At 45.4% G+C, this 71,554-nt stretch overlaps 1 protein-coding gene and 1 long non-coding RNA gene across 4 annotated transcripts; one reads left to right on the forward strand and one right to left on the reverse strand.

Annotated features, from left to right (window-relative positions):
* Positions 1–11,467: 11,467 nt before the first annotated feature.
* On the forward strand, positions 11,468–41,477 carry Pmp22 (peripheral myelin protein 22). 3 transcript variants are annotated; one of them, NM_017037.2, is made up of 5 exons: positions 11,468–11,635; positions 15,559–15,675; positions 16,942–17,041; positions 34,624–34,764; positions 40,186–41,476. In NM_017037.2, the coding sequence occupies exons 2-5, from the start codon at positions 15,598–15,600 to the stop codon at positions 40,347–40,349; spliced, it is 483 nt and encodes a 160-aa protein (NP_058733.2). In that variant the 5' UTR covers positions 11,468–11,635; positions 15,559–15,597; the 3' UTR covers positions 40,350–41,476. The 3 variants fall into 3 exon arrangements, with proteins under 3 accessions (NP_058733.2, XP_006246646.1, XP_038941136.1); XM_006246584.5 differs by lacking the exon at positions 11,468–11,635 and adding an exon at positions 13,954–14,094 and having other exon boundaries at positions 40,186–41,477; XM_039085208.2 differs by lacking the exon at positions 11,468–11,635 and adding an exon at positions 15,268–15,401 and having other exon boundaries at positions 40,186–41,477.
* Positions 27,828–40,301, reverse strand: LOC134480805 (uncharacterized). The gene is made up of 2 exons (XR_010055656.1): positions 40,166–40,301; positions 27,828–28,000 (listed from the first exon to the last, which is right to left on the reverse strand). It is a non-coding gene; the product is annotated as an uncharacterized LOC134480805 (long non-coding RNA).
* Positions 41,478–71,554: the final 30,077 nt, after the last annotated feature.

Below are 71,554 nucleotides of genomic sequence, written 5' to 3' on the forward strand. Positions count from 1 at the left end.
TGCTCCAGCTTCTAGCCTGTGGAGAGCTAAGTGTTGAGACTTCTTGTTCTTATTGCAAAGCGCCTTTTCTAAGTAAGTTTTCTGTTCTTTATCAACCCTTTGTTGTTGGGTTTTCATAGGTCTTTTTCTGAAGATTGAAAAAAAAAGTCATTTGTTTCTGTGTCCAAAGAATAGTGTTACAGTTTAGTGTGTGAGATATGTGTAGTGTTGTGACTCTCGGCCCAAGATTACACACGTGTAGAGCCAGGTTTAGCTCATTTTCCAGCAAAACTACTCAAGGTGATGCTCACAAGATCTGTGCAAATTCATAGACTGTTTAAGGCCCTCCAGAGATAAGCAGAGATATGGAAGAAATATTAGGGGTTCCTCCTCTCCCTCCTCCTCCTTCTCCTTCTGCTCCTCCTCCTCCTTCTCCTTCTGCTCCTACTCTTCCTCTTTCCCCCTCTTCTTTTACCTCCTCTTCCTATTCTCTCCGGCTCTTTAGCACGCTGATGTCCCTTAACATTCAGTGGCCATGTCTGTCTCCCATGCCTTACAGGCTCAAGTAACTAATTAAGATGAACTAGAATAATGAGCAAGTACCCAGTAATGACAATAGTTCACGAGGAAGTCTTGCTCTCCACTGAGCCTCAGAGCAGACCACAAATACACAGGACTCTCTAGATTGACAAGTGGCTCCCCAGAATAACTAGACTCTCAGAAATGTCTGAGAGTCTCCATAAGCCCAGCAATTACCACAGGCATCTAGGTAGCTTCTAGATCTTTCTGCCATTTTCATTCTTTGGAGATGCAGCGGAGTCAACTCTTAAAGTAAATTTCTAAGCTTCAGAGGCTCAGGAGCAAGAAGAAATTAATTTGCTCCTTCAGGAGACACTGCCTCTCTCCCCATGTAAACTCCTGCTTCTAAATGTCACAGGGTTGGCACTTATATCCTATCCCCTAAACCAAGTGTTATTAATGTACCAGTTACTTTGGGCTGTGTAACAAGCCACGTCCAAACTTATTGGCCCAAAACAGCACGTGATTGGCTCTCACAATTCTCACGCCACATTCACTGGCATTCCCCTCCAGGCCAGACTCTGGTGTGCTTGGAGGATCTTAGCAGAGGGGTGGTGGTTGAGAATCTCGTATCCTGTTGCCTCTTCATTTCCTGAGGCGTGTTTGGGGTTCCTTCTCTGTGTTGCATGGTTACTATCACACTAGCATGGACAGATGTCAACTTAAAGAATGGAAAATTGAATCCATCTCTTGAGGGAGGTGTGCATTAGGGCTGAGAAGCATCTGTGGGCTGAACAATGTCGTTTGTTCCTAGCTACAGTAGCTGCTCAATAAATATCCATTGAACGAATATGATTTTAAGAGCTCTTCAGTCTTGCTTCTCCTCACGTAGTTGAACTGAAGGTGTTCAAAGCACACTTGTCCCAAAGTCCAGGCTCTGTAGAGCGCCAGGGATGCCAAATACACTTAGTCACCACCTGGAAAAAGTCAGGTCTCCCTCACCAGGGAAGAAATCAGTAAAATCCAGCGACCTCAGTAAAGCTTTTGTTTCCACGATGGAAGATGGTGCTAGTGTGGGCAGGAAGCTGATACTACAGTGGGAAGTTTCTAGTAAATGGTCAGCCTGCTTCAGCTCCACCAAGGAATCCACACACTGTGTGTTCTCTCGTTGATGGTCATCTTCTTTGTTTTGCTTTTTTGAAACAGAATCTCTAAGCCAGGCTGTCTTTCAACCCCATATGAGGTCAAGAATAACAGTGAATTTCGGATTATCCTGATTCTACCCCCCTTGTTGGGATGACAGGCATATACCACCATGTGTGAAGGGATAAGGATTGAAGCCAAAGCTGCAGAGTAAAAATGGCTCCTCAGTTCTTGGGGCAAACACATGCCTGCAGTGTCGTCTGCATATACAGACTTCCGCCAGCTTACATGCAAGTGTCTGCTCCTGGTTGCTCTTTATCTGGCCTCAAACTGAACAGCCCATGAGTTCATCCTCACTCTCAGCTTGCTGCAGTGAAGCTCTTTCTCTATAGCAAGCCATTAAGCTGCTCTATGGTCTCTGCTTCAGGTCCAGTCTCCAGACTCCTGTCTTGGCTCCCCTCAGTGATGGAGGGTGACCTGACACTTGTAAGGTGAACTAAACCCCTCCCTCCCACATCTGTTTTTGCTTCTATTATTATCACAGCAATAGAAAGCAAACTAGGATAGTTTTCATTATTTTTTCTAATGTGTCACTGAATTCAAAATTTAATCTGTTGGATTATTAGAAGAAGTTATGGTGTGATAGCAGCCTGACAGACACTCAGTTCCTCTGGACAATTCCCTCAATTGCCTCGGGACATTGCTGAGCTTTGTGATCTTGGGGTCCTTTGTGTATCGCTACCCCTATCCATGTGTGAGGCATCACTCAAAGGACTTTGGGGATGGGCTTTTGAAAAATCCATAACAATAAGAGACCATAGAACGTGACCAACTTTGATGGCAGTGTAGAGACAGAACTTTATAAAAAGGCGTCATAGTCTGTGGTTTACTGAGGGACATAGCACAAAGAGGTGAGCATAGGGAGCTCTTGTGAAAGGGGACATCAGAGAGGGGCCAAACATGTCTAGTAATGTCAATATCACTCAACAGTCCTCTGAGTCACAGAACTCTTAAGGGCCATTGCAACTTGGGATCGTGTAATCATAAGGCTCTGTCTTGCCCATAGGTAGATGATTGGGCTGAGGTATGCCAAGAAGGTAGACACTATATGGTTAAAAATATGATTGTCAGAACTACTTTTAAAATAGTGCAATGTATGAAACATTGGATTTGAGCTGATGAGTCTCAGCTTACAGTGAACTAAAGAACCCAGTACTCAAAGGCCATACTTGGCTCATTTGTGCTTCATTTTAGCTGTGAAAGACCACAGCAAGCCGCTCACTGAGATGAAACACTGTAAAATGGGGAGGAAATGACTGAGGGCAGATCCCGAAGACCTGGGAACAATGTGATTCTATCTTGATTGAGGGGCCTCCTGCAGGTGTCCGGGAAAGGAAGTGAACCACAAAGCTATGAGAATGAAAACTCAGTTCGGAATGACTTCATTCACCTGGCTCTGCCTTGGGGAGTCTGACGCCTGGTGGTTCATCGCCGGCATATTTAAAAGACAGTACAATGTAGAAAAAAGTGTCCTGATATAATAAATCTCCAGTTCACAAGAAAGCATATTACATCAAAACTCAAGGGATGCATGTCATTTCTCCTAGGATGTGTTCTAGAGATAGGCTACCTGTTGAGGGTCTAGGGGAAGAGTCTTGGTCATACTGTTTGTTTGTTTTGTTTTTTTTTGTTTTTTTTCTTTTTTTTCAGAGCTGGGGACCGAACCCAGGGCCTTGCGCTTGCTAGGCAAGCGCTCTACCACTGAGCTAAATCCCCATACTGATGGCTTAGAAGTTATTTGGTATGCACTCACTGATAAGTGGATATTAGCCCGAAAGCTCAGATTACCCAAGATACAATCCACAGACCACACGAAGCTCAAGGACAACCAAAAGTGTGGATGCTTCAGTCCTTCTCAGAGGGGGAACAATAGTATTCATAGGAGGAGATATGGAGACAAAGTTTGGAGCAGAGACTGAAAGAATGGCCATTCAGAGCCTGCCTCACTTGGGGATCCAGCCCATATACATATAGCCAAACCCAGACATCATTGACATGCCAAGAAATGCATGCTGACAGGAGCCTGACATTGCTGTCTCCTGAGAGGATTTGCCAGAGCATGACAAATACAGAGGTGGATGCTCACAGCCAAGCATTGAACCAAGAACAGGGTCCCCGTTGGAGGAGTTAGAGAAAGGACTGAAAGAGCTGAAGGGACTTGCAACCCCAGAAGAACAACAATACCCACTAACCAGAGCTCCTAGGGACTAAACCACTACCTAAAGACTACACATGGACTGACCCATGGCTCCAGATGCATATGTAGTAGAGAAATAGCCTTGTTGGGCACCAGTGGGAGGAGAAGCCCTTGGTCCTGCCAAGGCTGCACCCCCAAGTGTAGGGGAATGTCAGGGTAAGGAGGTGGGAAGGGGGGTGATTGGGGTGGGGGAACACCCTCATAGAAGAAGCGTGGGGGATGGGAGAGGGGGCTTATGGACCAGAAACTGGGAAAGGGAATGACATTTGAAATGTAAATAAGTCTACGGCCATACCACCCTGAACGCGCCCGATCTCGTCTGAAATGTAAATAAATTTTAAAAATAAAAAAATAAAATAAAAAAGAAGTTATTTTGGCTTTTAGCCATCACTGGTTCTTGTTGTGGGAGCTTGAGGAACCTCTGGCTATACAGAGGTATGTAGGGGTCACTAGACTATTACTATCTCTGGTCCTGGTATTGGGAGCTTGGCTGTGAGGGTCCTTGAGATTACTAGCCACCTCCAGTCTTGGTGTAAGAGCTTGATGTGATCTGGTCTGACAGATAATGCAGATCACCAGGCCGCCAGTCACCTCCAATTCCCAGCATTCTGGATGGAAGAACAGGTATTCCCTTCTTTGAGGAGACACCCTGCATGACTGATGCTCTCGGCTTCCCTGGATGTCTGTGGGTACAAGTATCTTTGTGCTCCCAACATTTAATCACCACATGATCCCAGGCACATCTCCCCATTTCCTTATCCTGTGTTCAAGTGACAAAACTGTGTAGGACTTCTCAGTGTTGGGTACTAACTTCCTGTTTTCTGTCTTTAGAAAGTTATCTGGTTGAGACTTCTTAGCCAAGACTTCCTTCCTCGAAATCTACCTTTTGGTTTTCCAAGATGACTATAGTCCCTTTTCCCCACGGATAAAGCTCATGGCATTAGTGCCAGCGAAGGTCATGTAGGCCAATGTTTTCAACAGTGACGTTCAGTGATCCTGAATCCTGGAAATAACCTGGGAGCAGTTCTGTAGCCTATTAGCATTTAACATTTTAGAAAACGCATTGGAATCCAGTCTTCTCTTAGGAACTTGTGACACAGCTGCATATTAAGTAATCCAGGACTACATAAGACTAAGGTGGGGGGAGGATATCATGTGCCCCCCCCCCGGGAAGCCTCATGAAAACACTCTGCTGAGACACAAAACCCACAAAGGTCCCAGGTCTCCTAATAACTGAGGAGCTCGCATAGTAGAGGAATTCAGATGCGAATATCACCCATATTTTAGTATGGACACATACTCTGGGGCTGGGCATTTAGCAAGGAAGAGTAAGAAACACAATGTGGTAGTAGGTGGTGAACCATGTCAACCACACAGGGCTACCCCATTGAGCCAAACCAACCACCATTTTCAGTATTGTTTTAGTCATCTGAACCACAGGTCTTGCCATAGGCTGTGGCTTTTTTTTTTCTTCTTTTTTCTTTTCACATTCAAAGCCATGTACCTACACCAGTGAATTCTGGGCTCCATGAAGATCCCTCAAGATAAAAACAGATCTAGGCCTGCTTTCTTCAGAATCGTCTGATATTTATCTTATATATGTGAGCACACTGTTGCTGTCTTCAGACACACCAGAAGAGGGCATCGGATCCCATTGCAGATGGTTGTGAGCCACCATGGGGTTGCTGGGAATTGAACTCAGGACCTCCGGAAGAGCAGTCGGTGCTCTTAACCGCTGAGCCATCTCTCCAGCTCCCAGGATCGTCTGGTACATTGTTAAAAGTAAAACATAGGATTAGCAAACTCCTAGTGCGCCTAAATCTTAGCATTTTACCATCAGTCTTGTGAAACACACCAGTTGGCCCAACACTAACTGCCTGCTTCTCTGTCCAGCTGTGACTGGCAAGCCCTGGCTCCTGGTCCTCTCACTCCTTCCCGGGAGTGGACTATTTGTGTTCTTTCTACCTGAGCCAGGAAACCACAGATTCTCTGTGCTGGAGACCTGGGGCTGAAATGTCTGATTAGTCACTCCAATTAGCCCGTGATGTGCTCAGCTCCCTCCAGTTTGCTTACTCATTTTAAGTCCCAGCAGGGAAACTGTGTGTTTATTGCCCGTCCATTGTTGAATCAAAATATCGATACATTCAACTTACAGGGAGGATTCAGCCAGGTGGGGGTCGGCTGGCTCTAGGCAGCAGGGCTCACACTTAGACTAAGTTCCATGTGCATGGAGTGCAGAATGGGGAAAGATGCTCACCTCGTGGCAGCCAGGAAGCAGAGAGTGGGAGGGTGTGGACTGGGGTCCTGATAATTCTTGCTTCTGAGACCCTGCGGACTTAGCTTCCTTCTATTAGGTCCTACCATCTATAGGTTCCTGCGCTGACAAAGTCTTAGCATGTGTGTGGCGGGAGGAATGGTTATCCCAACCACAACACACATCACTCACAGAGGTCAGCTGCACCGGAGGCGCTGCTAAATCGCGGGTTTTACCCTCATTGCTGTTACCATGGAGCTGTGAGACCACAGACATGTTGAGCCCGGTGGCACAGCCCCATAATCCCCAGTTACTTCTTGGGGATTTCGAGTCTAAGTCTTGCTGGCTTACAGAGTGAGTTAAAGGCTAGCCTGGGCAAACTTAGTGAGACCCTGCCTCAAAATGAAAACAAACAAACAAACAAACAAACAAACAAACAAACAAAGGCCGTGAAAAGGAGCGAAGGGCTAGGAAGGTAACACAGTGGTAATAGAACACTTGCTTAGCAAAAGGACCAGGGTTCAGTCCTCAGTACCTTAAATAAGAAATAAAAACAAAACCAAACAAGCCCACCCATTTGATGGAGTTAAGAATATGGTCTGATGGCCACAGTTTATCTTCCGGCACCACTGCGTGTCTTCGGGGTCCCGGCCCCTCTGTCCTTAGAGGAATGCGTTCAATGAGATATTTAGCACTGACCCACAGAAAGTGTTCAACACACCACGAGTGTGATATTATTGCACATGTGTAAGGCATGCCTCTGCATTTCATTCTTCGCCACCCCTATCTTACTTTAAAGCTTTCTAGAATAGTTAAGCTTACAGCTGTACCAAAGTTTACTGAAGATTCATGACTTCTTTCATAATAGGAATCGTCATAATTGATACATTTGAGCAGCAACTTTTTCCCACATCCAGGACTATTTTCAAAGAATAAAGTTCATTTCTGCGCTCAGATTTTTAAATGATCTCCACAGGAGGCCCCAGCAAACCACTGAAGTTCCCTGGATTAGGTATTTCCTAGACCATAACAATGAAGAGGAAATGTGCTTGAAAGTTTGCCCACTTTTCCTTTGAACTTGGCAAAAGGTTTGACCTCTGCCTGGGACCATCCTGGTGTAGCTAAAGGTTTCACACTTGAAAAGTACATGGAAGTTCTCAGAGGGAGAATACACCTGCCCTCAGGGGCATTCTCAGACCTCAGGCTCAGAGGCACACACAGAGTGAGACATCTTGGGGTTACAACCGGGATGTTTCCCCCGGCCCCCATTGTTTTTCTCAATAGAGGTGAAAGCCCATTTCTCGGCATGTCAGACTCAAATGTCCCCGTGTGGTAAGTAGTCTTTTCTGTCCCCTCTCTCTGTATCTCATATCAAGTCCAGGCTGCCTTCGTGAGAAGGACCACAGCTGGCCTGCAGGAGCCCCGACAAAGCCTCATGGCCCCCATTTTCCTCCTTTATACGTTCCGCAGCGAGACTGCTCACTTCCCACCTCTGCTGGAGCAGAAGCTGCCTCTTAGGACTGGGAGCACTAGAAAAGTTTCAGCGTTGCAAATACACGTCTGTTTCTGACCTTCTCTCACTCAAATTGCTCTCTGTCAGCTCATGAGATGGCAGAGAAAGGCAGCTTTCTCCCTCCGCCTGGATCTCTGGAATCTGGCTTCCCTAAGCAACAACACACTCAGGGACAAAGAGTCGTTTGTGCTCTGTAGTTTTCTTTGTGTCTGCAACATAATTATTCTGAGCTTTCTCTCTCCCACAGGGGAAGGAGCCGAAGATGCACTTCATCCTGGGATAAAACTGTGTGCATGTGGTATGTATGTATGTCAATGTGTGTGTGTGTGTGTGTGTGTGTGTAGTATGTGTGTAGTGTGGGAGGTATGTATGTGGTATGTATGTGGTGTGGTGTGTGTGTGCATGTGCATGTGCATGTGAGTACACGTGTGTATGTGCCTATGGGTCACATAGTGTGTGGCATATATGTATGCAGCATGTAGTGTGATATGTGTGGTGGGTGTGTGATATGTGTGTGTGTGGTGTGTGTGGGTACATATGTGGAGTATTTATGTAGTGTGTATGTGCATGTATGTGTGAGCATATATGTGTGCATGTGTGTGGCATAGTGTATGGCATGCATGTATGTGGCATGTGGTGCGATGTATATCGTATGGTGCGTGTGTGCTCCTGTGTGTCTGTGTGTGGTGGTGGTGGTGGTGGTACAGTGTGTGTGTGTGTGTGTGTGTGTGTGTGTGTGTGTGTGTCTGATTTCTGCTTCCCTGTTTATATAGAGCATCTTCCCATCCTCCAGGACTTGGGCATGACTTGGTTTCACACGTCTGTATTCACAGAGGGGAATGGAAGCCGATGGAAGTCAAACGTAGTCCCATTCCTTCCTTTTTCTCTCTTCTGCCTCCATCATCTCTTTTTCTCTGCTTCCTCTCCCCCGTTGTCTGATCTTCTAATAAACTGCTCTTGCACAAGGTCAGAACAGTATAGATGCATCTAGAGCCAGTGAGTTGACTTTTGAAGATCCTTCCAGACCAGCTGCATCCAGGTTGGGCCAAGAGCTCTCCCACCCAGGCTGCTGCGAGGCTGCACAGGCCCCCTTTGCTGTGTGAACACTGTCCAGAGAATGATGGAGGGAATATACTTCCATGGCCTCTTCACCATCCGGACACATGCCTAGTTCAGGCTCATCTCTCCTTTGCTCTTAGGGAGTGTGCAGAATGAAAACCTCAGCGTGGGGAAGCGAGCCTTATGTCCCAGCCTGGCCTTTGGGAGCTGATGCCGAGAGAAACACATGCATTTTTCTCATCCCAGCTCCTTCACATGGAAATGATTATAGTGTTTCCCTCCGGATAGGATGCTCTAGTCAACAGCGTGTTATCAGCTGCCAAGTGCGCAAAGGGCTTCTTCCTGCAGAGTCTGCTTGAGTCCTACTCCACAAAGACAACTGTGACAGTCTCATGGAGTTAACTGTTACTTCTGGGCATTGCCCCAGGGCAGGTGCTGGGCAGATGTGTGTGATATGAGCCTCCTAAAGCTGGGTACTGGAAAATCAGTCCCAAGGGATGGGTACAATTTCCCCATTTAATAGAAAGAGAAATGTGGCCTGACTAACTGTATATAAAGTGTATCTTTCATGAAAAAGAGAGAGAAAATTGAATTATAGAAAGTTGACCAAATCCGGATGTTAAAGGTATGCTAGGAATATTCTAGATGTGGTGAGGAGTAAGACAGAATGGGGCCTAAGTATCCCATGCTGTGCCCCTTCTTATAAAAGAAGATGCTACTGCCCCCCCTTTCATACGGCCATTGCAAAGATTAGCGATTTGATTCGTAAGAAGTGCTCAGGGCAGTCTTTGGTCTTAGTAGAATGGCTTGGTAAATGGCTAATGTTATTAGTTTAGTCCATGACTTCTGAGTGGAGTGATCACTCCTGAAAGACTCAAACTCGGTGCAGCAGAAACACTCAGCTGGTAGAGTTAGCCAATCTGGGGGTGACTTCACTGTTTCCTCGATGAAGTTACAGGAGTCCTATTAACTCTACGAGTAAAGGGGAGGCAAACGCCCACGGTGATAAATAGGATTGGGTGACTGTTCTGTGATGATCGTGGCGAGTGGCTCAATGGGACGCTCTTCATGACTGCAATGAAGTCCTATTGGGCTGAGGAAAGGGCTACTTACAGGATCATGAGAGAACCAGAAAGACATTTTCTTCAGGTGGCTCCAGGGGGAGGAGACAGATGACCTAATGGGTGAAGACTAGTGTAAGTGAGCTCTATAGTCAGCAGGTCTTCCAGGGCCGCCGAAATGGAGGGCCAAATGCGACAGAGACTGAGAGGGCAGGTCTAGGGAAGACTGGACTTGTGGAGGGACCTGATAGATCCAGATGCAATATCTATGCCTGCAACCCTTGCTTTCACTCTTATTCAAATTCTCGGCTTTGAGGTCATAAATAATATTTTCTGATGTGACCATTCTGTCCTGGACTGAGGGATAACAGCCTCTGGCTTCCAGTCTTCAATTTAATCATGGGAGGGGGATATCTGTAAAAATCAAAGGACCTGTGCTACCTGCTTTCCAGAACTCTGTGCAGACCATGTCAGAGGAGGACTGGGATGGACTCTATGCTTTTGTCCATAGCCCTTGCCCCCTTTCACCTGATGAGGCTAATCCACGTCTTGCATAATACAGTAGCCCACACCTAGCCTCAACCCGGTTTATACTGAACCACAGAGGGAATCTGGAAGGAAAACAAGGGTGCAATAACTCCAGAACAGCCCGCTGGACCATGTGACAGGCTGGGAGAGCAGTGGGACAAGTGGCCAGACTCTGACTACCACTCATGCCAGCATATCAGTGAGATCGTTGGTCATGTTTTCAGTGTCTTCTAAGCACAATAGTCAGGGCTAAGAATGGGTGCTGGGAAAATAGAAACAGCTCTCGAGAGGGAGAAAGAAGAGACTTGAAGAATGCTGGCATTGAGTGGAGCAATTGGACCGTTCAGACTAGGTCCTGACTAGGAAGCCCAGAAAGATGTGAGGGCTGTGTCGCAGTTGAGGACTTCCTCAAAGGCTTTGGGTTGATCCTAGTGGAAAATGCCGTGGCCATCATTCGCCAAGTTCTGGACCTCCCAATTGCTCTTCTAGCCTACCCTGCCTGAGAGGTCTGAACCCTTCTCTGAAGACGGGTTGTTAGCTTGAAATGAGTGACCTCACAAAAGTCAATATTCAATAGTGATTTGAGGAAAGATACATTAAAGACAGACCTGGAAGACAGCATGGTATGCTGGGGCAGAGGGAGTCAAGGCAGAAAGAGCAGAGAGCATGAACTCTTGCTAAGTAAGCACACAGAAAAATGGTCCTGACTTGGGAAACATGGAGATATCTGGTTCCCTGGTATGATGTGACGGGATAATTTGTGCCATGTTAGGATGCTGTACAATGGTGTTGGTTTTCTTGCACTGTGTAACACTCTATGTATATACCCATTCCACAGTAGGTTTTAGTCTTGCAGAATCCACTTGAAGTTGCAGATAGCCTACTAAGAATGGGCTGGACCTCTTTTGCCTGTACACAGGTCAGTGTTTCCAGGGAGAAATGAATGCCCTGAGCATTCAGGTTCAGCAACACCACAAATTCATTCCAAGTTCATTTCCTGCAGGGCCTCTTGGGAATCACTCTATCCTGGAAGATACACAAGCTGGACACTGTCTCTTTAAATAGTAGAGGCTGAGAACCTCTCAGGCCACCATGACATATCCCAGCATTGGACCAGCCCCTGAATAAACTGGAAAGACGCCTAGTGCAGCTTCAGTTACAGGGAGCTCCACCAGAGAACATCTCAGGGAGCCTGGCTGGAAGCAGCAGAGCTCCGAGTCTGGTCTGCTGTGAGCATCCGCTGTCCTGCGGGGAGGGCTCCCATCCCTGGCTCTCGATTGCAAAGAAATCCAAGCGGAGGAAGGGCGTACACCATTGGTCTGGTGAGTTTTATTGGGAAACGGTGTCTCTGGGTAGTGTGTACTTTATAGGGTGGCTCAGTCCTTGTCCACTGCAACCTGCAAATGGAAGCAATTGCAGTGAAGATAGCACATAGGTCCTGAAAGTAACAGAGACTCAGGGGTTCTCGAATTCTTGCTGTAAACCTGGGTGTATGTATATTTGGCTGGGGAGGCAAGAGAGTGGTCCAAGAGCATCTAGAATCCGAATGCGTCCCAATCGGAAGGAAAAGGGCTAGATGGGCGAAGCAGCAGTGTGCACCCAGCTGGCAAGCGGGGCTCCTATAGGCTACTTCCACCTGTGGACTTCCGGTAGGCTCTGGGTGTGGCCAAGTTTGCCCAGCATTTCCTCAGGAGCATGTCCTCTCTAGCACTGGGAGCTGGCCAGGAAGCAAGAGGCAGCAAGGGACACAAAGGGTCACCTTTCTGGCAGCTTGTGGTGTGACTATGACCTAAGGGACTGTTGACCGAAATACCGAGTTCAAAAAGGGGGAGGAGCCGACTGTGGATACAGCCACAGCCATGCTCCTTTCAAGATGTATATTAGACTTCCTTTCGAAGTTTACTTAAGAAACGGAACGGGAAGCGAACCCAGAGTTAAATGTGATACCGCCGAGAACGCTTGGCCTTTTATATGGCCTTGAGTCAGAGCACAGCGATGACTTCTAGGACACGTCTAACTTATAAAAATGACTCAGGAAACAGATCTATTTTCATTGCCTCAGTCATTCTCCAGCCGCATGCCTTCTCGGGTAGCTGTATAGTCCTGGGTATTCTCTAATCTATTATAATACCGGGATGGACAGACTTGCTTTGAAGCGTTTGGGGACTGGACCTGTGTTTTGTTCCAGACACACAGCTAATGGCTCTGAGCACTTCGTTAAGGATCACCACGCCCCTCAGTGTAGGCAGCAGCCCTCTTCCCAGATGAAAACATTGAAACTCAATGAATGCTCACAACAGGAGGAATGTCCCTCCTGCCCCTGAGTGCAGAGCTCAGGCTTCCACCACTGCGCAACACCCCCTCTTAGCCCGCTATGTGCCAAACCCAGGTACAACACCTGGCATCGGCAGGGCACTGATTAAAAATGTCACACATACTCCTTTTAATCCGATGAGAAAATTTAAAAGATCATTGTCTGAAGAATGCTTCAAGTTTATCTTTTACTTAATGAGCAAGCATATACAATCAGTTCAAACAGCAGCTACTTTCAAATAGCAAAATAATATGGAACTATCTGAGACTCCCGGGGCTTTATGACACACTGCTCTTAAGAGGTAGGAAGGGTGTGGATGTGCGTAGGGAGGGTGTGGATGTGCGGGGAGAGACTTTAACACACTGGCTCCCTGCTCAGTCAGCCAGTACAGGTGACCTGATGGCTAGTTGGGCACATCTCCAAGAAGAGCTGGCTAGCCTCTCCTTCCTTAATTCCAGGCGGCCACACTCAAGCGGCTATGAATCAGCTAGTTTCTCTGGCTGCTCTTCCCGCACCTCAGATGGCCACTTCTCTCATCCCCTACCCCCATGGCCAGGACTCCAGCCAAGGCTAGGAACCAGGCCAGATAGCCTCAGGCAAACTTTGCCTGGAGCATATATGCGGTTGTAAAATCTGGTTTTGCCAAGCCTAGGAGGAGCTGGTTCCTAGGGCCCCCTGTCTGTCAAGCCTGGATTTTCCTCTCCCCTTCCCCTCTCCTAGATTCGGGTCCCAGCATAGCCCTCTAGATATGTCCCCTGAATGCCAATAAGCCAGCATACTTTCTAGCTACAAACAGGGATATCGGGATGGGTGTTTTAAAGACTAGCCCAGTTAAGACCCCAGAGCAAATCACGTGTGCCAAGACCCCAGAAGTCCTGGCTGCCGGTAGCAGAGGGGATCCAGCCTCACAGTTCCCGCATGGGCACAGTTCACCTCAGTGCTCCCGAAAACCCAGCACTGTGCACTTGGGGCTGAGTGTGGCAGGGAGGTGGGTACTGAAATCTAGCAAGCTCTATCTACATGGGCTGAGGGGGCAGGGGCGAAGGTACAATGAACGTATTGATCAACAGGGCCCAAGGACCACAGAACTAGGGGAGGTGAGAGGTGAGAAACCCAGGGGCCTCCAGCTTCGAGTAAAAGTCGAGGTTTTACAGAGATCTGGTTTTTCCAGGGGTGTTTTTAAGTCCGCGTAACTGTCTCAGACAGCCCCGCCCGCCTGCCCCCTCTCCTCGGGGAGGCCCGCCCTCCTGCACACGCTGACCCCGGGACACACCCTTCTGCAGCGACGCAAACAGGGCGTAGTTCCCGTTAAAGGGGAACGCCGGGAGCCTCCTACTGCCCCCTTGCTTTGCGCGCGCGCTGCCCCGCATCACAGCTGTCTTTGGGGAAGCCAGCAACCTAGAGGACGCACCCGAGTTTGTGCCTGAGGCTACTCCGCTCTGAGCCGGCTGTCCCTTTGAACTGAAAGTAAGTTGGTAGGGAAAGTGAAGAAGATGGGGAAATAAAGCTGGAAATCAACTGGAAATGGTATGCCTAAAGCGAGAACTGGGCTCTGACCCTCCATTGGGCCGCCTTATGGCAGGAGCGCTGAGACCCCTGCCTGCTTCCTAGCTTACCGGAGGGACAGACCTAGGACTGCCTCTACATCATTCAGACCAGGGTGGTAGTGGTGTCTGGATAGACGGTGGCTGGGGCAGCCTTAGAATTCTTTCCAGAGGATGTGCTGTTAAAATACTCGATCCTCTGGTCCTTCAGGTTCTAGTCACAGGCCCTAAAGTGTTCTTGCTCTCTGCTACTTGAAGCCATCCTATGTAATTTGAATTTTTTGGAAATCTTGGGAAAATCCTGCTTATATCTTCCGTGCATTCTTGTTTTTTTGTCTTTGATGTGCTCCTTGGGAGGAAAATGGACGTGTCTGGAATAGAATACTTGTCAAACTAATTTAGAAGTCTCCTTAGCCCCAAGGTTCTATCCTTAACTGGTTCACTCGGCTGCAGCCAGTCTTTCACAGCTGTACACATTCACTGTCACCCAAGCTTTAGCTCCCTAAACTCTGTGGAGTTGGGGTTGGGAGATAATATCTCGGAACCTTGAAACACATCTTGCCAGCTCTGATCTGCGAGAATTCTTAACCCCTTTACGCACTGTCTCCTCCTTCCCTCCTGTCAGCGCACCCCCAACCCCATAGGGCTGCTGGCCATCCACTTGGAATGGTGCTTTGCACGGGGTCTGCGTGTGCGGCGGGCTCAGCCTAGCTGTCCGTGGGGCGATCCAGGGGGCTCAGGAGGATCTGGAGGGGCTGAAGGCTCTTAACCCCCGGGGCGCAGGGAAGGCGCGGAACCCTGCGCGCGGGAAGCTCGGAGCCGGGCAGTCCTCCAGCCCGCCTGCTCTCCTGCTCCCCAGCCGCCAGCATCTAGGCCGAGTCTGGTGGGGTGCGGGGGGAGGTAGCGGGGGGGGGGGGCGGCTGCTCTCTGTTGGCAAAAACGGGTGGAAACTTAGAGGCAAGTAACGGAACACGGGGCGCGCTGGGGTCTGGGAAACCAGCCTGGGGCGGCGGGCGACCCCAGGCCTCTGGCTGCGAGCCTGGCGCCGCCTGCTGAGCCTCCCGTCCCCGGGGGAATCCGCCCTGTGACTCCGGCAGGGACGTGGCCTCGGTAGCCTCCCAAGTCCCACGGGCCCTGAGAGGCGCACAGGCTGGGCGGAGGCTTGCTGTGGCCTCCGCTCATCCTTCAGGAAACTCCTCTCCTCCGAGCGCCTCCCGGGGCGATCGAGACGTGCGTACCACTTGCTTGTTTTGTTCCAAAGGCAAAAGATGTTGGATCGCGGTTGAGCTCTGGGCGGGGATATGGATGGCGGCGGCCGCCCCCTCCCGGCCAGCTGGGCCCCCGGGCCAGGGCCAGCGGCCTCACACCCTCCTTCCTCTCCCCGCAGGCACCGCTCCACCGAGCCCGAGCCCAACTCCCAGCCACCATGCTTCTACTCTTGTTGGGGATCCTGTTCCTTCACATCGCGGTGCTAGTGTTGCTCTTCGTCTCCACCATCGTCAGCGTGAGTGCGGGCCAAGCGGGCAGGGGAGGCTTTCTGAAGGGCGGCAGCTATCCCCCGCTCTAGGTTCCCAGTCAGTGCTTCCCTAGGAGCCAAACTGGAGTGATATTTGCAGACAGCTGGACATCCCAGAGGCCCCAGGGCTTCTGTCGTTGCACTTCTTTGCCACCCGCTTCTTTTCAGTTCTTTGAGAAAGTTAGCCCAGCGTCAGGGGTAGGAATAGCTGCTCAGGTCTCAAGCCAGTACTGCAGCCAGGCTGTAGTATCTTACAGGGCTGCCTTCCACTGATAGGAGCGAGGCAAGGAAGTAACTGCTGTGGAGCTGTCAGACACAGTGGATTAATTCATTTAAAATTTGCTTTCTTGAAAAGGAAGATGTATGCTTCTGGCTTCAATGTCTTAAACGTGAGGCAGGCTGGAAGTGTGGTTTGGAATTATTGTTATATGTGTTAATTGTGTTATAATTAACAAGATCTTAATTATGACTATGGCTGTTCTAATTTTGACAGGGCCATAAGAGTGAGAAACTTAGCTGGCACGGGGCTTAGTTAGCATGCATAAAACCTAGTATGTCATGAACTTGAGTGTGGTAGTACATACGTGTAACCTCAGCACTTCCCGAAGTAGAAAAAGGGTCAGAAGTTCAAGATCATCCTTGGCTACATGGAGAGTTTGAGGACAGCCTGGGCTACATAAGACCTTGACTTACACACACACACACACACACACACACACACACACACACACACACATATATATATATATATATATATATATATATATCTTAGAGAAGTCATGGCTAGGAATGACACCCAGAAGGTGTAAGTGTAGTGAGGGTGGAGATGTCCTTGGGAAGTCCCTGGTTGCTACTGTGCCTTACAATTCTTCACATAGGACCATTTGTATGAGTATGGGTACCTGGAACCTCTCTGTTTCCAAAGTGCCTTTCACACTCAAAACAGTGCTCCCTCCTTCATGTGATGTCTGTACCAAACTATCTCCTCTCATTTCCGGGTCACAACTGTCAACTTTACCAGGGACTGGCCTGTGGTGAGGGAGGAATGGGGAGGGCCAGGCATCCAGGGGATGAGGTTGGAGAATTACCTGGTGATCTCACTGGGCTGGAGGGTAGGGCAGGAGTGGGAGGGCAGGAGTGAGAGGGCAGGAGGAGGCGTCCAGGGGATGAGGCCTGTCTACCATCCTTTGCCCTGCTCCTTTCTCCCTTCGTTCCTCACTGCTTCACTGACTGGGCATGTCTGACTGTTTACAGCAATGGCTCGTGGGCAATGGACACAGGACTGATCTCTGGCAGAACTGTACCACATCCGCCTTGGGAGCCGTCCAGCACTGCTACTCCTCATCTGTGAGCGGTGAGAGACTAGTTTTGTGCCCTGAGCAGATTGGTACTGATGGGTCTTCTTTTGCACCTGAAATGATCAATTCTTGAGGCTCTGGTCTAGAAAGCACATGAGAGGGATGGGACAGATGTCTCTCGAGGGCGTCTTCATTCTCACCATGACGTGACATATCAGGACACCCTGAGAGCAGATCCCACAGCAACAGGTGATAACTGTGGACATTTTTGGTCTGGTGGCTGTCTCCATCAGAAATGTCCTGCATCTCCCTGCTCTAGGCAATTGGGCCTTCCTGCATGTGGCCTGGCCAAGTTTGGGCCCCCTGGTTACCAGACTGCCTTCCTAGGTCTTGGGCCACAGGGGTACCATTTAGCATCATAAACTGAGCCTTTGGGCCCTTCTCTAACAAATGGTGTCTCTCCTTCCCTCTCAGCATCTTTGGCTATGGGCTGTTGGGAACAAAGCTGAAGATGAAATTGAGGGAACAGTAGGAGAACTCAGCAGGGAGCCTGGGCTGTTCTGATGGTTGTGTGGAAACGAGATTGGTGACTTGGTCTTGTGTTCCCCGAGGTCTGGAATTCCAGCTTTGAAAGGCTAGTTAAGGACAGCTCCCAATCTTACTGTGAATTGCTCCCCCTCCCTCCTTCCCTTCTCCCCACTTACTTGGAGATGCCACACTCCATGAGAGGAGCCACCGGTTCATATCCAGCCCCATAGAGCAGGCAGCGAATTGAATCAGCTCTGTGCAATCTTTGGTTGGATTTTTCTTCCTATAGATTCTGCAGGAATATCATTGAAACGTTGCAAAGGGAAGACCTTAATCTCAGTCCCAGTAGAAACGGGAACTGGTAACATATTTGAATGGAGGACAGGCAAAATGCTGTTTTAAATCTTCACCATTCTGAGGCTGGGGACAAGGCAAAAAAAAAAAAAAAAAAAGACCCCAGTCCTTTTGAAATGGGTCTTCACCTGAGTGTGTGTGGCACACTAAATTGAAACCATCCTAGAGGTTGCATGGTGTGTTGGCAGCCAAGTAAATGCACTGTTCATGAGTGCCTGAGAATGTGATGAGGTTGCTCTTGGTCCCCCAAAGCCACAGCATCGGGTTTCAACTGCTTCAGCTCTTATGTCTGGCAGAGAAGTTTCTTGTACAGTCACGATATTCGTCTCCTGGCTCTCTGCTGCCATCTAGTGGTCAAAAGTGGCAAGGCGTCCTGCAAAAGTCCCGCTTTCTCTGGGGCTCTGGGCCTGGTGTCCACAGGCGCTGTCCCCAAGTGGCATCTGGCCACGTGGGGTTGGCACAGAATTCAAGACTCTTAGGCCCGGAAGGGAGCAGTTTTGGCAGGCATACTAAAGCTGCCCGAGTTTCAGCCGAAACGAGGAAGCAGAGGAACTAAGTTGTGCACAAACTGTCTGTCTGCAAGAAAGAGAATGGAAGATACAGCCTGCTAACTGGCCCAAACTCTGTCTCTTCCTGCTCAGTAAATAGCTGTCCCTTGATGCCAGAGCATATCTTAAAGAGGCACAAGTGCTGTTTTAAAGAGGAAACTTGCCTCTCAGCTTCTCCATACCTGGCATGTTCATCTTCCTGAGCTAGCTCACACTGACTGCTTAGTTCGTTAGCATAATTCCAAGTGTGCTTTTCTGGGAACCCCAGGTCACAGCTCTGACGATAATGGGCTTCCGAGGCACTCAGAAAAGGCCCCAGAAAAACTGGGCTTGCTTCCACTTAGACTTATTCTAAGTTAGGAGTTTCCGTTTAAACTTCCCGAGTAGTAATTAACCTCTGCTGACGTCTTCCTGGTGTGTCAGCATGTTATGCCTAAGCTCTGAGTGATCCATCCTCTGGGCCTGCTTTGCCTGTTCTGTGGTGTTCACCAATGAGTTGTGCAACAATACAGTTACAAAGTAAAGAACGTTCAAAGCATTGGGCCACCTTCATGAATGAACTGAGGTTTGGTTCTTAGAATGAAGCCAGCTGTGTTTCTTCTTAAAATGTGGGAAGCAAACGTTTTTTGAAATAATAGTTATCAGTAGTGATTTGTTAAGGATATGTACCAAGCGTGTACTTCCGGTTTACATGATGGGCTCCTTCCCCTACCTCTGATGGGATTTTGCTGCAGCTAAGGTTGGTCTGGAGTTCCTGGGTTCAAGGGAAACCCCCTGCCTCAGCTTCCTTGAGTAGCTGGGACATCACAGGCACATACCACTATTTTAGCTCCAGCCCACTGTATCTCTGAAGGGACACGGACACTCTGTCCTCTCCAGGGGCTAGCTTTGTTGTCATTGAAGACACATGGCAATGTGGGTGGGGCCTACCTGGTTGTACTCTCGGGCAACCCGATGTCTACTCAGCTATCAAGCCTGAAGGTGTATCAGGTGTTCGCTCAAAGCTATATATCTTCATGCTGGAATGTTTTACACGTCTTACTCAAGCCTCTAGCCTCTTATCACCTCACTTTTTCTAAATGGATTTATTCACTTGCTGAGGTGAACTGGCTCTGTGGGGCCCACCCTGAGGCTCAGGGGCTCTTGGCCTTGGCTACCAGGGGCCTTGCCCTTGCTGACGCTGAAGCTCAGTGAGGAAGGAGTCAGGGGATATGGGTGTGGGGAGATGAATCATTATGGAGGCACATGAGGCCAGGTGCCTGAGAGAGGGGGCAGGCAGACAGTACCAGAGCTCGGGGAGGAAGTGGAAGAGCAGTCTGTAGTGGGAGGCAGAATATGATCCATCCTCCAAAGGGTAGGCAGGACTTAAGTAAATACAGGCAAGAGGAGAGATAGACTCCGTCTGGGTGACCAGTTGGCTGGTTAGTATTAGGAATGACTCTCCTGGCAGAACATCTTCAAACGTGACTGCTGCAAATGAGTTTATTTCCCCCTCTTTTAGCAAAGAGCCTGGCAGCATGAGAGGTGCAGGGGTTTCGTGATATTTTTAGATAACTAGGTACTTTCTAGCCATTTCTTCGCCATCTTTTGGGGTTGGGTCTCATCCTCATGGACGTAAAGGCTGCTGACGGTCCACCCATCTTGTCCGTGCCTTAAACTGGTGATTCTCAACCTTCCTAATGCTGCAACCCATAGTACAGTTCCTCATGTTGAAGTGGCCCCCAGCTGTAAAATTATTTTCATTGCTGCTTCATAACTGTAATCTTGCTACTGTTATGAACTACAGTGTAAATATCTGTGTTTTCTGAGGGTCTTAGGCCACCCCTGTGAAAGGGTTGTTTGACCTCCAAAGGAGTTGTGACTCAGATTGAGAGCTGCTGCTAGGGTGACCAAGACAGGAAAGAATGTTCTCTTTCCCCCTTTAGTGGAAGGTCCCCGGAAACACACATTCATTCCTTTCTTTTGGTGGAGCTTAGTTACCAGACCACACCTTATGCATATAGAAGAGAGCAGGGAAATGGAGTAGATATGTCAGAATTTCTCTCTCCCTCTTTTATTCTCCATCCCTTTTTCCTCCCCTTCTCCCTCCTTTCCTAGCTTTCCTATGATCTCTTCCTCAGGTGTAGCAAAGTCTTGGAGTCCTTTATCCATGTGGGGGCCTTTGTTTTCTTCCACACTACTTTCCTCTTTCAAACTCCAGAATCCCGTTTGCAGTCGGTTGCCAGACAGTTCTGCTGGGCTGTGGATGAGACCCCACCCGAGCCACCATCCCGGGTCACCCCACACCTCGCTCCTTGGCCCTCTTTCCCACTGTCTAGCATCTTAGTGACTAGTTTGTCACCACCCAGCCTGCCCAACAGCTGGAGTCTGCCCTTCATGTGATTCTCCCCCTCCTCAGGGCCCTGGGTCTCATTCGTCATCCTGTCCTCTAATGTCTGCTGTCACCATCCCCTCAATTGTCAGAGTCATGAGGCAGCTTCTGATTAGATGGCTTTGATCTGTTCTTGTTCCTCTGTGATTGGTTTTCCAAACTGAATCCAGGATGAAGTTTTTAAGAATAAAACCTGTTCCCATCACTGGGTTTTTCAAGCTTTCTGAGGCCCTGTTGGCCTCCATTTCCAAGTGACAGCCTTGGCAAGGCCCAGGGGGGTTGGCTGGAAGGCTGTCCTCCTCTCATCTAGATGAGTTACGGTGATACCTCAGGATTCTTCTCTCTTCTCTCCACTTCCCACCTCTCTTCCTCATGATTCCCCTTCCCATTATTCTACCCAGAGCTGTTTGTTGTGCCCACTCTGTGTCACAGTGAAGAGAAGAGTGCAGAAGGGCTCTTGGTGTGTTGGGCAGCCAAGTGATATGGTGGCATCACTGGTAGGGAACCGAACATGGGATTGGAATCATGAGAGCTTGCAGAGAGAGAGAGAGAGAGAGAGAGAGAGAGAGAGAGAGAGAGAGAGAGTGTGTGTGTGTGTGTGTGTGTGTGTGTGTGTGTGTGTTGGGTGGAGGGAGCTGTTTGGAGTTGAAGAATGATCCTGGAATATGCTGAGTGAACATCTGGGAGAGGCTGTAGGCAGAGGAAGTACAGATCACAGGGAAAGAGGAACAGACTAAAATAGCAGAGTGGGGCAGAGTGGGGCAGAGTGGGGCAGAGTGGGGCAGAGTGGGGCAGAGTGGGGCAGAGGGGGGCAGAGGGGGCAGAGTGGGGCAGAGTGGGGCAGAGTGGGGCAGAGTGGGGCAGAGTGGGGAGTGTCCATAGATCCAGAAGCTAGCAAGGAGCTAGTGCCTCTGGAGGCCCTTCTAACCTTCCCATTCAGTGGAAACTGGGTCTCTCTAGACCGTAGGGGATCTGTTTTCTTAGAAGCATTCCTAAGGCATTCTGGAGGATCCTACCAGGAGTTCCAAAATGTCTGGCTGATAAGATTCTCAACACTTTAAAACAAAACAAAAATAAAACAAAAAACCCCAGACTTTTTTGCCTTAGAGACTTTCCTCCTGGAGACCTTTTCACAATCAGAAAACATGGATTTTATATTAGAGGGTGAGTTGGGGTCTTGTAGCTTTGTCTAGACCTAAGCTTCTCAAACAAGTAAAGTCAGGTTCTGATGGGTGCTAATATATTGAGGTGCTACTGCTTGAGGTCTGGGCAACATATCCGCCTTGCTGTAAAGTGAACTGGCGCCTGGTGTTTTGATTTCCATTTTTTAAAAAAAATGCATAAAGCGATTTCCAAGTCTTGATTTCACCTGGCCTGGAGCAGAAGGGTCAGATCCCAGTGGTAATTTCTTACCCCAGTAAGTCCGTATAAAGAACACACAACCTGGTTATTATATTTACAAGCTATGTGCCTAGATCGGGCAGATCTATCACCGTACTAACTTACTCCTCAGCCATGAGAGCCCTTGCCACATGGTTCTCCAGGCCACGTGGTTCTACTCCACATTGGCTTCCACCGCCTCTTCCTCCGTCCTCTCTCCTTCTGCCCATGCACTCTAAGACCTCTGGTCCCACCTTTCCTTTCCACAGCCCAATCACAGGCTCTAGCCCTTATTGACCAGTTAGAATGGAGAGAAGGTTCCCACCAGATTACCTGAGTCCATGATCTACCCCTCCTCACGGGCAGCCCCTCTTTAGGAAGCAGAATTAACATCAGAATACAAACAGCACCAGGGCAAACAACAACAAACAACAACAACAACAACAGCAGCAGCAGCAGCAGCAGCAGCAGCAGCAGCAGCAGCAGCAGCAGCAGCAGCAGCAGCAGCAGCAAAGTTGCCTACTCTTGAGATGTCTTTGATTTTAGAGAGAAAGTGTCTTCCCATCCCAGTACATGAGGGCAATGGGCACACTTAGGAGATGCCCTGCAGGCTCTCTGGTGAAATTGGACCCCTCAGCTGCCGAGGACTTCTCCATCTCAGAGGGTGGGTAGGGGCCAGACCAGAAGCCTGCAGAACTTCCTTGCCCTTCTTTTCCATTCTAAATGACAGCAACAAACACATAGCAGGTAATAGGTTGTGGGTGGCATTGCTTGGGCTGAAAACCAGAAACCACGCGTCTTGCCAGCTTCAGTTCCACCGAACACTCTTGGTGGTCTCTTTTGTCTGCCTCCAAAGTGATGTCAGATTTTTTTTATCCCACTCTTGCACTGGGTGACACTGCCATTTCTGCAAGGTCACCAGAAGGTCATTCCCCTGCTGGGGCTCAGCCTTGGGTCAGACTTTGGGAAACCCAAAGGCCCTCTGCATCTGTGGGTTTGTGTTTCACAATTTAAAATCGAGCGGCTCCCCGAACCAGCACGCAATCTCTGCTTCAGCAACGGCTCTTGAGTTCTCAGCATCTCATGGGTTCTCTGGCAGGAGAAGTGGGATCTAGGGGAAGGGATGTGACTTTCTTACCAGATGTCAGTATCTGGGAGTTACTGTGAGTTACTATGAGCACATGCAGTCTTTGCTTTAGGTGTGAGCTGAAGTAAGGGCTTGCCTGAGCCCGGGAGGGTCATACTGCATAGATAACATATGAGACCTTGCTCTGTAACAACCAAACGTCAGCCACATCCTTAGGGTTTCACAGAGCCTAGAAAATATCCTTTGCATTTTATGGACGGGAGAGATTGGGCATGGCTTGACGTGAGGGAATGGTGGCCTGAGAGGAAGGTGTGTCAGCCCAGAGCTTGAGAATACAGGGCTTGGCATTCAAGAGTCTCCAACTCTCCAACGCTTTCCCCATCAGCCCGGAGATACCTCTGCAGCTAGCCCACTGCATGTTTCGCCTACTGGTGACAGGGAACGTCCAGCTTCCAAGAAAGCTCTTCATTTCTGAGGAGATAGCAGCGAGCTATCTGTTCTTCATATGTGTGGCAGTCATCCTGTAGTGCATAGAGAAGTTGGCCACGCAGTGCTGTAAGAAAGGCCAGGCCCCTGCTCCATGGAGTTCACAGTTACTGGGGGAGCATGGGTTATAATCGAGAAACAACCCTGAGAGTGGAAAATTCAGAATGAGGGAGAAAGTTGTTCCTGAGGAGGAAGGATGAAGTCACAGGAGGCCTCTTTGTCCACAGTGAAGGGTGGATATTTTGAAAACAAATTTCGGGGACCAGTGAGGAGCTGGGGTTGATGGTCCAGGGTGTGAATGATGGACAGTGACAGTCCTGATGACAAAGATGAAACAAGCCAGCCCAGGCCACCTTCTCAGAGCCCTGCATTCAACCAACATTAGAACTGTAGGGCATTGGTAGAGGCTTGGCTGATTTCAAGGAACGAGGTTGGCTCGTGATAGCTTTTGCTGCTGCATTCCATGTAGGGCTTGTGAGAAGCATGGTTGGAAATGATGTCTAGGTTTGGTGGGGCGAGAGACAGGCAGGAGTTGGAGTCTTGGACTGAGCTCATGGGGCTGGAGGGAAAAAGGCAGCAGAGGTGTCAGCAAGGCTTCTCTTGGATTTAGCAGTCCCTAGGGGCTGATCTCGCTGGATCCTCACGTCTGGGTATCCTGAATCTGTGAGGGAAGGTGTTCAGGGTTCTGGTGCTGAGGTGGAGAAGGGAGGACAGAGGAAGGGAACAAGGTTCTGAGCTGATCCCTGGACAGAGTTAACGGAGACGTGCAAAGGAAGAGCGCCTTCCTCTGTGCCATTATTCTAGACTCGGGCTTTTTATGTCCCGTTGCTCACCCTCAAGAAGTGGAAATCTTTCTATCGGCCTTTGAACCACCACAGGGGGACAGGAGTCTTTGTTCTGTTTGGCAACTCTTCAAGTCATGGGGACTGCATTTTCCTCTTTGCTGTGGCTTCTCTGGAGCTAGTGAGATTATTCTGGGGTCCCCACTGTATGATCTGGGAGAACAGCAAATGTGACGCCATCTTGCCTCTTTGAGTTGAACCTATGGGTTTGGCTCAGCTGGTTAAAAAAAAAAAAAAAGAAAAAGGCAAAGCTGTCTCTCCATGCCACATCATCTCCCTTCCCCCTTCTTTACCTTTTGTGGATTCTAACTCCAAAGTTGTCAAAGAAGACACTGACTCTGATTCAAGTACGTGGTTGACTTTTCTGGTACTTCCTATGCACTGATAGTGGAAGTCAAGTCTGGGAGGCCCCAGGAATCCACGCTGTTTTACACTCGTCTACCTCTAGCAAAATGGTCAGACTGCCAGGTGCCCTGATGTCTTATCAGTAGTCTGTGTCAAGGTAGGACACACCATCGGAATCCTCCCACTGCACAGGTCCCAGGGCCTCTGCACATTTATTAGGATATGGAGAGACTCAAGGGAGTGGCTGACCCTTGAGCTTGGGTCTTGGGAGTTGGATAGAATCTCAGGGGACCTGGGGAGCACAGAGGGGCTTTGTGCATAGAGAAGGGTGGGTGGTATACTGTGCCCGGTGTGTGTGAGGACTGTGTTCTTTCTCGATCTTGATCTTCACAATGGCCTTTTAATACATGAATGGGGTGGGGACGGTGGAGGACTTCCATTTTTCTTGTATGGAGAAATCCTGTAAAAGTGGAAGATCTCAGAGATAACCCTGCTATTCTTTGTCTGTTCTCCATTCACATGCTCATGTATGCCACAGAGTCATGCGTGCCACAGAGCTGCCCCTCTCTCTAGTGCACTGCTATGGCCAAACTCAGTGTTTTCAGTTGGGCCATCATGGTCAGGATTTTTGATAAATATTAAACTTACGATGTTAGTCAAGCTTTTTTTTCTTTTCTTTTCTGGAGCTGGGGACTGAACCCAGGGCCTTGCTCTTGCTAAGCAAGCACTCTACCACTGAGCTAAATCCCCAACCCCTAGTCAAGCTTTTCTTATCTTTAAAAAACGGCAGCACAATGTCATGTGGCTTGTGATAATTCACTACATATCCTGAGTGGAGAGAGAGAGAGAGAGAGAGAGAGAGAGAGAGAGAGAGAGAGAGAGAGAGAGAGCGCACATGAAACCCACATCTCCTTTTTGCTGCCTGTTTATGGTCTGAGTCTCAGAATAAATATCCTCTGCAAATCTTCCTATTTCTGTGGCTTTTTAACAAGGTACAAAAGAAGCTTTAAAAGCTTCCTTCTGTTCAGTTAATAGGGAACCCCAGTGAGTGCTTGGGAATCTCTGAGCAAGTCTAAGACCCAGTGCCCAGAAGAACACGGGTGTCAGAATATACAACCAGTTTGACAAACCTGTCTGTGTATCTCTCTCAAGCCCCAAGTGCAGTTAACAGAATGCTTGTGCGAAGTGTCTTCCCCAAAAGGTCTGCTGCTGGAAGTGGTTATTTTTCAAGGGTGGTTTTTAGATGTTCAAACACTTGCATACACATCAACTGAATTTGGTGAGGGACCCAGGTCTAAATGTGAGCTGCATTTAACCGCTTATATTTGTAGCCTGAAGATAAATGTGTACATTTATCCCATTGGATCAGGTAAAGAACTTTACCCTGTGACAGTTTCAGAGTTTTTGAGGTTTTTTTGGATGTTTGGATTAGTGACGTTCAGCCTGCTAGCAGGTGTCTTTGGAGTCCCTGATTGTGAAGGTTCTTTCTACCCCGGGTACTTTGTGCTCAGTGATGTCCAGCCACAGCTTTTTTCCACTAAAACAAGGTCTCTCCAGAGACCTTCATGGTCTCTGTGAGCCCCAGGGCCATGCCTTGCTTTTCTGTTTGAATTGCTTGCTGCAGGGGTCCTGGGCAAAGTTCGCCTGAGCCCTGATTCTCATCTCAAACTTTCTGCTGGTCTGCTGGGGGAAGGGCCTGAGGCCCTGGGACAGGACCCACACTGGCCTCTGGGCAAGTGGGCGAAGGGTGAGCAAAGGCCACATTGTTTCGGGTGGAGGCAGCTTGGAAATCCAACTATTTCTGGAATGACATTCATACTGAGAAATGAGGGAAAATGGTGATTTTGTGTGATGGTAGTGGGTTGGATTTGGGGGTGGGGTCCTGCCCTCAGGGTTGTCATGTGAGATTGGAAGTGGTGTGGCACTGTGCCAACGGGGGATGCTGACCTCGGCCTTTGTGACCTACCCCTCCAATATCTTTCTTCCATCTCATCAATCCGTATTCTATCTTAATCTACCTTACATTTCCAGCCTAATGACATATTTATACATTTTATTTTTGGTGATCCGAGAGATCTAACCCATATCATTGAGCATGCTAAACTAGTCACATATCTACCAGCTACATTCCAAATGCCCAGGCGTTCTCTTTCATGAATCAGAAAACCATTCACAAATTGCCCAGGGGGAACCGGAGGTCAGGGTTAGAGGCTGGCTAGGTACTGATACTGACAGAAGCAGATGAACTGTTTGTGTTTCCTGGGCCCTTAACCCACTAGACTGTAGGCCCAGGGCTAAGAATACAGCTGAGGGGGCAGCAGTACTTCCTCCTCTGCTCAGCTGGCTCTGGCCAAGAATCTGACCTTGAAGGGAAGCTTGGATGATCCAGCCCCACCATCCTCTGTGTGCTCTGGGGGATGGGACTGTCTACAGCCACAGCCTACGATAGAAAGTTGTCTGTAGTCCTGGGACCTGGAGGTCCCACTGCAACAGCAAGCCTGCCGAGAGCAGGAGGGCTTTTTTCACTCTGGAACTCTCGGCACCAAGAGCTGAGATCAACTTAGACTTGGCACCGAGAATTCTAGTGACATTGGCCAGGTCTCCACTGTGCGTTCAGTACTGAGTGAAATCTATAGAATGAGAAGGTTGTCTTGGCTTCTGCTAAGTTGTCAGAGTCTTGTAATCAGTGGGTGGGGGGGGGCACATTGCTGCACCAGGCTTGTTCATCATTGGAATACTGGCCTTTGCAGTTTACTGTATCTGCATAAACAAGTTCCAAACTGGTAGCAATCTCTCCCCAACCTCCTTCTGTTTCTCTCTACCGTCCTCACTAGCTTCTTACTGTGCTAGTGCAAAAGTGGGCAGAGTAGCCTCAGAGGCCAAAGGAAGGAGACCACTTGATTTACAAAATAAGGGTTTATTGGGTAGGTCAGCCACATCATGTCGGCTGTGCCTGATTTGAGTAGTCACTGGCAAGGTCCAGCAAACCCCCAGAGCTTAATGTGGCAGCTGACTGCAGTCCACTTGCTGTGTAGACAAATACTTATCTTCTGGTGCCTTACCATGCTGCTGTGCTGGGGAAGAGATACACAGTAAAATCAGGATTGTCCCAAACGCTTTCTGGAGTTCTGGTTGGTGCACGATCCTCTCGCTTCTGTGACCTCTGTGGTCATCCTCTCACTTCTGTGACCTGGATGGAGATGTCTAGAAATGGAGCCTCCAGGCACCACATAAAAGATTGTTTCTTTGCTACTCAGCACCATCTGTGTGAGTAAGATTGGCTTTCTTTCCCATCGTCCCTTCCTTCTTTTCTCCCTCCTTCCCTGCTGCCAATGAAATTGAACCCCAGGGTCTCAGGCACCAGCTTCCCCACCCTCCTTTAACAGGGCTTTCACGGCAGCTCCAATCACTGCAAGCCTGTGATCTGGGTTAGTAAGTCAAGCTAAAGAAGGGATGTTCATTTCTCTAAGAGGCAAGTTGAGTAGGCGGCCAGCAGAGGCATTCAGCACAGTCACTTCCGGGTTGCTCCAACTGGAGTACACACTCGTGATGCTAGGGAGAGCGTGGCTTTGCTCATCATCGCTTCAGCCTGTTCTCACATGGAATCAAGGTCATGCCCCTCCGCTCTGCCCACCTCCTCTCTTCCTAATCTGGCTGGGGAGCACTGTTAGGGGAGCTGAGCAACCCTTTAGGGCACTGCAGGCTTCCTCTTGAGCAGCCAGCTGGCTGAATCCAGTCTTGGGACTGTCATGGAGGCTGCTGTCCCCAAGTCCTGGATCTGCTTGTCAACACTCAGATGCTCTTAAGCAAAACCCATGGGTAGCATTTGATGAAAAGAGGGTCTCTCTTCTCTATGCCCAGAAAATTCTGCAGTTTTGGGACCCCAGCCCTCACCATTGATGTCACATCTTCATTGCCTTATAATTTTTAAACCTGTTTAAATGTTAAAATAATACATATGAAGTAGCCTGTCGTTGAAGCATGGATTTGTCCCGGTCCTAGTGCGAAAATCCTCATGAACTCAAGTTCGTCACATCCAGTGGGTAGTTAGTGTTGTGTATAACCTTTGCACAGGCCTGTGTAAATAGTTTCCGTTGGACTGTTAAAGAGGTGCAGATAAGGAATGTGGGTGCATGTATCCTGTAGGTACAGCTTTTACACAGGTCTTTGGCCTGTCTGGTTGAGTCTTTGGCTGTGAAAACTTCAGACAGGTGAAGAGTACACATCCTTCTTCTTTAAATGAAATAAAAAACCAGTGAACGAATTTTTGACCAAACTCTCCTCATTATGACTGAAGTTCCTGGGGTTCCCCTGGGCATCAGATTGACAGATCTTTGTTAATTTCCTGTAGGATATACCAGAGCAAGTACCGTCTTCTGGTGTGTTTACATAATGACCCATGCTGTGTGCACACTTTGCTCAATGTTGTCTTGAGGTCTTCTAAAGGTCCCTCTGTCATAATTTGTTATTTTTCCAACTGCTCCAAGTTCACTGTGGGCAGATAACCTAGTTCACCACTACAGGAGACTGTAAGGGAGACTCTAGTGAGATGCGTTAATTCATTACACCCAAGGATACAAGAGACACCACTGTGAACGCCCTGAAAGGCAGACGTCGTCCTCTGAAGGCTGCTTTGGCAGGAGCTCATGGGTGTGACTCGTTTACTTTCAGTGGCGTTCCCTGATGTTTAAAGTATATTTTGGAGTATTTGTTCAAGTCTTTATTCCTAGATACAGATATTAAACTATTGGGTTCCTACGTCTTAAGCATGGAAAAATTTAAACACATTCTTTTGGATTTCTAGGTTTTGACGTCTATAATGTTGCCCTTATTTTTTTTAAACAGTGTATCATTTTGATCCAGGTGATGTGATTGGCATTAAGTTCTGTTGGTTATTAGTGCCTGTGATCACATGTCCTGGTGTGTGTGTGGGAAGTAAGAGGAGAACTTTCGGGGGTTGGTGCTCTCCTTCCACTGTAGCTCGTCCCAGGGCTTTCACCGCTGAGCCATCTCACCAGACCTGATAGTATCTTTTAAAAAGTTTTTTTTTTTTTGACACTCGGATAAAAGTTGGTATGACGTTCTTCATGACTTTCCTATACACCCTCTGGTTATCTACCGGGGTAGAGCGTCTTCATATGTTTACTGACTTTCTGTTATCCCTTTGTGAGTCACAGATCCGTGTGGCCACTTAATTTTTACATTTGGCTCTTTGATCCCCTTGAAGCTTAATCGTGTACCCCTGTGAGCCAGAGACCTAACTGAGCTGAAACCTCACTTGTCACCCCCTTCCTCTGGGCTTTTGTATTTAATGTTTACTAAGTTTGTATCTAAACATCCAAAGTCTCCCTTCTGCCCCACCCTACTCTTAACATTGCCCTGACTAGGACATACAGTTTGGCTTGCTAAAATTTTATAAGCTTTGGATGTACAATATCTTAATTATATATTATATATACATTCTATTGAGTGTGTCACTTAGAGATAGCATGTGAGGTAATAGACACACTGGAGGTCTATGTTTAATGTCTGGTGTTTTTTGTTTATTTTCCTGGTTTCCTTTCATTTATTTTATATTGTTGATTTTCTATTTTTTGTTACTGGGCTTGATTCAAAAAATATTTTTAGGGTTTGGGGATTTAGCTCAGTGGTAGAGCGCTTGCCTAGGAAGCGCAAGGCCCTGGGTTCGGTCCCCAGCTCCGAAAAAAAAAAAAAAAAAAAAAAAGAAAAGAAAAAATATTTTTAGCTGTTATTTTTTTCTTTTATTCTTTTTTAAAGGAAAAAAAACTGAGACAGGGTATCGTGCAACCCAGGCTAGCCTTGAACTAGCTATGTAGCTAAGGATGACCTTAAACTTTCAATAAGTCACCACCCCTACTTTATACAGTACTGGGAACTGCAGTCAAGGCTTTGTGCAGACGGGGCAAGCACTCAGCAAACTGAGCTGCAGTCATCTTTTAGCTGAAGTTTCCAGTCACTTCGTCAAATCCCAGTGGAGAGACTTACGAGAACAACATTATACTGCTCATTATTTTTGATAGAATTGGAGTTTCACAGCTTTGAGTGTTTTTGTCCAGGAACATCATTAACTTTTTTTTTTTTTTGTTCTTCAATAAGAGCCGTCAACTGTATTGATATTTACCATCCTTGACCCCCACCCTCACAGAGTGGGTATTTTATTAAAATTACATGTTCTCATATTTTTTCAATTTCATTAGTGTGTACTAACTCAGTTAATTTTGGATGACTTGCATTCTTGTTTTTTTTTTTTTTTCTGACTTTTTCAGTTGACAGTTCAACTATTTTACTGTTTCTTTTATTAAAGGTGTGAGAGGCAGACATCCTCTCTGAAGGCTGCTTTAGCATTTAGTGTTGTTCCCTGCTGGGGAAATTCTTACCTTTCAGCCCCATTTCCTTAGAGGATTGTTTAAATCCTTTTATTTGTTTATTTTTTAAGTTTGCATATTTATTTTGGCATTTGTTTTATTTTTCTATGCTGGATGTTTGTTATGTCTGCAAGACAAGTACTTATACCCCGGGCTGTAGCCCCTGCTCTGTCTACTTTTTTTTCTTTTCTAACTCCTGGTTATGTATTTTTGCTTTCTGGAGATGTTCCTCGCCTCCCTCCCACCCCACCCAATACATAGTTTGGAAGCCTCTCCTGTGTGGGTTTGAAAATAGTGTATGGTTTTTATCATTTGGACATGAATTTCCTATGTATCTATTGCATTGAATCCACTCCTGCTGTGGAATAACTTGACCCCTGTGTTTTGGCTTTCTGATTTACATACTGGGAACAAGAAAGCTTTTCTCTTTGGATCCTCTTACACTGTGGCTCCAATTCTGTTTTCTTGGATGCCACCGTCCATTTTTTACTTTTTTACCATTTATTTCGGGTTTCCGTTTTGGTTTCACATTGCTGTTAGATGGACCTCTCAGGTAATTAGCTGCGGTGACTGAACTCAGAGCTACTCCTTGAGTAATTTGAATTCATTCCACATCCCACGGTTGAGGATAGAGTCACTCTTCCTATGAGGAGTTAATGTGTTTTATCTGTGGTGCTTACGGTTGAAAACCACATTCTTCATCCACAGCCAGTGGGGATGCTCAGCAGATGCTCGCAGAATAAATCTCCCTGATCCCCAGTTCTGTTCAGATTTGAGAACCAACTTGGGGTTCACTTGGGTATCATGAAGTTCAACTGTCAATAAATGAAGACCAGGGTACTTTTCATAGTTGTACAAATCTAACACATACAGATTTCCAGTTACTCTAGATTTGTGAGATCTAGAGATAATTTACACAGTGTTCCTGAAAGATCTTAGAACTGGAGAGGGGGACCCAGTGTAGTGTCTGCTCCAGCTTGCCCCTCAGGACAGTGTACTTGGGGGTGGGGGTTTGTGGGGGAACCTCCCAGTTAAAGTAGGTCACAGCTCTCGTTTGAGACTGGGACCTTGAACTTGTGTCTTCTACTTCATCTCCCTGAGCTAAATGCGTTTCAATGTAGTAGGTAACAGCAGCTTTATTGCAGAATGACTTTCCAGAAAAGCCGCAGCGTCAGGAAAACACACACATTAGTTGTGTTGTTGAAAGTGAAATCGGGGTTGCTACTGGCGCCTCAGACATCGTTGTCTGGCTTCAACTGAGGCACAAGTCAGCAGCATGTGGGGTGTGGTGAGAGAGCATGAAGTCTGGAGTCAGGGTCTCTCGGATAGAGATGTGACACCCCAAGGCATGTCAAACACCTCTGGAAGTCTCTCTCTGAGCAATCAAGCTAGATTAGTTGAGCTTGACTTCCTTTCATCTGAAAAGGCTGCCAGTTTGCATCTGGAAAAGCCTTCTTGGAAACTCCAGAAAGCGATGCCCTGACTCTGTACCCAAAAGAGTTCTCCTGAGCTACTTGGAACTGACAACAGCTAGCTGTTCACAAGTTCAGCTAGTCATCACAAGTTCTGTATTCCCTATTCAAAATGCTTGGGACCAGAAATATTTAAAATTTAGACTTCTTCAAATTTTTTAAGATTTTCATATATGTAGTATTGGCCATGAGACCCACATCTAAATGTTGAATAGTCATATACAGTATGGCATAAGTAGCCTGGTATTATCATCTCTCTAACAATTTTGTGCATAAAACAGCATTTCTTGGTGTGGCATTTTCTACTTGGGGCAATATGCTGGTTTAAAAGTTTACATATTTTGGAACGTTTTTCATGCAGGGCTTAGGTAAACATCTAAATAATCCAGATCCCATAACTTTGAAGGTTGTGCTAAGCATGCTGCAAGTGTCTTTTGATGACAGGGTCGTCCTGTGTAGCCCAGGCTGGTCATGAACTCACCTTGATCCTTCTCCAGGCTTGGAAGTATAGGTGTCTGCTACCGCCAGATGCTGGATGTGCGCACTTTCAAGCTATTGCACACCAACTAGTTACTGCTTAAGTAGATAGAACCCTCGCCTTCGGTTCTTTGGTGAGAGCAGGGCAGACGTGGTACAACTCATCTGGTGGACACTGTTCATGCCCCTGCCACATAGATCCCAGCTTGCTTTCTCCCATTCTGTCTAACATCAGATTAACTTGCAGCAGACATTAAGCAGAGGTTACCCTCCTTTGCCTGAGTTTCAGTTGGAAGTTTAGAGATTTGCTGAAATCCTTGAGGGTTGACAACAATGAGAAGACGGAAGCCGCAGTGCTATCTAGTGATGTGACAGAACACAGGCGGTCAAGACTGACCAAGAAAAAGATCGGATTGGCAGATAGCATGGCATGCCTTCATCTTTAGCCTCTCCTGCTTTCTGTAAGAGTACCCCAGCTCTGACGGCCATCCGTGGGGTCTCTTTGGGGGGGTGCTAACTTACTGAACACTGGTATGAACTATTGTTTTCGGAATATAGTAGAGAGGTTCCAACAAGCCCTTCAGAAGCCCATATTGAGGTTAGGGGGCTTTGAATATTGGGAAGCAACAGACATTACTCAAACTCTCAAGCACATATACACATAGGTGTTCCTGGGTTACTACGGGGTTATGGCTCAGTCAGTAGAAACTAATATAAATCTAAGATGCTTTCAGCACAACAACAGCCACACCCTGCACTCTGCACCCTGCACCCTGCACCCTGCACCCTACACCCTGCACTCTATACCCTGCACCCTGCACCCTACACCCTGCACCCTGCACACTGCACACTGCATGCAGTGTGGACTGTTTCTGCTCATAATGTTGACTGGGTGGCGGGCTGGCAGCTGCCTCACACTGCCACTTACTTGCTGCTACTGTCCCCCTTGTAATGGAGAACTATATTACAAATAGCCAGCCCAGGAAAAGCTCCAAATTCCAAGTGTGAACTACAGTTTTTAACTAGCCCTGAATTACTTTTCTGTTGTAAAGTTAAAAATTACAACTTAGACTATACAAGTCGTGAATTGTCTGCTATCTCAAGCAGCACATTTAGGGGGTAAAAACTTGGAAGGCAGTTCGGTATATTTTAAATGGAGCTTAACTCCTAGTGACACATACCTTTCCTACAGCCCTTTCCAGAAATGTCCAGGGTTCAACAAGAAAAGGTGGTTTGATTGTCTTTTTAACGTGCAGGTTGGTGACTGAGGCAGCCAGTCAGGCTCCCTTGTCAGCACATGCCCAGTGGCCGGTCCTCCCTGATAATTCCCAGGCCTGTCTAACCAGGTGTTTCTTCCCTCAGAATGGCTTCAGTCTGTCCAGGCCACCATGATCCTGTCTGTCATCTTCAGCGTCCTGTCCCTGTTCCTGTTCTTCTGCCAGCTCTTCACTCTCACCAAAGGCGGCCGCTTTTACATCACTGGAGTCTTCCAAATCCTTGCTGGTAAGTTGGGGATGGTGATGCCCGAAAGGGCCTTGAAGATATGCTCCCAGAGTGATGGGCGTTTGTGAACTGGACTATTGTATGCTTATCCTGAAGTGTTTTCTGTGTGTTTCTGTGAGCCTTTCTGTCTCTTTCTCCCACAATCCCATCTCAGGTGTGTGGGTATGTACACACACACACACACACACACACACACACACACACACACACACACATGAGCACACATACAAGCATGGCATATATATTTGAAATGACAAATGTTCCATTGCTCTGTGGAATGAGACACATATAAAAGAGTTATGGGCTCTAGAAGAGAAGACTCCAACATGTCAGATCTGTCACCAGGAATGAAGCCACAATATGGTCACATCATTAGAGGTAATTGCTGAGGCAGCCCACAGAGCCAAGAATATGAGTAGCAACACCTACAGAACAACACCTACAGTTGAGCCCTGTCAGACCAGGCAAAGCTGAGTTACGCATTGCTCTTTTGCTCTGTTCCTGCATAAGCACCTCTGGTTCAGTTATTCAGGCTATTTTCTGCATATCATTTTAGTGAACATTCACCAAGTCTAGATACTACGCTTGATCTTAGCTAAAAACCCTAGGAGAAGAGCTCTGAGGTCCAGCGTTAAGGCCCTATGTGACCCAAGTGGCCTCTGGGTTAAGGACCTTCCCTCCATGCAGACATTCTTAGAGCTCCCTTAACTGTTCAGAAGTCTGCTTGCTGTGGTACTCGCTTTAAAAATCCTTTGCTTCAACTCTGAACTCAGTGTGAACATTCTAGAACACTGCCTCAGATGCCTCTGGCTTTAATGCACATGATTGGCTTTTTCTTCGGCCTTTGAATCTCGCTGCTCCTCTCTCATGAGATTTGTTTTCAGCCACGAGTTGTCAGCTGAGTGGCCCTTAGGTAAATAAGTTATCTGGAGTTAGAAATGTTGAAGTAAAACCGTGGCTGGGATTGCCTAAGAACGTTCTGTGCCCAGTGGTCAACTCCAGTCAAAATGATCAGAAGGGAGCTCTCCTAGGAATCTTGGGTCTTCAGACTGTTCATTGAAATTGCTGGTAGATCTTTCTACTCAAATTGAAAAACAAGGACCGGGGCTTTACCTGCAGACCTCAGACTTTCTCAGAGTGTGCTAGTTCCAAGTCAACCTTGTGGGCTTTCCCTCCCCAGATCATGGTGTTTACAAAGAAGTAGGAGCTGGAGGGAAGACAGGGGTAGGGTGGGTGGAGGTGAGAATCAATGCGGTACTTGGGAATTAACAGCTTAATATCAAGAAAGAATTCAGAAAAACTAAAGCATCCGGGGAAGAAAAGAGAGGGAGGTGGAGAAGGAGACAGAGGAAGGAAGGAGAAAGTAGTCTCATGGTGGCATGTGAAGCCTGAGTGTGGCTATCACAGTGGACAGCTCTGTTCCATGAAGGACAGGTCTATAGAGCACTGAAGGACATAAAGTGGAAAGCAATAGAGAATCCATTGAGTTTCAGAAGATACTGTTACAGTTATCATCACTGCTTCCTTTTTGAAAATTTATTTTTAAGTTTTAAGCTGTTACTTCACCCTTTAGATTCATTTATTTTATGTGTATGGAAAGTTTTTCAGAGTGTATGTTTGTCCAACATGTGCATACCTAGTGCTTCGGCACTCAGAAGAGGGCATTGGCTCCTCTGAAACTGCGAGTTACAGATGGTTGTGAGCTACCCTGTCTATGCTGGGATTTGAACCTGGATCCTCTACAAGAGCAGCAATACTCTACTAAGCTCCAACTCACAGCATGCTTAGGGCAAAGACAGGAGACCACTGAGTGGGCCCTCCTGCTGCTGGTAACTTCATCAAAGTCACAGCAGCTCTCTTAGCTCTACTGCATCATTGCCGAAGTCTCTGAGTGAGCCGTGTTTCTTCTCGATCACACACTTCTTTGGCTTGGCAGTTTCCAGCAGGCATAACAGAAAAGCCCCTCCTCAGCTGTTTGTCTGCAAAGCCTCAGGTAGTACCTCTGTGGGCTCTCTCCCTGGTGACTTGATGTGCAGCTTTTAAAACCCCTGATCTTTCTGTGAGGTCTCCTAGGACCTTTCTGTTAGCAGCAAAGCCACTCATGAGCTGTGAACTCTAAACCTCTTAGGGGAGAATGTCCTGATCCTGCTTCTAGGTTTTGGAGTCATGTCTGTTCCTACCCATTTGTTATCCTTACCTTTGCTGTGTTGGGTCAGGCTTACTAGACAGGAGAACATCAAGAAAACCATACAGACACGGAGTTAGAAGTAAAGAGCTGTGTGCTTTAATGTCCAGCTGCTAACTAACCGGGCAGGCTCATGGAAGACCCTCAAACCCCACTGGTGCCTATATCACTGTGTCCCTGTAGTAGAATCCAGTTTAACTCAAATATGTAGCTATCTTAGCACACTTGGGAACCACAGCTTGTGTCTAAGTCAGGTCCAGCCACCTTTCCTCAACAAGCCAGTTTATAAAGAATCACATAAAAGTGGAAAGCAGATCTATTCAGTGTGGCCACACTGGGAAGAGGGACAAAAGATCCAGGGCCCCCTTCCCCCAAGTCTGTCTTCAGGGCACTTACTCCTGAAGCATCATCAGAGTTTAAATAGAGGGCCGTGGATATGCACATCTAAGCATCCCCAGTCAGGGTGTAGCTCCACTCACCACTGACCCATCATTATCTGGGTTTCAGACTCACCTTGAAGATGTTCTGACAAGTCCATAGAACCTGTGAAATCTCTTTCAGGGAGGCAAGTTCCCCCTGCTGGTGCCTTTTTCTTCTCCTGGTATGAGATTTCTAGAGAATTCCCATTTCTTTGGGTCCTTTGTTTCAACCATCCTGTAGTCAGACTCAAGGACCCTTTAGTCTCTTCAGAATATCTTCATTTCTGTCAGACTGACCCCATTACTGTGGATGAGGGGGACTCCTGAGTAAGTCTCATCTCTCCTATTTGTTTCATTTCTTTTCACACACACACACACACACACACACACACACACACACACACACACACACACACACACACACACGGAGCGGGGTGTGGGAGGAGGGAGGGAGAAGGGATTAACACAGAACAAAATAATTGATGGGAGGTTAATGTACTCGCTATGGCCCTGTCTGTTTTGAGTGATTCAAAGGTAGTATAAGCCAGACACCAAATTTAGAAACCTTTCTCAGTGATTCATCACAGACTTTTTACTGGCCATGCCCACAGTGCAGTGATGGTATGGGCACCTATCTGGTCAGAAGACATTGCATCCCTTCAGGAACCAGAGTTAAAGATAATTTGAAACGGTCATGTGGGTGCTAGGAATTGAACCCAGGTCCTCTGAAAAAGCAAGCGCTCCTAACCACTGAGTCATCTCTCCCGGCTCTGCTTTTATTTTTGAATCATGGTGTAGCCCAGGCTGACCCCTGAGATCCTTGGTGTCAGTTCTGTGTCATTATATTGGCATTGTCTTTAGTTTGACTTGCAGGTGGACTTGGTGCTCTCCAAGGGGCCTTACTTACCAGGAGGTACCTGAGTGACACATCTCCACCAGCTGGGTAATGAGTCACTCTTGGTCATGGATGCCAGGGGATATAGACACAGCTGATTCACATGGCTGCCGAGGCACTGTTTGTGCCCATGGCCAAGAGACACCTCATGCAGGAGCCTTGTCCAAATGACAGGCATCATTCTTCCTTTTGTTTTTCTCTGTGTCACACCTAGCTCTTTTCTGTGGTATGCTTCCCTCCTTATGGCCCTGTCCCCATGAGCTAGGCCACAGGCAGCCCAAGACAGCGTCATTCTTTCTGTCTTCTTCCTGCCTTCCCTACTTTCCTTTCATCCTTCCCTCCTTCTCTACCTCCCCTTTGTCCCCGTCTCCTTCCTTGTTTGCCTCCTGTCTTGGTTTTCCTATGTCTTAAGACAGAGTCCCACAGTCCAGTCCAGGCTGGCTTTGGACTCAAAATCACCCCGCTTCAGCCTTACAAAGGCTGGGACATTGAGACCGTGTCACACACGCCTAGTTTGTACCTTCCTTTCCTTTTGTGCTTATGGAGCTAGAGATGGGCCTTGCACATGCTAAGCAGGTATGCCATGTTGATTCACACACCTGTCCCCGCTAGTTCTTAGCAAGAAGGGGTGCCCGGTAGAAAATAGGGCAAGATAACTGAGGACCCTGGATCAAGGCTGATCAAGCATGTCCCAGGACGTCTAAACTGCTATTGTCGTTCAGTAGGACTATGACTTCTCAAGACACAGCCAGCTTTGCTGACTCCACACTTTCTATAGGTACTGTCAGGTTCTAGGTCCCGTCCCACGGCAGTCCCAAGACCATTGTGTGGCTTTTCCAGTGGAGGCAAGCTGAGTGGGCATATTCTCCTCTGAGTTGCCAAAGGACAATCTGATCAGGGTGGACTGCGTGACGTCATCCCCCTTCTTCTGTTTATTCAGACAAAGTTGAACTGTCCAGCATGTCAGCAGCCCGAATAGCAGTGAGGTTAGCTGTAGGTGGCCCAGGGAACTGGAGCCCTGGAATTGCACAAATCCCACACAGCCTGCTGCCTTTATAATAGTCCTTCAGAGCTCCTCAAAGGCTCTGTTTTCACTAGGGAACAGATCTGGCTTTGTCCAGCTCCAGGCTGGGGTGCTGATGTCATTGGACCTTTCTCTGTGGAGGGACACGGCTGCCACATGGGCAGAGGTGGTCAAACTTGAACATGGCAGCTGCACCAAAGAGTTGGGGTGGCCTGACCCACCTGCATGTCTGAAGTCCTTTCTTTCGTTTTGAGCTTCAGGCCTGGTCTTGGTGTCAGCAAGAGGAACTGCTTTTTATCCATTTTCTCACTGGAGTTGTGACTCTCACCCTTGCTGTCCTCCTTGCTTCCCTTCCCCCTCTATCGCAAACCTTTGTCTGCCCTGCATCACCAATAGGTACTGCTCACTTACACTCATGGGACAGCAGTACTAAGGGAACCAGGTCCCCTGTGGTCAGCAGAGATCTGCAACGACACCAGCAGTACAGAATCACTTCACTTCCCCTGCTTTTTTTGGTCATGTATGACACCACCCTCTGTATAGTGGTTTGTGGCTTCGCCAGCATATCTGCACCAGGCCACTTCGTGGAAGAACTAGGCAGGTCTATCTTGGAGCCTGAGTCCTCACTGTCTGTCTTGAATGGCTTGGGGAAAGTGTCATGGGGAAAGAAGGAGAAATGAGGGAACAAGGGTGCTAGACCCTCAGAGAGGGGCCTTGGTCTGGATGGCCATTGTTGGACATGAGGAGTCACTCATTTTTCTTCCATGTGTTTTCCAGCCATCTCCCTCCAGTTCTGAGCTGGGAGGCCCACCTGGGTTAGACACATCCTCCTTCCTAGCATTGCGAATATCCACCCCCATGGAGAACCCTCCAGTTACCTGCTGTCTTTCTCCTCCAGGTCTGTGTGTGATGAGTGCAGCGGCCATCTACACAGTGAGACACAGTGAGTGGCATGTCAACAACGACTACTCCTATGGCTTTGCTTACATCCTGGCCTGGGTGGCTTTCCCGCTGGCCCTCCTTAGTGGCATCATCTACGTGATCCTGCGGAAACGCGAATGAGGCGCCCGACGCACCATCCGTCTAGGCTCTGAGCGTGCATAGGGTACACAGGGAGGGAGGAAGGAAACCAGAAAACCAAACCAACCAACCCAAAAGAGCTAGCCCCCAAACCCAAACGCAAGCCAAACCAAACAGAACACAGTTGAGTGGGGATTGCTGTCGATTGAAGATGTATATAATATCTATGGTTTATAAAACCTATTTATAACACTTTTTACATACATGTACATAGGATTGTTTGCTTTTTATGTTGACCGTCAGCCTCGTGTTGAATCTTAAACGACTCTACATCCTAACACTATAACCAAGCTCAGTATTTTCGTTTTGTTTCGTTTTTTTCATCTTTTTGTTTTGCTCAGACATAAAAAAAAAAAATCCACGTGGCCCCCTTTCATCTGAAAGCAGATCCCTCCCTCCCATTCAACCTCATAGGATAACCAAAGTGCGGGGACAAACCCCAGATGGCCAGAGGCCTTCACACTATGGGTGACCCAGTGAATTTAGCAGGAATAATCCGCTGCCCGAATCAATGTGTGAAGCCCTAAGCACTCACAGACGAAACGCCCTGACCAGAGCCCTCTGCGAAACCAATAGCTGGTGGCTGCGGAACACTTGACCCTGAAGGCGGAGTACTGGGGCCACATGTTTAAATGAGACGTCAGAGACAAGCAATCTGTGAAATGGTGCTATAGATTTACCATTCCTTGTTATTACTAATCATTTAAACCACTCACTGGAAACTCAATTAACAGTTTTATGACCTACAGCAGAACAGAGACCCGATACAAACGGTTCGTAACTGCTTTCGTACATAGCTAGGCTGTTGTTATTACTACAATAAATAAATCTCAAAGCCTTCGTCACTCCCACAGTTTTCTCACGGTCGGAGCATCAGGACGAGCGTCTAGACCCTTGGGACTAGCAAATTCCCTGGCTTTCTGGGTCTAGAGTGTTCTGTGCCTCCAAGGACTGTCTAGCGATGACTTGTATTGGCCACCAACTGTAGATGTATATACGGTGTCCTTCTGATGCTAAGACTCCAGACCTTTCTTGGTTTTGCTTGCTTTTTCTGATTTTATACCAACTGTGTGGACTAAGATGCATTAAAATAAACATCAGAGTAACTCACGTGTCTCTCCCTGGTTTTTGTGAGTCCTGGCTATGCGTTTAAGGCACACATGAAGGTGACCCGAGGAACCTCAGAAGAGACCATGGTGCAGTTTGTTCGGTTGCCGTGTGGTGCTCCAGGAGTGAGGGGAGAGCGGTCTCACAGGTGGAGGGAGCATGGGATGCCTTCAGTGTCTGTGCAATGTCTTCCAGTTGTCCAGCGCTGGGAGATGGAAAGCAGAGGTCAGGCTGTAAGCAGCCTGGAAGGAACCTCAGTGTTCACTTACTCCCACTCTGAGACGGCATATACCGGGAGCGCAGGGGCACCGCAGGAGTTGTGCTCATGCGCAGAGATCATCATGAGAAGCATGGCCTCTGAATCAGTGCCTGACTGGTGCTCTGAATGGTAATGGTGGTAAAGCGGGAACGGCTGAGCTTCTAACCCCATCGGGAAGGCAAAGGTCATACGCATAACTTCACTCCGGGCTTCTGTTACTCCCGTGCCTTTTGGAGTGACGCAGTGTGTCAGGATGCACAATCTTCCACATTGATTGGCCCCTTATTCTAAGCTGCACCCAAGGTCGAGAAAGAATGAGAAAATTCCCTTCATTAAATTTAGGTGAGCAAGGTAAACCAGAGTGGTGGCGTTAAGAGTGTGGAAAGTAATTGTAGGGGGGAGGGCGGCAATGGGGGGAGGATGGGGAGGGGAACACCCATAAAGAAGGGGAGGGGAAGGGGTTAGGGGGATGTTGGCTTGGAAACATAAGAAATACTCAAGTTAATAATAAAAAAAAGAAAAAAAAGAAAAAAAAGAGTATGGAAAGTAGGCAGCCCAAGACTGAGCCTGCCTTGGCTGCTTCCCAACGGGAGCATGTCCTTGTCCCTTATCTGTAAGACAAGGATTCCGGTGGGAAGGCTTCAGGCTGTGAGCATCAAAAGGAGGTGATGGCAGCATTAGTGACCAGACTCCAGGAAACACTGTGAGTTAGTTAGCACAAATTATCCTAGAGGAGTGTTTGGAAGAGCATGAAAGACATCTTGATGGCTTATCTGGGTCTTGTCCCTGTCAGCAAATCAGACCCCGTTGTCCCCTCCCCCCCTTAGACATACCTGGACTTCTTAGATGGTGGCATCACCTCACAATAAAAAGGCAGAAAGGGGGATGGTTACATATAGAAGGGACCGAATGCAGGAGGTGACCTGCTGTCACTTTATGAGAAGCTGCTGTCTTGAGGGCTGGTTTGCTGTTTAAGACCAGCTTCAATCCCTCGGGAGGGTGACATCAGGCTCAGCACACCTCAGTGTGCTCCTGAGGCTCTTGGCGGCCTTGGATGTTGCAGACTCATCCACATATGAGCAGGGTCTGAGATCCTGCATTTCCATTTAGTGCCTGGATGAGGCTGGTGTACAGAGAATGCTTTGAGTAGCAGGAGCCACCTGACAGTTCTTCCTGAACACCTGTGGCACCTGCAGCCACCTGACAGTTCTTCCTGAACACCTGTGGCACCTGCAGCCACCTGACAGTTCTTCCTGAACACCTGTGGCACCTGCAGCCACCTGACAGTTCTTCCTGAACACCTGTGGCACCTGCAGCCACCTGACATTGCCTGAACACTTTGGGCAGAGTTGTGAGTCCTATCTGAAGCTCTGCAGTGACCTGTTCCTCTGCTTCTAACACAAAGACTTTGGCCACATTTCCACAGCCAGCCATGCAATGCAGGTGAGAGTGATTGAGAAAAAAATAGGACTTTGGCTTCACAACTTATACTCTGAAAACACTCTCATTCCATAAAAGTTGCCATAAAAATACAATTTATATTGAACATTAAGATGTCTTCTTTAAATCGGTGTAGATAACACACAAAGATGAAAGCTAATAATGGTTTCCAATTCTCCCCATGTGAGTAATTCCATTGATTAATATATTATAATATACACATATATTATACAGCACATATAAATCTAGGATCACAGCATTTGTATCTAGACAGAATAACAAATATTTAAAAACCTTTCCCACCTCATACTCTCTGGACATAAGTAGCCATAAAACTAATAATGGGGATTCTAAGCTGATATTTGCTTATAATTTGTTCCAGAAAAAATAGGTTCAAAATAGGGTGGACAACGATATCTATAAAGTAGACACCAAGTAGCCAGACTACACACACTCTTCTGTATTTCATTCTCTGATAAAAACTGGAGCTCACTTTACGTCGGAACACTCGCTTCCTTTAATGAGCTCTGATTTAGTTCTTTACTACATAGCAGTATCCACCTTTATGCACTGTCCCCATTGACAGGAACTGAGCCTTGCTTTTTATTATTACCCAAAATGTTTCTACACACATTCTCCTGCATGGATATTGACAAATTTGCCCTCATAGTAAATTCCTGGCAGGGAGAATGCCAAGACAAAGGACAGTTGTGTTCTTTAAAAACTTAGTTGACATCACTAGCTTCATCTCCAGACATCTTACACCAACTATGCTTAAGGGTCAAGAATCACTTTCTGCTCTTGACTCTTGGGTTTCATTCGACGAGAAGAAGAAGGCCACAGTACAGATGCTAAAACGGCTTCTCTGTCACCAGCTACCTTGGAAGGCCTGTATGGCCCTTTCATCCTGGGACAGTCCTTGCTGACCTGTCTGCTGCAGTTTGTTGAGTCTGATCTAGGACCTGATGTACAGCAAACTGGGCACTGGGGTATATGGTGTCCAACTCTAAGCACTAAATGCCATCATGCATTATGTGGTTTTGTCATAGTCCAATGCTGTGACAAATACCTGAGCCTAAGGACTTCATAAAGAAAAGAGACTTACTTAGTCTGAACTGTAAAATTGGGTAACCCTGTTTGTGTTGCCTACAGTCAGGGCCCCCACCCCGGCAGCTGCACCACATCCTGTTAGAAAGGCAAACGGCCGCATAAAACGGGGAGTGCGTATGTAGCGTGGCCTTACTTTATGTCAGCCTGCTGTCCTGAGGGCTGATCTTGACCAGCATTTAGTCAGTTGACATAGTAATGTCTCCAGAGACATAGTTGCCTTCCACCAGGCTCTGCCAGCTACGGTTTTACCAATCTGAACATTGCCCTTCTGAGGTTCTGAACCTTTGGGAGACACACCCAAACCACGAGGAAATCCTTAACCACCTGCTCAGAGACCACCCTGAGCACAACCTGGCTGTAATCTCAGAACTGTACCTTCCTTAACCTTCAGCATTCGGTCTGGAAAGAGCAGAGACTGGCTTCCAGTCCGCAGAGCAAGGATCCCCACCAAAACACTCCTCCGTCAAACCAGAAAATAGCATTCTTGCAAGCAGATAGCAAGAAAAGTTACATAAAACTGTCAAGGGATTTTGGTGAAAGTTGAAGAGTCTGCTGTTCAAACTAAGATTGCGCTCTCTTACCCGCTCATCCCAGTTCACGACTGAGACAACACTAGACTCTAAGAGCCAAACACAGGGCTCCGCCTCCCAACGCTAGCCAAAGGGCTTTCTTCCCTGGGGAGCTGGTCCTTGGCATTTCTCATCCTACCCTCCTACCTATTCCTGAAATCAGCCCCAGCTGAGCGCAATGTAAGCTAGGGCTTCTTTTCCTCAGGTGGGCTCGCCTTTAAGGTGAAGGCACAGGAACTCTGTGCTACAACTGCTGGGTCCTGCTCATTCTTGCCCTCTTTCAACCAGGAAGACAGGGCCTTCTGCCTCTCACAGTGCTCAGATCTTTGAAGGAATGAGGCTCTAACAGAGCAATGAGTTCACACTTTGGTGAGGGAAAAGCTAACCTGAGCATGACCAAGGCATGAGGTAGGGAATGATGGATTCCCTGCAGCAAATGAGATCTTGGGAGCTGTTACCAAAGAAGCACCTTCCCTCAGGAAATGAAGTATTGAGATTTTATGCTGGGCGTCTACACCATCGAAAGCACTGCAGCGGTGGGCATACTTCTGAGCATGCTCGGTTGCAGTCTAGCTCACGCTCAGCTCAAAGGGGTTAATTTAAGAAGACAGAGCGTGGTTTTCATTCATTTTATCATCATTAGCTCAAGGGTGTAGAGCACTGTTTAAGATTAAAAATTGCAGTGGTGGAAGGAATACCTCTGGATATCCTGAAAGAAAATAGGAAGTCTCATTGGAGACATTAATGTAGGAGTTGGTCCTTCAACGTACCTGACTCAGCAGAGATGAGGAGACATCTGAGGGAAGCTTGCTGCTGCTCTTACTCCAAATGCCAGAGCCTTGGCTGCCAGAGTGCCAGGGTGAAGGAAAAATGGACCATAGAGCAAACAGCTCCTAAACTGTCCCTAAGGAGGTAGCTATTTGCCTCAGAGTGAAGAAATTGAAGTCCAAAGGGACTGTGAAGGAAGGTTATGGCCAAGACATCTGGGAATAATCCAAGATCCAAAGCTCGGGCACCCTGGTTCATGAGGGAAAACCAGGCACACATAGAGGGAGAAGGCTGTGGGCTTGAACCAAGCCAAACCCTGGCCATGCAAAGTATTCGTTCAAAGGAGTCAGAATCCGGGCAAGTTCTTTACAGAACAATTTACAGCCCAGGACATTATCGGAAACAGTAGAGGGTTCATTTGGTAATGAGTAAAGTTTGACAACTGGGTGTGGTAAGGGACAGAGGAAAGTCCTCCCAAACCACTGTCAACATGGGTCACTCCCAGCTGTGCCTCTCTGAAGAACATTAGGGGCGGAACATTATGGTGGTGACTTTCTGTCACTGAAAAACTGGCTTATTTGGGCCCAGTTTCTCAGGTGTCTGTCCACAGTTGGCTGGAGTGATTGTGACTAGTCCAGGCCTTTGCTGATGAAGGCCTCAGCCCTCATCAGGGCAGGATAGTGTGTGCAAGAGGGTTTCAGGTGTGGGTTTGAGTCCTGGGCACCTGTAAAGTATCCAGGCCTAAGTGACTGGCAGCAAAGAATTGGACCCCGGACACGTGGTTAGAAGTAGGACTAGAGGTCATGGGTTAAGAAAGGGAAAAACATGCCTTAGAATGGGGTGGCCTAGAGAACTGAGGGAAAAGCCCAAAAGTTCCAGTCTACAAGTTACATTCTGCTGTGTAGGATCCCTGCACAGTACCTGCCTCCTCACCCCTGTCTGTGTGCTATGGGTTTTCTTGAGCATGCACTATGTGTTGTATGAAACAGGTGAGCAAAGGCTTCAGATCTTTCGGTACCAACTGGCTTCTCTTTATGTTAATCTTGATAATAAGTTTCTCCCCACACCCTCTTGCCACAGGAAGTAAAGAAGGAGAAATAGAAGACCAGGGACAAGATACACATTCTAAAGCCACAGCACTCGTGACCTCTTTCTGATAACCAGGTCTCACTTTCTAATAGTCCAGATAACTATGAATTCATCTGCGGGCTAATCCACCAATGAAGTCAGTGTCCATATGGTCCAATCGCCCTCCAGTAGCGCCACCAACTGGGAATGAAGGCTTCAACACATGAGGCTTAGGGGCTGGGGGATGATGACATTTTATATCCAAAGTATGCTAGACAAGAAACAGACTCATCAAATTAATTCATCCAGTCACTAAATAAACAAGGAAACAATGACCAGAAGCTGAGTGGTGAGAGAGTAGACTCTCTACACACAGTTGCTAGAATATACAAAGTAAGATCTAGTTTCTCACACATAAAATTATGTGAGGTGAAAAGAAAAAGGAGAAGTGTGGCTCATGCAGTCTGGACATAAAGCTGATAATGCGTGTAGGAATCTCTTCCTGGGGGATGGTGCCCCGAGACCCCTAGTGGACACTAGAAGACATTACCAGACTACTGTATACTAGGCTGTTGGTTCTCTTCTGTAAATATATACCCATGACAAAGTTTACATTGTAAATTATATACAGTAAGACATTAATAATAATGTTATTAAACAATAATAATGCACTCTGACCAAAGTCGCATGAACTTCAGGCTCTGTGTCATATTGTACCGTATTCGGCTTTTCTTATCGGTGTGTAATGGTGATGCCTACATGGTCAGACACAGAAAGTGATGTGAAGCAGAGTCAGGCCACTATGTAAGGATACGTGAAAATAAGCACTGTGACCCTAGGATAAATGTAGTGACAATGAGGACGACTTCAAGTGACTTGCTGGTGGGTAGGATATACAGAGTGGATATGCTGAACAAAAGATAAATTTGTATCCCAGAAGAAACACAGCCATACACTATTAGATTTCATTACATGACACAGAGTGGCAACTAACTAAAAAGGCATGATTTTTTTTTCATTTTCAGAATTTTTCCATTTAATATTTCCAGACTGCTGTTGACAACAAGTAATTGAAATTACATAAAGTGAAACTTCAGACAAGGGCTGTCCATTCTATCTAAGCGAGTACATGAACACGTACACACATGCACATACAACCACATGCACACATATGCATACATACGTGTATACATGCAACCACATACTTACACACATGCACACATGTGCACACAGTCACACACACACATGCATACATGCACACATGCATACACACACAATGTCACAGAATAAAAGTTAAACATAATTGAGAAAGGAAGGCATTATGGTAATACTGCATTTAGTAAAGACCACAAATACAGAGACTGAAATTAGGAAAAAGAACCAAAATAGACAGTGTTGTTGCAAATATAATTCTAGTAAAATATTTTCCTAGCTGTTAAATCAATAAATTCCAAACCTTCGGGAAGCTGGACAAACTACGTATGTTAAACAGAAAAGATTCCTAAACATAGCTCTCTGAATGGGACACAGCAAGGACAGGAGGGAAAAGCTGGAATATGTAAGATAAAAAGAATTCCTTCATTATCAGATTGAGGTTTAACGGGGAACACAGCCCGGAATAACCTGAGAAGGGTGTCTCTACCGAGAACTGCCCAGATCAGGTGGACTGTTTGTTATTTGATGTAAAAGGGCCCAGCCCACTGTGGGTGACACCATTCCCTTGGCAGGTGGTTCTGTGTGGCATCTAGCTCCGCATGACCTACATGAACCAACATGGCTTCTGCTGTGCTTCCTTGGCAGTTAGTGCCTTGTAGGGAGGTGATGCTGTGTGGGCTAGCAAGCTGGCTGACCTTCAGATTCTGACTTCCCTCGGTGGCTTAGCCTCTATCCTGTGAATGGAATCAAACTCTTTCATCTCCTAAGTTGCTTTGGCTCTCAACGTTTTACTACAGCAACAGAAAGGGAACCAGACCGCCAGCAAGCTGATTAAAAAGCACGATGCACGACAAGGGCCACACGACAGCCTAAAAAGAAAGCACTAAGATTCAAACATCCTGGTTTCAAAACTCACCCAAAAACAGTGGTGAGCAGGAGAGTGGGGTGCGGACAGGCCGGAAACAGAGCAATGCATGGAGAAGTTGTGTGCAGGTTAATGCGGGTTTGGGGATCTACACCTAGAATTCTAGCACACGAGGGGCTCAGAAGCATTGTCTGAAGCCAGCCTGGGCCACATGATGAGACCCCTCCACCTCGAAAATCCCAACCACACTAATCATTATAATAACTCGAAGGGATCAGCAACCTAAACAGAGGGGCTAAGTCTATAAAACTTTTCAGAAGAAAATACAGCACCTTGAATTTAGCAGAGATTCTTACATAGTTAACACAAGTAATGAGAAAAGGTGTAAACAAATAGGATTTTATCTCATCTTTAAAAACACTTCTGTGGTCCAAAAGACACAGAGTGAAAACAATGCATTCCACTGATCAATAAAAAAATGTTTTCAAATCATATATCAGACAAGGGACCTCTACCTAGATTATAAAATGAATTCCTCCAATTTGATTAAAAACATATAACTAAATTTTAAAAAGTGTCAAAAGACCTGTTCACACCTATCATCATCAGACTTGGGAGGTTGAGGCAGGAGGACTGCTCCTAGTTTGATGCCAGCCTGGGCTACATAGCTAGATTCTGTCTTAATCTCTCCTCCATTTAGCAGAAGAAGAAGAAGAAGAAGAAGAAGAAGAAGAAGAAGAAGAAGAAGAAGAAGAAGAAGAAGAAGAAGAAGAAGAAGAAGAAGAAAAAGAAACCCATGATAATTCTTGGTTAAATATTTGTCCAAGGAAGATACAGAATTGGCCCAGAAGCACATGAATAGCCTGAGTCATGGGGAAAAGCTGATTGAGTAGTAGAATGTTCCCTTACACCCACCCAGCAAGTTAGAATCTAAACTCTAACCACACACTTGGGTGAGGATGCAGGAGAACCAGAACCCTTACAGGCTACTACTGGGTATGAAAACAGTGCGTCTACTTTGAGAATGTATTTGCAGTTCCTCAAAGGATTAAGGTTACTGTTTGTCCTAGCAGATCCTGCCCTCCTATAATCCCAGGAGAAACAAGCTCAAAGTCTGCGTCGAAACTTACACAAGGATGTTATAACAGCTCCAGAACGGAAACAACCCAAATGACCACTGAGACATAAATGGTAAAATATGGTCTCTTCGTACCATAGAGCACGTTTTATTTGCAAACGGGTGTAATATATCATCAGTCCACGCTACCGAATGGGTGAGCCTTGAACACAGGATGCTAGATGAAAGTTAGTCACAGAAGCCCGCCTACTGTATGCCAGATGCTACTTATAGTGGGGCCCAGAACAGAATTATACACATGAGAGTGGGTTAGTCCTTGCGTAGGGCTGGGGGCGGGGCCAATACAAATAAAGGAATGGTGAGAGGCAAAATGCTTCCTATAGTGCAGAAGATGCTCTAAGACTGAGGGTGGAGGTGTTCCAGACTTCCTTTGCGAGGCACACGAAAAACCAATGAATTTTGTGTGTGCGGTCACATCTGTGGGGTGAATTATTAACGTCACAGGGAGATATAGCTATGTGCTCAACTGCTCCTTGCCACCTCATTAAAAAATAGAATGTCTTCTTTTCCCGTGGGTTTGATCGTTGTTTTCTTTAAAGCCAGTTTTAAAAGATTTTACTTTATTTTTAAAGATTAAGTATGTGCCTTGAGTGTGAATTTCTACGCACCTATGCAGTGCCCACAGAGGCCAGGAGAGGGCGCTGGATCCCCTGGAACTGGAGTTAAGGCTGTGAGTCACCTGACATGGGTGCTGGAAACCAAACCTGGATCTTCTCCAAGTACAGTGAGCGCTCTTTACCACCGAGCTGTCATCTCTCCAGCTCTCTGTGTGTTTGTGTTGTGTTGTGTTGTATTGTATTGTATTGTGTTGTGTTGTATTGTGTTGTGTTTGTTGTGCTGTGTTGTATTGTATTGTATTGTATTGTATTGTGTTGTGTTGTGTTGTATTGTATTGTATTTTTTAGGGGAAGACATTCTTCTTCCTTCTGAAATAGCAGTAGGGAAGCCAAACAGAATAATGGAGATGAACAGTTAACATTTCTTTAGAATCTTGGGTCTTCCCAGGGGATTGTTTTATGGCCTTTTCTTTCCATCCTGAGCATTTCAGAGAGATCCTTCAACCTCAGGAATTTACAGCAGGGCAGTTTTGATCAGAAACTGCCTTTTAGCCACTGCGTTCCACTCTGCTTGGAACTCGGGGAGTGACAGTCTACAGAAGGGCAAGCACATCCAGCTGTTCAGAGCACACTTCCCGTCTAGAAGCGTTGAGATTTGTCCACCTCTTTTTCCTCTGGGGGCTTAATACTTTGCTTAGCTTTTCTGCAGTGCAGTCTAGCTTTTCCACAGCATTATCTGATGTTCAGAGACCAAAACATTCCTGAAGGAGAAACCAGAAGGAACTATTGGGCTAAGTAGAGTTAGTGAGTTTTTTGTTTGCTTGCTTGTTTTCTTTTTTTAAAAAGATTTATTTATTTATTCTATGTAAGTACACTGTAGCTGTCTTCAGGCACACCAGAAGAGAGCATCAGATCAGATCCCATTACAGATGGTTGTGAGCCACCATGTGGAATTCAACTCAGGACCTCTGGAAGAGCAGTCAGTGCCCTTAACCACTGAGCCATCTCTCCAGCCCTGTTTGTTTGTTTTCTGATTGGCTGAATTCACATCCTGGAGGGACCTTCATTGTCGCCCCTTTCTGCCCCCATGTTTTAAAGTGAGGTTTTGTTTTGGTTCTTTCTTGCTTTGTTTTCTGTTTTTAATCCAGATTTTCAGTGTAGTTTTTAGGTAGATGGGGCTTCATGCAGGACTTTCCATTTTGAAGACAGAAACCATATGTGTGTGTGTGTGTGTGTGTGTGTGTGTGTGTGTGTGTAGATATAGATATAGATAAAGATATAGATATGAAATGCAGGGGCAGGAGCAGTGAGCATGGCTGGTTTTCTTGAAGGTTTGATAGGATCTGGTGCCGAGTTATTATCAAGCAGACGCTGGTAACCCCAGCGCTTTCTCAAATCCTTGTCTCCTCATCTGTGTCCTGTTTAAGCATCGGAGTTCTTAACATATCTTTAAATGTATGTGTTTCCGAGGAAGCACTGGCCCTCGTCTGGACCTCCGAGTTTGTTTCCGTGAGTGTTGGAGACAGCTGTACCTGTCATCCTAATTTCCCCTCTCGATTTCCTTGTTTCTGATTGTGCGCGCTTGTCCTTCTCATCTTCAATTTTTCTCCACACTAGGCCTGGTAGTGCTTTATCTCTCTTATTTGACAGGAAAAAAATGTTGATTTTTTTTGTCATTTCTGCCATTTTAGCTAATAAATACACCGGCACTCCTAATCTCTTGTTTTCTTTCAGTTTATGATTATTTTCCTGACCTGTCCTCTGCTCTGTAGTACTTCTCGCTTTATACAGTATGTTCAATAATATAAGGAGTAGCATGACACAGTCATTATATTAAGAATCTCTTGCTTACCCGACTGAACGCAGTGTGGCTCTGTCTGTCTTAATTCATGTTCTCTGCACCTTGCTGCCCCGAGTCTCACATTGGCCTTTCTGCAGTGTTCCTTCATCTAAGCTTCTACATTCAACGGTTAACATCTTGGGATGTCCCTGCTTTGACATGAACTATATACTTTTTATTACAAACACTTCTTCAGTGTCTTGACCATGCTATCCTTTTATTGTTTCTGTCTGTTATGACATTGAGACTCTTAAAACTCTTGAACTCATAGCCGTTTAACTTTCAGATTTGAACAAAGCACAGAAGCGCCCTGTACACCTTGCTCTGACCTCATGCCTCATCCCGTGAGCCCCTTTCAGCTTTTCAGAAATGCATTTTTAAAATCCATGTTTTAAAATACATGGAGGAGTGAAAGTAAATCTCTTGCCCTGATTGCTGTAAGGTTTATGATAAAGACGGGCCGGAGAAAAGTATTGCACATTTATTAAGCCAAAGTTTTATATGACATCAGAGCCTCAGAAACAGAGATCTCAAGAGCCAGGACCCCAGAATGCTGTGTCCTTATTCATAGACTTGACCAAGATATGCCTACTGGCAATTTAGTCAGGCCTGCTTGCTCAGGTTCAGGGTGACCTTAACCTGAAAAGTAGAAAGTTATGTCTGAGGAAAGACACCTGTCCCTTGGGGGTCTTCAGCAGTTTTGGTCACAGAGACTCTCTTGTCCCTGTACTTTTATCTAGTTCCATCCTGGTAAACAGTGTGCCAGTGTGTCATGGCACATAGAGAGGTAACATTTCCTGTGCCCATCACATGTATAGAGCTTGAAAATAGTTTTGTTTTGTTTTGCTTTAACATTTACGACTGTAGTTGGCCTTTGGACTTTGTGGGTTCCTTTTTTTTTTCACCCTTCTCTACCCTTTCCACCCTTTCAACCCCTAACACTACATAGGAGAGAAAAAAGGATAGAGGAAAGGGAGCAATGTTATTGTTGGACTTCTTCCTCCTGATTAGGGGCATTAAGTTCCTTGGGGTGAGTTTGATCTTCACTGTCAGGGTATCTAGTTTCTTTTTGTTATTTCTTCTTTGTGTACCTAACAAACTGCTACCAACAACAACCAACCAACAAGCCACCCTACTTCTCAGGAGATATATATATATATATATCTCAAACATATGAGATTCCAAATGTCAGTTACCAGCCACCAGGGGGAGAACTTCAGAACTTCATATATATATATATATATATATATATTATATATATATATATATATAAATATATATATCAAACAATCAAACATCAACTATCTGTTGCTGGCAAAATCACACTCCCACCAGAGCATGAGGTAAATCATAGTTAGCAGTTGTGGGCAAGCAAAAGCAGCCCCATACCCCACTCCTGTGACTAAAATGAAAATATATTCTTATAATATTGCTGTGGATTTTTTAAAACAACGAAATGCCAAAATTGTCAGTACATACAACTCCCCTTTTTTGGGCACCTTTTCAAAAAAAATCATGTGTCCATGTTTAGATAAGTACACAGGACTGCAGTTTCCTGCAAAGACTAAAAGAAGAGGTCAGGCACCCTGGAACTGGGATTACAGGCAGTTCTGATTGCCCACTTTATTGGTTAACTCTTTGTCAATTTGACACAAGCTAAAGTTGTTTGGGAAGGGAGATTCTCAATTGAGAAAATGTCTCCATAAGATTGTCCTAGAGGTAAGTCTGCAGATCATATTTTTTTTAATGATTGAAGAGGGAGGGCCCAGACTATGTGTGGTGTCATCTCTGGCAAGTGGTCCTGGGGTGTACAAGAGAGTAGCATGAGCAAGCCATAAGGACCAAGCCAGCGAGTAGCACTCCTCTGGGGCCTTGCATGTCTGTGTGTATGCCTGGTTGCCTGCAGAGATCAGGAGAGGGCATCCGATCCTTTGGACTGGTTACAGATGGTTGTGAGCCACCATATGGATGCTGGAATCATCCCTGGATCCTCTGGAAGAGCAGCCAGCACTCTTAACCGAGGTATCTCTCTGGCGCCAACATGCTTTCTTTTGTACAGACATGATCTGATTTCTGTGTTTCTAGAGCACACAAGGTAGAAGCATTCTGAAGTTCTCCCCCTGGTGGCTGATAACTGACATTTGGAATCTCATCTGTCCTAGGAGGGGTCCTTGCTCTGCCTCGTGTATTCTGCAGTTGGATTATGTGTTTATTCACAGTCTAAGTTTAATGAGTGTCTGGTACAAACTGCTGTGTTTCTTTGACACAAAGTCTCTCCTATCTTCCTGCAGTTTAGAAGCCACAGATGGACAGAGTGAGAGACTGGATGAATGCTTACGTCATCCGGTCCTTCAGGGGTAGGCACTCAGAGGCCACTCTTTGAAAGAAAGGAAAATGTTTTCTTAGTGGCTTCTCTAGTTTGAGGAATAAGCATTGTTAGTATCTGTATATTTAACTCTGTCATTGTCTCCACAGATGTTTACTTTTGAGTCATTTCATTTTAGAAATAGATCTAACTTGTGATGAAAAGCCAACATAGACCCAGGAGACAGTCCCAGGTGGAGTCAGGACCTGGGGTTCGGGAATCAGGCATTCAAATCATAGCTCATTCACTCACTAATCATACAACTCACATGTGTTCAGCCTTTCAGAGACATTATGGTACCTGCATCACAGACTCACGCTAAATGCAGGTCATTTGAAGTATGAAAAACCACCTCAAATCCAGCCACACTTTGTGGAAGATCATATAAAGGACATGGAACAGGGAAGCACTTGCTCTCTGCATGCTAGCAAGTCCATTCCTTCAGTAGCATTAGAGCCTACTTCAGGATTCTGGTATATACTGAAGACCACCTGAGACATCCAACCTTGTGGACCATTCTTACACTGATAGGAACATCAAAAAAGCATAGTTGGAATAGTCAGACCACTACCTGCAAGACATTCTAATAAAGCATGTGTACACACACACACACACACACACACACACACACACACACACACACACCTCTGACATACACCCACAAAGTCCTGTTAGTGCTGCCCACATGTGCAGAGGTATGGTGCCACCCACTGGAGCATGGGAAAGCAACTGAATTCTCACACAAGAATGATGCTCATTCCCTTCCCTCCACAACTATCCACTGCCAACGGCTTAACTATAGGGGCGGGACCTGGAAATCATTTTACCACTTATGTCAGGATTTTAGCTGCCTTGATCTTGTGCGGGGCTTATGTAGGTAACCACAGCTGCTGTGAGCACATCATATCTGTAAGACAGCATTTACAGCGTTCTTTCCCGCCTTCAGAACTATCATTCTTTCTCCCTTCTCTTCTGCCACACTCCCTAAGCCTTGGTATATGGGGGTGGGACTGGACATTCTGTATCTCAGCACTTTGACCAGCTATGCATCTCTCCATTGATGGCTGCTAACAGCACAGAGAAGCTTCTCTGAGAACAGACCAGACCTATGTGTAAAATGTATGTGTGTTTAGAAGGCATTCTGACAGCGTGACGATTTAGCAAAATTAACAATAGCAGGTTCTTGATCAAAATTACAGTACCCAGGATGAAATTCTCTTCTGTGGAACAGGCCTCAGATCCAATCAGAAAGAAGTTGGTTATCCCTTTAGAGTCAGGCCACTATTGCAGGTGAGGGGAAGAACCAGGATAATGGGGTGGGTGAATTAGCCAAAACTAAGGGGTGTGGAAAGTCTTGTAGAAGCCACTCGTCAGCTGGCTAATCTCAAAACACAGTAATAAAAAGCTCCAAAGGGGTAGCCTGTCTTATGACGGCTTTTCTGTAGCGGGAGATGGAAAGCAGAAGTTTAAAACACCCCTGAAGCATGGGAGCCTTGCTTTACACTGGACTGGGGGAACCCCCAACTCACAGGAATAAATGGGCATTCTCGGGGCGCTTGGGGTGTTCCAGCTGTAGTGGTAGGGGGTGAGTCTAAAGAGCCAGGTCTGGATGAACACATCCAACTGCTTCCCAAATGCCCTCTTCAATCTCTTTCTAAAAATGAGGTGTTAAGACGTGGAGAGGAGAGAAGATGTGGTCCTCTCACTTTCTGCTGCTATGTTTGGAAGCTTCGGTCATCTGTGGTGGGTGGTGAAGGAACTGGCTGGGCCTTGTTGTCACATCAATAGTGATGGTGCCGTGACTCCAGAGTGTTCTCTCGTGGCTTAGACTTGCATTCTCTCACACCGTAGCCATGCACCACCTGTGAACTGTTGGGGAAAGTGGTTCACATGACTGAGGAGCAGAGGTTGAACTTTCGTCAGAACTAATTCATGTTCTGCTTAATATTGGTAGTTTGTGTATTTGCTGTATGTAAAATGATAGTCCTTAAATATATTGGACTGAGTGTAGTTTTTGGAATTAATGTCGTATGTTTTGTTGTGCATACTTGAAAGTGCATGTTTGAGTTTATCGGCAGCTGGGTCCCTTTAGTTACTGAGTGATATTCTTTCCTGTTAGTCACACACTCATCTATCTGTAAGTAGGAGCTTCAGCGTGTGGCAGCATGGTGTCACTACAGTAAAGCTGCCATGAACATTCTATATAAGCCTCTGTAGGTGAACCAAAGCGCAAGACCATTGATCTGTACTCTAACAGTGATTCTCAATCTGTGGGTCAGGACCCCATTGGGCTCACATATCTGATAACCTGCACATCAGATGTTTACACAATGATGCCCAACAGTAGCGAAATTACAGTTATGAAGCAGCAACAAAAACATTTATGGTTGAGGGTCAGCACGACATGAGGAACTGTGTTAAAGGGTCCCAGCATTAGGAAGGTTGAGAACCACTGGTCTAGCTAGTGTAAGCTTAACTTCGGGAATTAGCAGGCTATTCCTAAAGTAGTTGTAACATATGGTACCCCATGTGTGATCTCAGTATAAGCTATTTCCATCTCTTTTGAACTTGTCACCATTTGCTCTGGCACCTAACAGTCTGTAGTAGTAAATCATTGTGATTTTCACCCAGGAAGCTGGGTGACTAATGACATTGAACATTTAACATTTTTAAAGATTTACTTTTTATTTATGTGTATGTGTGAAGCAAGTGGATCATGTCACCAGGCAGAACTGGTAAGGTAAAGTGAGCCCAAACCCTGCGAAACTCAAAATTGAGACCGGCTAGGCCAATCACTGTAATACAAAAGCCTGAAATTCTCCATGCTAACCACGTGTCTATGAGAGTTCAGTCAATGAGCTTCTCTTCTTTGGCATTCTTTGCCACAAAAGGTATTTAATCCGTGGTTGACCCTGAGTAAGGTATATGCATTCACATTCACCATCAAATAAAACAGTTTGGACAAGCAAGGACCACTTCTTCATCAAGAATCCCCTGGCCATCATCTCAAGGCCTAAATCTCCATGAGAAGCCCTTGTCTCTCCCAGCCCCTCCCCACTCACTGGGAACCAAACCCTCCCTCCAGTCCTGGGCTCTGACTTCCTCTTCCTGCCTAACTTGTGGATGACCTGAGGAGAAGCTTTGACCTGGAGCCCCTGTCCCCAACTCCCAGTGGTACCCCTGCAGTGCTTGGTACAGAGGAGACTGAGAACCACAGCAATCATCCAAGACTCTACAGTTTTCCACTAGGGGAAACATGGACTGAAGACCTCCATTATGGAGTGTGTTCTGTTTCCCCTGAGCTGCGTGCCAGCAGTCCAGGCACCTCAGTAGTGAGGCAGACATGCAGCTTAGCATAGATGTATGGGTTTCTGTGCACTAACATGTGTGTGTGCAGGTGGGGGCTCACAGGAACCAGATGAGAATGTTGGGCCAATATTTTATATTATTTGAGGCTCTTGTCAAAGTTGTTACCTCCCTGATTTCTTTCTCAGTCTGTCATTTGTGTATAGGAAGGCTACTGATTTTTGTGCGCTAATTTTATATTCAGCTACTTTGCTGAAAATGTTTATCAGCTGTAGGTTCCCTAGTAGAAATTTTAAGATCACTTATGTATACGCAAATGATTATCTGCAAATAAAGGTACTTGGAATTCCTCTTTTCCGATTTGTATTCTCTTGATCCAGCTGTCTTATTGCTCTTGCTAAGACTTCAAGTACTATATTGAATGGGCATGGAGTAGACAACCTTGTCGCTTTCCTGATTTCAGTGGAATTGCTTTGAGCTTCTCTCCATTTAAGTCAATTTTGGCCATGGGCTTGCTATAAACTGTCTTTATAATGTTTAGGTATGTCCTTTATATTCCTAATCTTTCTAGGATTTTTACCATAAAGGGGAATTTGCCAAAGGCCTTTTCTGCCGCTAATGAGATGATAGTATGGATTTTTTTTCAGTTTGTTTATATGGTGTTTATATGTTTATTGATTTTTGTATATTGAACAATGTATCTCTGGAATGACGACTACTTGATCATAGTGGTTGATCTTTTAAATGTGTTCCTAGAGTCAGTTTGTAATTATTTTATTGAGTATTTTTGCATGTTCATAAGGGAAATTGTCTGTCTCTTTGCTGAGTCTTTTATGTGGTTTGTGTATCAAAGTAACTGTATCACCATAAAATGAATTAGGCAATTTTCCTTCTGTTTCTATTTTGTGGAGTAATTTGAAGAGTATTGGCATTGGCTCTTCTTTGACAGTTTGGTAGAATTATTGCTCTAAAACCATCTTTATTTTTGTTTTTTGTTTTGTTGTTTTCCTTTGGTTCAGAGACTTTTAATGACAACTTCTATTTGTTTTACTAGGACGTGCAGGTCTGTTTAAATTGTTTACCTGAGCTTGACTTAATTTCAGTAAATGGTATATATAAAGAAAAATTATCCACTCCTTTTAGATTTACCAATTTGGTAGGTTATAGGTTTTTAAAGTATGTCCTTATGATTCTCTGGATTTCCACAGTGTCTGTTGTTATGTCCCACTTTGCCTTTCTGATTTTCTTAATTTGAATATTCTCTCTCTTTACTGGCAAATACATCCACAGACTGAGAGTCTAAGGATAGGAGTCAATCAATGGTGGTGGTGGTGGTGATGATGATGATGATGATGATGATGATGATGATGATGATGGTGGTGGTGGTGGTGGTGGTGGTGGTGGTGACAACATTACCTTTAAGTGTATCTGTATAGGTACGTGCATGTCCATGTGCTGTTGTGCATGTGTGGAGGTCATGGAACAACTTATGAGAGCTAATTCTCTCCTTCTAACATGTAGGTCTCAGGGATCTCACTCAGGCCATTAGGGATGCTGCTCCCACTGATTTTATTTTACATGTTTTTCCCATGTTCCCAGCTTTATTCTGCTGAATAAATAGTATTTGAAACTGACATTTCATTGAGCCCTATACTTAAATGCCCATGTACTTGTCTCTACTCTCCTTGAAGACAGACAAGTGCCTTATGCAATGCACCCTTGCCTGTATAATGGCTGTGCTTTCCCAGTGCACAATTGTAGGAATTGGTTGTATAAATAAATAAATAAACAAAAAAAGATGATGAGTCTAACTTCAGCTCTTTGGCAGCTTCCTTAGGTGAAGAATCCAATTTAAGACAGCCAAGTGGACAACAAAGTGAAAGAATTATAAAGCATGCTAGGCTCTGGAGAAATTGCAGGCTGAAGGGAAAAGGAAGGAGAGGGAGACTCAAAACCCGAAATGGCTGGACAAGCATTACAAGTGACCTGAGTTCAAAATAATGTGTGTGCACTGTGAATGAAGAAATAATAGTGTCACCTACTGTTTATTTAGTGCTTACTGTTTACATATCAAGTACACATTTTCACATATTATTGCTTTGATAATGTGTGTGAAAACTGAAATAAAAATCTGAATTTACCAAACAGTTCAATTAAAGGGTATCTGTTTCTATTACAAAAGGGTTTTTTGCAGTACAAAAGGATTAGCAGTGGGGTTCCTTTAAAAAGCATCTCCCTTAGTGCCCTAAAGTGTTTATTTATAGATCATTAACTGCTTGACCAACATGCCTCAGGGTACAACAGCTTAAAGGCAACCATCAGGAAGCTGCATCCACAGAAGATCAATGAAACAGCAAAACAAAGTGTCTTCAAAATGGTACATCATGTCAATGGGAGGGGATTCATGAACCCACATTTGCTTTATCTCAGCGGGGAGCACATATGTTGGATGAACAGCACACCTGTGTATTCTCATTCTTGCCCAACCAAGGCGGATGTGGTCTCCGATCTATATGGCTAAACTGTGATATGTCTAGGGTCATGGCTATGTTTGGCTTCCCTTTGCCTGTGCTTTAATTAAGAGGTAAAATGATTAAAGCAGCAGATGTTTCTAGCCTGAGGTCCTAGGCCCCAGCATATCCAGCAGATGGTCCCAAGCAAAGCAGCATCCTTTAATGATGAGGTATTTGCAATTCATGAGCACTCCTGGTGTCCCTTCCTTTCACTATCCAATGTTCTGCTTGTCAGGGGTTCCATTGTGTGGCCTGGGAGCATGATGAATTAGGCAAAACCCTTCTGGTTTGGGACACAGTCTTGTGTGGATGTAAATTAAAAGTATCATCTCCCAGAAGATCAAGAGATTAGAGAGTGGAGACTTCTGCCCTCTTCCCACCAGCCTGGTAATCTGTCTAAAAGTCATCTCCCATGTCACTACACCCTGCCCGGGACTCAGACAGAAGACGGGAGTTGAGAAGGAACTAGCCTGCCCTCAACTATTCACCTTGGATTCATCTTGGTCTTTTGCCAGGACAGTCGGCAGCTCCTAGTATGCCGAATACTATCTCTAGGCAAGACATTCTGTCCAGACACCAGAAAACCAATTCCGTTTTTATTGCCAAGAGTGACCCAGGACAATACATACACATGCACACATGCATGCACACATGCACGCAATCTCTGAATTTCAGTGTCTTCCATTTTTTTCTCTATGTGGTGAATAGTCAGAGGTTCTACTCCAAATAAGCAAACTGAGAAAGGAAAGCAATGAAAATTTGTTCCTTTCATAGAAAAACAAAATACACAGAAACAGGGAGAACCAAGTGAGATAAATAAATGCTATGATTTAAAGCAATGCTTATGGTAAAGTGTGTTAATATAAGAGTACTTGGTGATGCCAAGATATTTAGCCATGGGATGAGCCCAGAAAAAGACATTTGGCTGAAAGTCAGAGAGCAACAAAATGATGGACTTGACCCGTTGATGTCCTGGTTTAATATTTTATCCCCTTTCAGAGTCTGAGTCTATAATGACAGCAACATTTCCTGTGGAAGATGTTAAGTAAGTACAAGGTCTCTCAGGCTTTTTACGCAGGGCAAATGGGGGAGGGGGGTTTGGGGGCGGGGAGGAAGAAAGCAAACAGTGCATGGCTGGCCTGGGGCCATACCGATTGAGTAAGAAGCTTTATTTCCGCGCTTCTGCTATTCTAGAACCTCTGTCAACCTCCCAGGGGCCTGAGATTCCTCCCTCTTCTGACCTCAGTGTCCCTGAATTTCCTGAGACCCCAGTTGGCATATTGCAGCAAGACTGGAGACATCTTCTGGCGATGTCCTAGCTAGGTGTTGTATGGCCCTCCCTCATCCTCTGCAGACTCCTGTGCCCAGCCTCAGAGGACTGTGAGCAGGAAGCTGACAGGAGAACTAACTCATTCTGAGGACTGAGTAGGCAGACCACAGCTTGTGTAGAGGGTGCCATCACTGTGTTTCCTTGACTTGAGTGATAGTGAGATAATTTACTAATGACTTCAGGATTTCCTGGAAAAGGAAATTTGTTCATTAAATGTATGATAAATTATAAGTACATTTCAGTTTAGAAATTGTTAAGATGCAAAAAAAATATGAGCATTTTGAAGGAGAAATGGCATTTAAAAATAATTTACGTGCGCCTGAGAGTGGATGCTGCTCTGTACTTTCATATTAAATCAATCCTGGGAAACTTGGATGCACTTTTGGGCCAGAACTCTCCTATACTTTAGTCTTATTAGTTGCTCTTAATGGACAGGCCAGATTCCTCTGCAAGCTTGGGTTCCACATGTTCCACTGACTGCATTGGAACCCAGTGTCCTATTTCCTGAGATCAGTGGGTACCCATGCCTGTGCTACATCCAAATTCCCAGCAGACGGTAAAGCCATATGGCCTCACGTGAAGATCCAGGGGAAAGCAGGTGCAAAGCCACTGGCTGGAGACTACCTTTAACCCCTTTCCTGCAGCTTGTACCAACCCAACTGTCCCTGTCCCCAATGTGTCCTACCCTTCAACCAGTATTTTAGGAAGTTGACTTAGTTCCAGAGAGCTCTATTAACAGCTTATGCTGAGGTATATATGAAACAATGCTAGAAATTTCACTTTGCTTTTAAAACATAAAGCTGGATTTTGCACATTTCCAAAGGAATCACAGCAAAGATGAAGTATCAAAATATATCCCAGTGTAAAGCATAGACCCTGAGATGAGTGCCACAGCAAGGGAGGAACCCTAAGATCTGGAGCGGTAATCCCTCCAGCGCTGTTCTTATGGCTCAGGATTGTTTGGGCTGCCCAGGGTCTCTTGTGGTTCAATATGAATTCTAGGGAAGTTTTTTTCTATTCATGTGAAGAATGAGATGGAGATTTTGATTGGGGTTGCATTGAACCTGTAAATAGCTTTTGGTAAAATGGCCATTTTTTTCACAATATTAATTCTACTACTCTTCCCATTTTCTAGTGACTCTCTCTCTCTCTCTCTCTCTCTCTCTCTCTCTCTCTGGAGGTTTAAAGTTTTTATTGTAGAGGTTCTTTGCTTCTTTGCTTGGGGTTCTTCATAGACATTTTATTTTATTTTATTTGAGACTGTCAGAAATAAGAATATTTCCATGATCTCTTTTTCTGTATGTTTGTTGGCAATATAAAGAAAAGTGATTGATTGTGAAAGTTGATTCTGTATCCTGCTACATTGCTGAATTTATTGTTTCTATAAGCTTTTCTGGTGGAATTTTCAGGATCTTTAATGTGTAGTATATCATCTGGAAATAGGAGTAGTTTGACTCTTTTTCCTATTTGTCTCCATTTCATTTCCTTCTGTGGGCTTATTGCTCATCAATATTTCATGCATAATATTGAAAAAGTATGTGTGGGGGGGTATATTTGATGTCTCTGTTTTGTTCCTGATTTCAGCGGCATTGTGTCAAGCTTTTCTTCATTTAGGATGATGTTGGCTGTGGGTTTTCCAGATGTAGCTTTTACATGTTGATGTATGTTTCCTCTAGCCCTACATCCACTAGGATTTTTATCATGATTGCATGTTGGATTATGTTAAAAGTTTTTATTCAGCATCTATTGAGATGATCATGTGCGTTCTTTTTTATGTTTTGTCTTCAAGTACACTTACGTGGTGTATCACATTTATTGACTTGTGTATGTTCAACCATCCCTGCATTTCATGGATAAAGTTATTTTGGTCCTGATGGATAATCTTTTCAATATTCTTTTCTATATTCTATTTGCAAATATTTTTGAACACTTTTGAGACCATTTTCATCAGGGATGTAGCCTGAAATTTTCTTTTTCTTGTTCTTTAACAAATTTAAGTTTTGGGTTTTTATTTTGTTTTGCTCTTTTGTTTTTACTGGAGCAAACTGGCTTCCTTTTCTCTTTCCTTCCTTCTGTCCTCCCCGCTGCCTCCCCTTTTGGATACTTTAAAAGAGATTGACTTTCACAGTCTGGTAGATTTCTGTTGTAAATTTATCTGGCCCTGGACAATTTTTTAGCTGAAGGGTTTTTATTACTGTTTCAACCTTCTTGATTTTTATGGGTGAGTTTACACTGTTGGCTTCTTGGTTTAATTTTTGGGTGGTTTAGCTCAATCTAGAAACTCATTTATTTATTTTAGGTTTTCTAGTTTAATCGAGTTTTCTTGTTTTGTTTTGTTTTGTTTTTGTTTTTGTTTTTTTAAAGTAGTTTCTTCTGGATTTCTTTGGTGTCTTACTTATATTTCCCAATTCAATTCCTAACTAATTTGGGTTGAGCCCTATCCTCTTTTCTCTTGGTTGGCAAGATTTGTCATTCTTGTAGAACCAGCCGCTAGATTCATAGATTCTTTGTATTTCCCCCAGCCCCCACCGGTTGTTCTTGTTGTTCAGTGCTTTCTGCTCTAATTTTTACTATTTCTTACAGTTGACTGGGTTTAGATTTGGTCTATTCTTGTTTTCCTGATTCTTTTCTTTAGTTTATCATTAAGTCATTTATTTGTGCTTTTTCTGATTTTTTTTAAATGTTGGTACTTACAGCTATCAATTTCCCTTCACTGCTTTTGTTTTGTTGACCTTTTATGTTCATTTAGTTCCGTGGAATATTTTACTTCTTTCTTGCTTTATTTTTGACCCATTCATCATTCAATAATGAGTTGTCGGACCTTCATGAGTTTGCTTTTACCAGAGATTTGTTGGCTGTCAACTTTAAGTTTTGTTGCATTGTGGTAGATAGAATACAAGAAATGATTTTAATCTTTTTGCATTCATAGAGATTTGTTCTGTGTTCCAGGATATGGCCTGTTTTGGCAAAGCGCCCTTGTGATGCTGAGTAGAATATGTATTCTTTGGTGTTTGGATGACATATTCTGTAAATATGATTTAAGTCTATTTGATGTATGATGTCAATTATTCCTCTATTTTGTGTCCAGATAACTTGTCTACTGGAGAAAGTGGATTGACGTTACTGTGTCAATTGGGCACCCCAGAGTTTAGTGCACTTATGTTTAGGATTATGATGTCTCTTGGTTAACTATTTCCTTGGTTAGAATAGAGTATCTCTTTTTATCTCTTTTGTTGAGTTATGGTTTGAAGTCTGTTTAGTCAGATAGTAGGGTAGTAGCGCCTGCTTGCTTTGTGGTTCCATTTGACTGGAGTTCTTTTGCTCATCCTTTTATTTGAAAGCAATGGCTATCTTTAAAGCTGTGTTTCTTGATCCATTCAGTCAGTCATTGTCTTTTGATTGGATTATTTAGTTACTATTGAAATATATATATATATATATATATACATATACATATATATTATTGAGTTGTGAATTTTCAGTGTATTTTCAGTGGTATTTCATATTTTTTCCACAGTCCCTCTGCTATATGCATTCTTCTTTTCAGCCAGAAATATTGATTCCTATATTTTCTTTAGGTTTGTTCTATGCTGAACATAAATATTTTAGGCATTTAATATCTTAAAAAGTTTTTCTTTCTCCCTTGATCATGGTAGATAGTTTTGCTGAGTATACATTCTAGGTTGGCCATCATAGTCTTTTAGGACTTGGAATGCAATGTTCTAGATTCTTACGGTTTCCAACATTTCCTGAGAAATCAGCTGTCCTTCTGATGAGTTTGCCTGTATACATGACTTGTATTTTTTCTCTTGCAGCTGTCAATACATCTTCTTTGTTATGCATATTTAGAGTTTTAACTATGATACACCATAAGTATCTTCTATTCTAGTCCTTTTTATTTAGTGTTCTGTGTATTTCTTATATCCAAATGGTTGTGTCTTTCCTTAGTTTGGGGAAGTTTTCTTCTATGATCTTGTTGAAGATCTAGTCTATGCCACTCACTTTGGATTCTTCTTCCTTATCTCCATCTATAATTTGAAGGTTTAATTTTTTTATGCTATTCCATATTTCCTATATTTTTCTTACCTGTGTTTTAGGTTTTTTCATATTCCTTGCTTATTTGGTCTAGGTCTTCTGATTTATCTGTAATTCCTGATCTTTGGTCTTATGTTTGACTCATTCTGTTTATAAGGCTTTGAGTTTTCTAGTTACATTTTTGTGTTTTCAACTCTGTTGTCATTTTTAGCTTGAGTTCTCTTCACTGTTTATATCTCCTTATTGAATCCTGAATTCCAGTCCTAGATTTCAGACCTTGTGTGTGTGTGTGTGTGTGTGTGTGTGTGTGTTCTTGAACATCACTCAGGCATTTATTCTCCTTAGTTTCTTTGTCCTTTATTTTATTGAACTGTATCTCTTTGTCTTCCTTAAATTCCTTTGATTCTCTGATGAATTGTCTGATAATTCTTTTTAATTCTATGTCCTGGCATTGATCTAGGTAAAATTCTCCTTGGCAAATATTTCTATAGGAGTAGTATGTTTGAGAGGGCAAGTATTAGCTTGACCTTTCATTGTGGTATTTCTGTGATGAAATCTCGGCATGTGAACACCTTTGTTAGGTCTATATCTCATATGCACTGAAGGCAGAAGAGAAGATGTACGGGTCATTGGGCTTTGAGGTTGGAAATGGCTTGGGTTGAATGAAATCAGGTGGACAGAGGCAACTGGGCTTGTACACAGTATTTGCCTCCTGGTCCAATTCTAGAATGTGGGAGTAGACCTGAATGGGTATAAAGGTTGTATGCAGGCTAGGAGGGTCTTGTGGGTTTGGGGGTAGGTAGGGTGGGTCTTGGCTGAAGCCTAGGGATTGGTTGCAGCACAAGGAAAATTGAATCTGGGTTACTGGATGTAGGACCCTTCATCTAGATCTGGTGGTCTGGGGAGAAGAGATGAGTGAAAAGGGTAAGGGAAACTTGTCAGGCTAGTCTCTGATGAAGGATGTGGGAGATCTAGCTATGTGAAGAGGTTAAATGCTTCATGAGCAAAGCCACAAAACATTTAACCTGTCAAGGTCTGTCAAGTTTTTCTACTTTTGATCTCTTTCTAGTGCTTTGAAGTGTCTTTATTTAGCTATTTATTTATGTCCCCAGTTTATACCTATAATCTGCAAGAAGGTAAATATAGTAGAAATGCAGTCATGTCAGTCAGGAAAGCATCGTATCTATCACAGAAAGTGCAATATATATATATATATATATATATATATATATATATATATATATATATATATAATTTTGAACCACAAAGTATGGCTTAGCTGTGGATCCAGAAGCATATAGACAGGAACCTAGCATGGCTGCCCTCTGAGAGGCTCCACCAAGCAACTGACTCAGCCAGATGAAGAGACTTACAGATAAGCATTGGGAGCTTGAGAACTCTTATGGAAGAGTTGGGGAAAAGATTGAGGGCCCAGAAGGGGATAGGAAGTCTACAGGATCACCAACAGTCAACTAGCCCGGACCCTTGAGGCTCCCAGACACTAAACCACCAACTAAAGTGCTCACACTGGCTGGACCCAGGTCCTCCAAACACATGTAGCAGATGTGCATCTCAGTCTTCGTGTGGGTCCGCAACAACTCACTGGGGACTGTCCTTAAAGCTATTGCCTGTCTGTGAAGTCTATTCCCCTAACCTGGCTCACTTGTCTGGCCTCAGTGGGAGAAGAAGCACCTAATCTTGTAGAGACTTGATGTGCCAGGGTGTGGGGATACCCAGGAGGTACCTCTGCTCTCTTGGAGGAGAAGGAGAGGTGGTATAGAGAAAGGAACTGGGGAGGGGGTTGGGGAAGGTGGACAGCAATAGTGTTGTAAAGTGAATTTTTTTTAAAAGTATGTTTTAGCAAATTCAAGCAGGAAACAGTATATGGGATGTTATTAATATATTTGCTGTCTAGGATTATCAAATAAAATATGACAGAGTGGCTTAAACAACAGATGCTTATTTTCTCATAATTATAGAAGCCAAAGGTCTACAATCAAGGCTCTAGCCAAGTCCTTTCTCCGTCCTGCTCAGACCAGAGAATGGTCTGTGATCACCATACTTTCAGTTTGGAATGAGTGAGTTTATTAAGTCTGTAGCAAGCCACAGCCAAAAAAGAATAAATGGCAAGGAGCAGTTAGACAGACAGCAAAATAATCATTGACTCAAAATACCACTGCTTAAAACATCCAGCAGAAATTGACCAGGGAAGGCCTGTTGAAGCTGAAAGCTAGAATTTCCAATAGAGAGAATCCCATACGGAGCAGAGTCCCCTCAAGTGAGGGTTTCAAGTAAAACAACAGTAATGGATAGAGAAAATGGCACTGAATCAGCCACTCACCCAGCCCTGCAGAAACTGACCAGGGAGCTGAGGCTGACAGCTGGAGTAGCTAATTGAGCTTTTCTTTGCACTGATAACCCTCCGTGGCTGAACTCCCAGCTTCTGCCTCCCACTGTAAACACTTTTATGCCATGGAGTAAACAAATAACATTTGTTAGAAATGATCTGCCCTCCAGCTGTTTATAAGGACATGATGTTGGTCTGGAGAGATGGCTCAGTGGTTGGGAGCACTGACTGCTTCCAGAGGTCCTGAGTTCAAATCCCAAGCAACCACATGGTGGCTCACAACCATCTGTAATGGGATCTGATGCCCTCTTCTGGTGTGTCTGAACACAGCTACAGTGTACTCATATACATAAAATAAATAAACAAATCTTTAAAAATTAAGGGACACATGTGTTCATTCTTGGACTGTTCTCCATCCTCCCCATCACAGAGTGAAAGGATCCAGACTATCCCCTCCCCCCTGCCCCCAGACAAAGCGGCTTGACATTTGGCATAGGCACGCTCTGGTTTTAAGTGTTGGGAGGGGAGGGCAGCAGCAACCCACTACCAGCTCAATTCCTTGGTGAGCTCATGTAGCATTTGACAGTAAAGATGATATTGCTTATCACACTTTGCTGTCTTTTCTCTATGTGCACCTCTCTAGAGGAAGGAAGGATATACCAACTCTGGATATGACAAATTGGCAAGTTGAAGATTTTAAGCTGAAAAACATTAGAGAAATTACTTAGAGAAAGACTGTCCGACTTGTCTCTCTGGTGTGCAGCATCCATAAAACTTTTTTGAGACAGAGCCTTCCCTATACCGAGGGAGGAAGGGAAATAGCCTTTCTCATCATGGCTGCTGTGGGTGGCTTGAGAGCATGCATTGTTTTCACTGCCTTCACACTTCCCTGGACACCTCCTAGTGTCTCTCCTAGAACTTACTGTTCTAGTCCAGAGGTCTCTTCACTCTGTCATCCCTTCAAATGTCATTGCTCTTTGTCTAAAAAATATAAAATAATTGACTTTGACTATCTGTTTTTTTCTTTTTAAAGAAATAATACCTAATAAGGAGGTGTGGCCCTATTGAAGCAAGTGTGTCCCTGTGGGTGTGGCTATAAGACCCTCATCCCAGCTGCCTGGAAGTCAATATTCTCTTAGCAGCCTTCAGATGAAGATGTAGAACTCTCAGCTCCTCCTGCACCATGACTGCATGGATGCTGCCATGTTACTGCCTTGAAGATAACGGACTGAACCTCTGAACCTGTAAGCCAGCCCCAATTAAATCTTGTTTTTTATAAGACTTGCCTTGGTCATGGTATCTGTTTACAGCAGTAAAACTCTAACTAAGACAAGAACTTGTTTTGTTTTTTTTTTTAAAAGCTGGACATTGACCATTCCTTTAAAGTCAATGTGGCTCCTGAGAGTTAGATATTGTATCATTAGTGTCTTCCCACTGTCTTAGTCCCCTTTGCACCACTGAGACAAAATGCCCTACACCAGCAACTTAAGTGAGAAGGGCTTGACTTCCAGTTTACAACATCAGAGGTTTTAGTTCACCGTCCTTGGCTCCATTGATTCTGGGCCCAAGGTGAGGCAAAGCATCATGATAACTGGACCATGTGTCAGTGTCTACTCACCTTGTGGAAGACTGGAAACAGCAAGGAAGGCATCAGGGACTAAGTACCGCATTTCAAAGGCCTCTAGTACCAGGCTTCCTCCATGTAGTTTCCAGTCTCTAAAGAGTGATGTCAACCAGGGACACAAGAACTAGAGTGAGACTTTACGTTTAAGCCAATACCATTGGGGTGGGTTCTTAACAGCTTGAAATCTTTTATTTATAAAGGTCACTGGTAAATCTCAGGTTGCATATCTATACTGGCAACAAGGGGACTCTGGGAAAATGGACTCCAGACCTCTACAGCACAGTGTATAGACTGATGGATTCCCAAGCATTAGAAAGAGGCACAAAACTAAGAACTTCACAGCATGACCTGTGGAACAATTGCATAAGATTGGGAGTAGTTTTCTTCTTGAACAATTGTAACTTCTCTTGAATATGATACAAACTTTCGTTATTTGGATGCTGATTTCTCCATGGATAGAAGCAGTTAAAGAAAATTCTACAAGCGATCGCATGCTAATAATTTAAGACGATTAAAGAAATGGGTGATGTTTTTCCCTAGGATATATCTGTTACACTTGACCAATGAAGAAACCTAAATAAAGAGACCGCTGTGGGAAAATTTTTAAACATTTGTTAAAGTACAGTCTCATCTCTAAAATACTAGGCCAAGAGGGCACTTGAGATTAGTTCTCTGACCCTCAAAGAATAGAAAATTTTTGAAATATTTAACATGTTCCAGAGCATGGCTAAAAATAGAAGATTTTCCAGCTCCGTTGGCTAAGCTTACTAGCCTATGCTGTCTGCCTCCCAGTAAGCAGTGGTCTCACCACTCTAGAAGATAAAGGTGTGAGGAGGATGCAGACAGAAATGCCACTGCAGGCCTGTGACCAAGCCTAGTCCTGAGGAGTTGGGAAAGACGACCCTGGAGAGCTGTGGCCTTTGCCCCTGGCAAAGAAGCAAATGAGTTTGGTCCATCTTACAGAAAGGTCACTGAGAGGAGAGATGAGCTCGTATCTCTTGCCCTCTAACATTCTTCCTCATTGGTTTCATGATTGCCGGGGCCTAGAACCCATAGGTCAATGGAGTGCATTGATGCCCCCCCCCCACACACACCACGGAAGCCAACATCCCACAGCAGGTGGGGACAGATGAGGGTGATTCTGGAGAGAAATACAGAAGTCAAATCGCACACTGTCATACCATCTAACTGTTGATAAAGACTGAGCGGGGTGAGCGGGTGCCACCTGAGGCATCCTAAGATAAACTGACTAGCAGGCAGGGCTCTGCTTAAATTGGCTGCACACAGACAGTCCTTGCAGAAGGGTCAAGGTCTCTACTAACGAGAGAGAGGTGGCCATCAGTCACTGTTACTTCCGTCACCACCAAAGAGTCTTGTAGCCACCGAGGACTCAGACACATAACTGTGGCAGGGCAAAATCAGAAGAGAGAACTCACTGCACTGACTCTCCAACTCAGAAGGAGAACATTATAATCCTCAGACCAGAAGGAATCGGAGGTGAAGTTTACGCTGTCTATCAGAGAGTAGAATGAAGTGAAAGTGAAATGAGAATCTGTGATGGAGTAGGAAGACCCAAACTTTCAGTCACGAGGTGGATCCATTCTGGGCATCTATCAGCTGGTATGGTCACATAGTAAATGGTTTTCTATTAGAGCACTGGTTCTCAACCTTCCTAACACTGCAATCCTTTAATACAGTTCCTTATGTTGTGCTGATCTCCAACCATAAGATTATTTTCACTGATACTTCATAACTGTATTTTGCTGTTGCTATGACTAGGAATGCAAGCGT

The sequence above is a fragment of the Rattus norvegicus genome, chromosome 10, assembly GCF_036323735.1.
Source record: "Rattus norvegicus strain BN/NHsdMcwi chromosome 10, GRCr8, whole genome shotgun sequence".
NCBI lineage: Eukaryota > Metazoa > Chordata > Mammalia > Rodentia > Muridae > Rattus > Rattus norvegicus.

Bases quoted from the DNA above. Each gene is read 5' to 3' on its own strand.
- Pmp22 (NM_017037.2), top strand. From the start codon at position 15,598: ATGCTTCTACTCTTGTTGGGGATCCTGTTCCTTCACATCGCGGTGCTA. The intron at 17,042-34,623 runs GTGAGAGACTAG...TTCTTCCCTCAG, and splicing joins CTACTCCTCATCTGTGAGCG to AATGGCTTCAGTCTGTCCAG. The intron at 34,765-40,185 runs GTAAGTTGGGGA...TTTCTCCTCCAG, and splicing joins AGTCTTCCAAATCCTTGCTG to GTCTGTGTGTGATGAGTGCA.